We start from the raw sequence: 72,089 nt of genomic DNA on the forward strand, positions 1-72,089 counted from the left end.
AAGCATAATAAGTTATAAAAGAACTGAGAATAAGTTATGATAAGAAATTGGCTCCTGAATAATTTGAATACCATAAAATGATGAAGATTGACTTCTTGAGTTAAAGTGGATAGTTTCTTTTTCTTTTTGTGGCTTTCGGCGACGGGCATTGTGGTCAGAAAGCCTCTGGCGACAGCTCCACTTCTTCCCATCAAATTCTGACAGCCCATGAAATCTTTAACAGTCATTGGAAAGCACAATTGTGTTGTTTTAGAACTGGTTGGAACGGGCCGGGTCAGGTTGACCGACAAAGATTTGTACCCATCGTAACAAATATGAATACATTTATAAGCTACCTTTTACAAATAAACAATGTAGGACTGTAAACACTTTTAAATTATACTTCAGCTAACTTTTAATAACCAATTCTCTTTTATCTTAATTTATTTGATTTGACCCGTTACATATGAATACAAAAACATAGTTGTTAGTGGGGGTTTTCAGTAAAATGTAGCCTCTGTTACCAGCATGAGTCAGCATACGGTTCGACCATAACGCATGGATGCAATATAAAGGTTCTTTGACCATTTTTCATGCAGAATGAACATACAAACAAAATTCTTCATAAAAAAGTAAAAAAAAATCCCAGCAATTACGGGTTTTACTATTACGGTTCTACCTTCACGTGGGTACTCGGGAAGGCGGATGCTCTCAAGGTTTCTTGTGTCTCGTCCATTATTTTACACCTCGGGATACTCAAAATGAACCCTTGCAACTAAAAAAAGAGGTAGATTAAATAGGAAACGGGTCAAAAGTTTCCCAACGTGCACCTTCAATTATTTAATTTAAAAATTAGATGATTATAGAAGTTAAATACTTTTTGTAATTGTATTTTACGCTAATCATCTACATAAAAGATTAAAATGTTGGGATAAGAAAGTGTTTTGGGTCAACCATTCCCGTCTCAATCCACACCATAAATTACCCGTTTGACCCATTACCCAACCTATTTATGTGAAAAGAAATTGATACTGATCATGGTTTGCATATCACTTCCCTGTTTTAATCAGAACAGCAAGAACCAGAACTTAAACATCTATCTTGAACAAACAAAGGTTCAGGTTTCCTCGATTGTGGAGCGGAGCCGACCGGAAGAACGATTTAAGTATTTTTTTTACGATCTAATGAAACAAAACAAACATACAGATGATGATGATGATGATGAAAAGATTCTAAAATAAAATCGAACCTGTATGAAATCACAATAAAAGAACCTAAATTACATCCAAAAATTACAGGGATGAATGGTAGAACAGAGCAACAAATGTGGAACCTGATAGGCTTCAATTGCCCTAGGCTGGGTATAGTTGCTTGAGTGTTATCTTCGTGTATCTCCCGTCACCCCCATTCTCCAACAGCATCTAGTGCACTTGCCATCACAATTTGATATCGATTCCAAGCCCTATCAAAATCTGCATCATGATTGAGGTAGTTGTGTTGAAAAAGTTATTAGTTCGTATCTAAAGAAATCAAAATGAAACGAAGATAATCACTGATCGAAATTTTTATTTGGGTTTACTCACCTTCCGTGAGATGGTCTCAAAATCATATCAACAAAACTGAAATACTGGTTAGTGAATTCAAAACTTTAACTATAGGATAATCGAACAAATGAAGAGTAAAAGTACCTGGCGTCATTGAAGCAGTGGCTAGGGTTCGAAAGCTTGAATTAGAGGAATATGAAGATGGCAATTCATTTACCTGCATCACAGGGACATTGAATCAATTTAGGGCTATTAGAGTAGATGAATCGGATGAAATTAAATCTGTGATACGTTTTGACTTGATTGAAGACGAAGATGAGGGTTTGTCAATTTTACCCTCAAATTCAGTTACTTTAAATGCCTAAATTAATGAATTTCTTTATAAATTTTATTCATTTTAATATTAATGCAGGAATACAATTTTGCCCTTTTTACTACCTACCTAATTAAGTGTTGTACCATAAGCATTATAACTTACTTGAAAGACACAAATGTATTAACTAAATTTTTAAGTATATATAGAATATAGATATAGATAGATATAGATTATTAAGTAAATTAAATGCAATTAATAGGATTTTTCTAGGTTGGTGCATTTAAAACAACCATAAATTTTGGTTTTAAAATTGAACATATAATTAAACTTATATTTTTAAGTATATATAGATATAGATAGATATAGATTATTAAGTAAATTAAATGCAATTAATAGGATTTTTATAGGTTGGTGCATTTAAAACAACCATAAATTTTGGTTTTAAAATAGAACATATAACTAAACTTTAGAATATATATATGCAGGAGGAGGGTTTGTCAATTTTACCCTCAAATTCAGTTACTTTAAATGCCTAAATTAATGAATTTCTTTATAAATTTTATTCATTTTAATATTAATGCAGAAATACAATTTTGCCCTTTTTACTACCTACCTAATTAAGTGTTGTACCATAAGCATTATAACTTACTTGAAAGACACAAATGTATTAACTAAATTTTTAAGTATATATAGAATATAGATATAGATAGATATAGATTATTAAGTAAATTAAATGCAATTAATAGGATTTTTCTAGGTTGGTGCATTTAAAACAACCATAAATTTTGGTTTTAAAATTGAACATATAATTAAACTTATATTTTTAAGTATATATAGATATAGATAGATATAGATTATTAAGTAAATTAAATGCAATTAATAGGATTTTTATAGGTTGGTGCATTTAAAACAACCATAAATTTTGGTTTTAAAATAGAACATATAACTAAACTTTAGAATATATATAGATATTGATTTACACGCTTAGATTTCTAATACTAAATAAACATTTACCATTCTCTAGATTCCGTTAGATTTTTTCATAAACATTGTGATTTATATCTAAGCAGTTATTATTTTTAATTTCAGATAAATCTCACAATGATGGTAAAGAAGATACATGCTGAAGTTAAAGTAGAGCCTGTCTTGATAATTAAGGGTTCGATATATAAAAACACTTTACAGTATTTATTAAAAAATATGTAATTCTCGTGAACAAAAACAGTGCTTCAAATGGTCGGTTGGGTTTGTTTATTCTTGCCTCTCCTTTTTGTTACACAATAAATTATTACTATTTATTTAAAGATTCAAATTGAATTAGTTTCGACAATCACAAGCCAAGCTTCTACCAACGTGTTGTATTTAATTAGTTACCGAACTAATCATCAACTCCAGTTTTTTTTTTTTCATGATCATGATCGGAATTTAGTAAGATGGGAAATATAATATACTATGTTATAAATATAATATTTATACATAATTAGTTAATAAGAAGTATTTTAGGATTATTGGTGTAAAGCAGAATAGAAGTAATAATTCATGTTCAGAACAAAGGAAAAAACTGAATAAGCGATAATATTAATGATGTAAGTTCATCCTAAATCATAATATTTAGTTGTATACATAATGAAACTTTTGTATACAACAATACTATTTTTATTATTTTGTAAGTAATAACCGTTGTTAATTGCATCATATGGTGGCATTTACAACTGAAGACAAGGGGGTACATGCACTAATCGGTCTTTTTCTCAATTGTTGAGTACTATGTGCCTTATGTCTAAGTCTTGATGCAAAACTACTATCGAACCGATGGTTTCACTGGAAGCATCCTCTCTATTCCAACGGGTTAGAAGTAAGGTTGAATCTATGCGAACCTTAATATGTAAATTTCTGCCACTCAAGAATGAGCTGATATAAGTCACTGTTATAAAATCTGTAAATTTAAAATAGATGAAAGATGGAGTTAGCGGAGATGAGGATGTTGAGGTGGATGAGAATGTTGAGGGAATGCATCTCCACTAGGGAAGACATGCCTCTTACCACTAGACCCAATTCTCATGACGTTTAAAAGTAGTATTAAACTGGGTTGGCTAAGGGGTTTCTGGCTATAATGGGTTTGGACCAAAATAAAACGTTTTTTCAAATAAAAATACACATTTATTAAGATAGATTCACCCGATATACCTTTTATAACAGTTAGTAGTGACAAAGAGGTGGGTGGCGATGTCATGGCGTCGATGTAGGTGGCGACAACCATGATGACACTTTCGGTGACGGTGGTTGCGGTTGCAGGACGATGGTGATGGTCGAGAGGAATATGTACTAGAACGGTTGGTGGGAGTTACAAATTTACAAACGCAACTACCGTCATTGAAAGTGTCATCATGGTTGTCGCCACCTACATCGACGCCATGACCACCGTAACCACCACGACTTCCACCGTCGCCACCCACCTCTTCATCACTACTAGCCGTTATAAAAGGTATATCGGGTGAATCTATCTTAGGGGCTGTTTGGCAACATCTGAATCAATAAGTGTTGAATGAATAAGAGGTCTAAATGCTTAAGAGACTTTGAACCAGTAAGTACTAAACCAGTAAAGTGCTGTTTGGTTGCACCTTTGAATGGCTGTGTAAAATGACATTTTTACCCCTCTGAACTACTTTGTGCTGAATGAAATATAACTGCTTGTTTAGTGCTCTATACACAATTCAAAACACACAAAAAATAGCTACTTAATACAAACCATACCATACCTAAACTAAATTTCACCCTTTCATAACTACGTAATCATGTTCATCAAATTAAAGTAAAAACAAGTCACAGCTATGCAAATTATCATTATTCATTAACAAAAGAAAATCAATAACAACTAACAACAAATATTGAACTAAAAATCAAAACAAATTATCCAAAATTATAAACTACTCAACTTAACATCTTTAACTCACCTTCTCTTCCAATTTTTCCGATCCAGAAACCCTAATTCCAACTCGTTTAACAGAATCTAACAACGGAGCGATCATTTTCCAGTGATGAATCGGCAACGGAGGCTGTTCAGGGATGTCAATTTCGACGTGCGAGATACCGATGTCGGAGAGACGAAACCCTAGCTTTTTGTCGTTTGGATCGGTAGTGAGGCATAAATTCCTTCTCAGTGGATGAAGCCATGGCGACGATGGAATCGGTGGATGAGAGGAGATGAGAGGAATGGGGCTGTGGAATTGATGTGGAGGTGAAGGCTGAGGAGTTGTCGACTGAGGAGGTGAGTGGCGGCGCTGTGGAAGAGAGACTGTGGAGGAGGGGCGGCGATGGAGAGGTTGTGGAGGAGTGGCGGTGATCTGTGGATGAGAGAAGAGGAGAGTAGAGGAATGGGGTTGTGGAAGAAGATGCGTTTATGATGATTAGGGCAAAGGGCCGGCTTGTCAAAAATTCCATTCAGATCTCAAAAAGTGCTGAACCATTCAGATTTGAATGGTTTCATTAAGAGGTGATTATTTAGTGAACCAAACACCCTGAGGTCTGACCGATTCAAAGGCTTGCCTTTTAATGGAGCCATTCAGATGTAAACAAATAGCCCCTTAATATATATGTTTTTATTTGAAAAATGTTTTATTTAAATCCAAACCCATTATGGCCAGAAACCCCTTAGCCCAACCCAGTTTAATACTACTTTTAAACGTCATGAGAATTTGGTCCAGTGGAAAGAGGCATGTCTTCCCTAGTGGAGACGCAGGTTCAATTCCCGCCTGAGAAATTTTCGACGGACATCTGGTTGAAGGGACAAATTAGGACTTTAATCCCGGGTTCGAACTTGACGGGGACCGAGGATTTATGAATTCCATCCGGTTTCTACGCATTAGGGAGGTACAGTCTCTTAGCGGTCGAGAAGTCGACCTTAGACATAACTCCAAACAAACTGAGTTTACAACGTAAGATTCTTTTCCATTTAAAAAAATACTACTTTTAAACAGAGTGTTTTGACTTATAACCCAATTTGACTCGAATCCAACCACTTTTGTACCCGACTTTAATATTAGTGAAAGATGTCTAGGATTTAAGTAAATTAGACCAATTTTATGTAGTTGACCGTAAAAAATTTAAAAAATATGGAAAGAGTAACCAAATTTACTACGCGCACAAACTATTCAAAGACTATGTTCATGACATTAAGAAAAAGTCTTCCAAGTGACCCGCATTTTGACTCGGTTTTAGAAACTTCATCAAGTTTATTTTTAGTTATATTTTATGTATTAATGTATGGGTCAAGTTATTCTATAAAGAGCCTTAAAAATAAGAGGTGTACAAAGACACAATTGATCGCAAAACATAACACAGTGTCGAGCAAACTATAACACAATGCCAAAAAATATAACACAACGTCGAAGAAAAAAGACACAATAAGTCACAAAAAGACACAATGACGTAAATATAGAAAATGCACAATGATAAATAAAAAGACAATGATGTAAACAAAAAGTCTAAAATCTACAAGGTAAAGATCTAAAATGTAACACCCAAAAAACTCGAGTTCGTTAGCTATTAGTATGTTATCACGTTTAAAAGAAAGGAATGGAATAACTAGGTTATTAAACCTAGTTAAAAACTTGGTTAAAACAAATAGGTTATGAAATTGAGTTAAATAATGAGCAAGTAACAAACATGAGGGGTGGTTTTTGAATAAAGGGAAAGTCTAAATATAAAACAAAAATAAAAACCCCCAAACACACACACCTGGGCGTGTGTGTGTTCGATCAGAGAAGAGAAAGAAAGGGGGAAACCCCTCATGAACCCTAATCAACGAAATTGGATGCGAATTGGGCTGAATTCGAACTTGCATGAGTCGAAATAGTGATTATCTAAGCAAGTTCTAGCCAAGGTAAGTCTTAATTTTCAGTTTTGATGAACAACCAAGGAGTGGGTTTTGTTAAATTCGTGGGTTTGATCTAAATCAGGATGAAATCTTGCTATGTTATCATGTTTAAGCTGAATCTTGGTTAAATTTTAGTTATCTAGTGATTTAGAATGAAACCCATGTTTATGAGTATGATAATGATTATGATGAGCATGTGTATATGGATTATTTTGATTATGTTGATGCATGTGTTACGTATTAGGTTTTGATAGTAATATGATGAAGTTGAAAATGTGATCTTGTTTGAATAAAAGGATTCATGAGGTGAATGTGGGGAGAATATGCTTAAATTGCTTGTACAATGTGCTTAAATGTTAGTGCGCACGCCAAGTGTTCGATGAAATTGCTAGATGAAGTTAGAAAGTGAAATTGTATGCAAGTTGTAAGTTTATATGTATAAAAAGCGATTGTGATGAAAGTAGTAGTTTACTAACTTGAAAAATGTGCCTTAGATGGAATTCGTACATGAATTCGGGTTGAAGGTATATGTTGGTCAAATTTATGCATTAGGAGCTTGTACATTGTGTTTGAACGGGTGAGGTTGCTATGTGGTCTACTAGTCCCTTAATTACGGTTAAAAGTGAACATGTACTAAATATACATAGCATATAACCTCACCAACCAAGGATGATGCTAGGATTATGCTAATTTGATTTTTATAAGACATGGTTGTCAAATGTAGCGTTATGAAGATATGAGTATGTGGGCATTAATTATGTGTTATGTGTGATAATGAATTTGGATTTCGAAGATATTAAATATCGTGGTTGACAAATTATGTCGTATGCATGTTAGCGAAAATCATTGTTGGTAAGAATAGGTAAATATGTGTTAATTTGGATTACCCGATGAATTATGTGTGTTGGAAAGGATATGGAGTTGATTAGATGTTTTAATGTTTGATAGTAATGACTATGGAAAGTTAAGTATGAATTATGCGAATGATATGATTGTTACATGTACAAATGAGTATGCTAATATGAGCGTGGTTTCGATGAAATGAAAGTATAGGAATCACGTCGTGACGGACTCAAGCATGAAAGGATAACGGGTCAAGAAAAGGCGAGGAATCGGATACGAGCACGGACGTATAAGGTAAGTGATTCTGTAATCACTTCTTATGTTCGGTTAGGTGATATGGCGTTTTGATTAATTAAACATGATGGTTGAGGTCAAATATGTGTCGTAGTCTTATGTCGTAAAGGATGGGATTAAGTTGACCAAAATGCCCTTGATGGGTATTTTGGGTAAACGATTTTAATAAGTGGTTTAGAAACAAGTTATACGATTAGTGTAATGTTTTGGACAAGTATGGAAGTGGAAAGTATGGTTTTGCTAGTCTTAGATCAATTAATGCGCAAATACCCATAACGGGTCAAATAATTAGGAAATGACAATAAGTCAATAGAGCGTAAGATAAGAATTTCCTTAATCCGGATGTGGGATTTTAAGTTCATATGATAGAATATGAATTTACAAGCATGTAGGAAGAAACGGGAGGTTAAACGGGTAAACGGTTCAAAAGTTATGCGCGTTTTAGTGCGTACGGACGACGAAACGGAGCTGCAGAAAAATGCAAAATCTAGAGGGCGTCGCCGACGGGCTCTAGAAAACCAGTTTTTGTGCTGACGGGTTAATTACCTGTCTACGGGTTTTTGGGCTACGGGTAAATGCAAGGCCCGTCGCCGACGGCCCTAGGGGCGTCGGCGACGGCCTTCCCAAGTCCCAAAAGCTGAAATCTTGTTATTTAAGTTAATTTATGTACCGTGGGCTTCGGTTTGATATCCGTGGACTACGGTGGACTTTCCAAACATGATTTTGATGGTTCCTTAGATGTTTATGGGCTATAAAGCTAAGTCTAAGACCCATGTTAGTGATGTATGATTATGTAAGAGGTACGCGTGATCTAGTACGTGTTTGTTAAAGTATGTACGTATGTAGATGTGTATGTATGCATGTATAAAGATATGTACGAGTGTATGCATGTACGTAACGATGTAGGAAGGGTATGTATGTATGTAGAGGTGCATGTACGTATGCATAAAGATAGGCATAAGCATATGCGTGGATGTAAAGATGTAAGAAAGGTATATACGTATGAATGCTTTTTGCGTTTAAACGTATGTATGCAGGTACGTAGGTAGGACAGTTGCTATTTGTGACCGTAAAGGTATGTATCAGTTTGTATGAAAGGTATGTACGCATGCATCTAATGAAATTGAGTACTAACGGTAATAGTTGCGTGCTTGGTGAATGAAGTGTAACGCAGGAATACCAAAGAAGTCTCACTACGGATCATATGATCAGGATGGGAAAGCTGGGATGTAAAGAGTTAACGAAACGAGAAGTAAACGTGAACAAACCTTGTATGTTTATAACGCGTACTAATGATGTGAAATTTTATGTGGTGAGCGCAGGTAGTACCAGTCATGAGGATATCCAAGGATTGGAGATCGAAGATCGAGTCACTAGAGAGATTGTACGGAAACGTTGATGTACATAATGTAGTAAACATAAGCTATGTTTTTAACTAGTAAATAAGAGGATGACGGATTTATGAGAAAGAACTGTGTTAAAGTTAAATCTTAAATAAGTTGAGGTATTTATAGTGAAAGAAATTTTATGGTACGTGTTTCCGCTGCGACTTTTGACAAATACGAATTAGGGCGTAACAAGTTGGTATCAGAGCCCTGGTTTGAGAGAATCAAGTAATAGAAAGTAAATGCTTGAACTCAAACCGGTGTGCTCTCGTAATCAAGAACCCGTACAATCCAAGACTCGATCGAGGCCTAAATGCAAAAGCAAATGTAAGTATGTATTAGATTATGTATTTGAAGGAAACTAATAGTATGTTATGTGCAAGGTAAGCTTAAGAGTTTGAAGAGGATGATCCGTGAATGCAGAATAGGATGAACGCTAAGGCGGGCAAAGGTGCAAATAGGCAAATTAACCCCAGGTACACACTACTAACATGTATGAGTATCGATGTCAAAAGAAAAAGGAAGGGGTCTCCTTGGGAGGGTAATTATTAAACGAAAGACAATGATGTGGTCTTGGGGAAGTTTTAGAAATATGCACGAAACTGAAACCCATTTCTCGGGCATAAGGCGATGATTACACGAAGGCACGAAATTAGTGTGTGAATTGCGCACCTGGCCAGTACGCAAGAAGCATATGACGTTCGTGAGACCGTGGCAATTATTGCAGGTATGTCCGGTAGAACTGGGTAGCAGGTGGGCGCTATGTTGTAGCGAATGCGAAAAAGCAAATCCATTGCGGATTTGGTTATGCTAACGAAGGTTATGAAAAGTTATGCGAGTCGACCGGTTCTAGCGAACAAGTCGAATAAGAATAAGCTACCATCCGTTTTTAAACGGGTGATTTTGAATGCTCTAATGAATGCTAGAAGCTTAATCCGTTATACGGATTGAAAGAAGAAGTTATGATTAAAAGCGAAAGACCCAGTTATTTGGGTAGTGGAATGTGTATGCTTAACTCTCGTTGAGAGTGTTTATGCCAAACCCAGTTATTTGGGTAGTGGAATGTGTATGCTTAACTCTCGTTGAGAGTGTTTATGCCAAACCCAGTTATTTGGGTAGTGGAATGTGTATGCTTAACTCTCGTTGAGAGTGTTTATGCCAAACCCAGTTATTTGGGTAGTGGAATGTGTATGCTTAACTCTCGTTGAGAGTGTTTATGCCAAACCCAGTTATTTGGGTAGTGGAATGTGTATGCTTAACTCTCGTTGAGAGTGCTTATGCCAAACCCAGTTATTTGGGTAGTGGAATATCTATGCTTAACTCTCGTTGAGAGTGTTTATGCCGAAACCCAATTATTTGGGTAGTCGAATGTGTATGCTTAACTCTCATTGAGAGCGTTTATGCCGAACCCCATTTACTTGGGTAGTTGAATGTGTAAGAAAGAAGAAAGCTCCTATATGAATAGAACTAAAATGAAGTAATTATGATTCGACAACTAAGATGACTAACCTTAAAACCTTGTTGCTGAAGGTAGGTAAAACTTTAAGTTTTTGTTAAACACATGTAAGAAAGAAAAGGTAAGAATGACATGTTTGAAACCGCTAGATGGATTCAAACATAGAAGGAATGAAGGGTATGAATGTTACGTTTAAATCCGTGGGACGGATTTAAAACATAAAAGGATGTAATGAATGCCTTTATAAGTAAGCATTAATATAGGTTTGAATATATAGGGACGATGAACTATTACTAGCCGGTCAAGGAAATGAGAAGGTTACGTGGAAGTATGGCATGGGAAGTATAGATTTGTTAAGAAGAAGTCAAACATGATAGGTGTATGTATAAATGGAAGTGAGAAAGGAAGTATCGTTAAGAAATGCTAACCCTGATGCTCGGCTTGTTGGCCATGTTCATTTGAACAAAATGAAAAATGGCACATGATGAATGAGTAGTATAAAGTAAATCGATTTATTTTGATTAGCAAATATATGAATGTGATATGCTTAAATAGGGAGTTAGAAACAAGCCGCGTACTTAGATTTGTACAATTTATAATTATAAACAATTGGAATAAATTCGATGAAAGAAACGTAGTAATGCTATGTGTTAAGGGCTAGTATTATAAAGTAAAAGACACTAATAAGAGCTCTGGAGAAGAGTCGGACATAAGTATAATTATGAAAGTAACTTACTTAATATGAGGGCATATGAACGATGTGTACAATTACGTTCATGCATGAATAAAACCTTTGCCAAGGTCCCGAATGCGCTTAGGTTGTAGTAAGTATAGTGAATGAACAACCTGAAAGGGGTAAGAGTATAATTGGTCTAGTTTGAATGAGAAAGGTTTCGAGGACGAAACCTCATTTAAGGGGGATAGACTTGTAACACCCCAAAAACTCGAGTTCGTTAGCTATTAGTATGTTATCACGTTTAAAAGAAAGGAATGGAATAACTAGGTTATTAAACCTAGTTAAAAACTTGGTTAAAACAAATAGGTTATGAAATTGAGTTAAATAATGAGCAAGTAACAAACATGAGGGGTGGTTTTTGAATAAAGGGAAAGTCTAAATATAAAACAAAAATAAAAACCCCCAAACACACACACCTGGGCGTGTGTGTGTTCGATCAGAGAAGAGAAAGAAAGGGGGAAACCCCTCATGAACCCTAATCAACGAAATTGGATGCGAATTGGGCTGAATTCGAACTTGCATGAGTCGAAATAGTGATTATCTAAGCAAGTTCTAGCCAAGGTAAGTCTTAATTTTCAGTTTTGATGAACAACCAAGGAGTGGGTTTTGTTAAATTCGTGGGTTTGATCTAAATCAGGATGAAATCTTGCTATGTTATCATGTTTAAGCTGAATCTTGGTTAAATTTTAGTTATCTAGTGATTTAGAATGAAACCCATGTTTATGAGTATGATAATGATTATGATGAGCATGTGTATATGGATTATTTTGATTATGTTGATGCATGTGTTACGTATTAGGTTTTGATAGTAATATGATGAAGTTGAAAATGTGATCTTGTTTGAATAAAAGGATTCATGAGGTGAATGTGGGGAGAATATGCTTAAATTGCTTGTACAATGTGCTTAAATGTTAGTGCGCACGCCAAGTGTTCGATGAAATTGCTAGATGAAGTTAGAAAGTGAAATTGTATGCAAGTTGTAAGTTTATATGTATAAAAAGCGATTGTGATGAAAGTAGTAGTTTACTAACTTGAAAAATGTGCCTTAGATGGAATTCGTACATGAATTCGGGTTGAAGGTATATGTTGGTCAAATTTATGCATTAGGAGCTTGTACATTGTGTTTGAACGGGTGAGGTTGCTATGTGGTCTACTAGTCCCTTAATTACGGTTAAAAGTGAACATGTACTAAATATACATAGCATATAACCTCACTAACCAAGGATGATGCTAGGATTATGCTAATTTGATTTTTATAAGACATGGTTGTCAAATGTAGCGTTATGAAGATATGAGTATGTGGGCATTAATTATGTGTTATGTGTGATAATGAATTTGGATTTCGAAGATATTAAATATCGTGGTTGACAAATTATGTCGTATGCATGTTAGCGAAAATCGTTGTTGGTAAGAATAGGTAAATATGTGTTAATTTGGATTACCCGATGAATTATGTGTGTTGGAAAGGATATGGAGTTGATTAGATGTTTTAATGTTTGATAGTAATGACTATGGAAAGTTAAGTATGAATTATGCGAATGATATGATTGTTACATGTACAAATGAGTATGCTAATATGAGCGTGGTTTCGATGAAATGAAAGTATAGGAATCACGTCGTGACGGACTCAAGCATGAAAGGATAACGGGTCAAGAAAAGGCGAGGAATCGGATACGAGCACGGACGTATAAGGTAAGTGATTCTGTAATCACTTCTTATGTTCGGTTAGGTGATATGGCGTTTTGATTAATTAAACATGATGGTTGAGGTCAAATATGTGTCGTAGTCTTATGTCGTAAAGGATGGGATTAAGTTGACCAAAATGCCCTTGATGGGTATTTTGGGTAAACGATTTTAATAAGTGGTTTAGAAACAAGTTATACGATTAGTGTAATGTTTTGGACAAGTATGGAAGTGGAAAGTATGGTTTTGCTAGTCTTAGATCAATTAATGCGCAAATACCCATAACGGGTCAAATAATTAGGAAATGACAATAAGTCAATAGAGCGTAAGATAAGAATTTCCTTAATCCGGATGTGGGATTTTAAGTTCATATGATAGAATATGAATTTACAAGCATGTAGGAAGAAACGGGAGGTTAAACGGGTAAACGGTTCAAAAGTTATGCGCGTTTTAGTGCGTACGGACGACGAAACGGAGCTGCAGAAAGATGCAAAATCTAGAGGGCGTCGCCGACGGGCATGGGGGCGTCGCCGACGGGCTCTAGAAAACCAGTTTTTGTGCTGACGGGTTAATTACCTGTCTACGGGTTTTTGGGCTACGGGTAAATGCAAGGCCCGTCGCCGACGGCCCTAGGGGCGTCGGCGACGGCCTTCCCAAGTCCCAAAAGCTGAAATCTTGTTATTTAAGTTAATTTATGTACCGTGGGCTTCGGTTTGATATCCGTGGACTACGGTGGACTTTCCAAACATGATTTTGATGGTTCCTTAGATGTTTATGGGCTATAAAGCTAAGTCTAAGACCCATGTTAGTGATGTATGATTATGTAAGAGGTACGCGTGATCTAGTACGTGTTTGTTAAAGTATGTACGTATGTAGATGTGTATGTATGCATGTATAAAGATATGTACGAGTGTATGCATGTACGTAACGATGTAGGAAGGGTATGTATGTATGTAGAGGTGCATGTACGTATGCATAAAGATAGGCATAAGCATATGCGTGGATGTAAAGATGTAAGAAAGGTATATACGTATGAATGCTTTTTGCGTTTAAACGTATGTATGCAGGTACGTAGGTAGGACAGTTGCTATTTGTGACCGTAAAGGTATGTATCAGTTTGTATGAAAGGTATGTACGCATGCATCTAATGAAATTGAGTACTAACGGTAATAGTTGCGTGCTTGGTGAATGAAGTGTAACGCAGGAATACCAAAGAAGTCTCACTACGGATCATATGATCAGGATGGGAAAGCTGGGATGTAAAGAGTTAACGAAACGAGAAGTAAACGTGAACAAACCTTGTATGTTTATAACGCGTACTAATGATGTGAAATTTTATGTGGTGAGCGCAGGTAGTACCAGTCATGAGGATATCCAAGGATTGGAGATCGAAGATCGAGTCACTAGAGAGATTGTACGGAAACGTTGATGTACATAATGTAGTAAACATAAGCTATGTTTTTAACTAGTAAATAAGAGGATGACGGATTTATGAGAAAGAACTGTGTTAAAGTTAAATCTTAAATAAGTTGAGGTATTTATAGTGAAAGAAATTTTATGGTACGTGTTTCCGCTGCGACTTTTGACAAATACGAATTAGGGCGTAACATAAAAACAAAAGGCTAAAATTTCCCATCATAGAGTTCGATGAGACAGTTACAATACCGCTTGAATGAGGTCAATCGGGGTCCGTTTCATAACCTTTTTATGAATTCTTATTTTTAGTTTATTAATTTGTATTTGATCATAACCTTCACGTATGTAAAGAAATTTGTTTTATGCAAGTCAGATTTAACGCATCACCTTATCCAAGTCAGATTTAAAGCATCACCTCTCACAAATACCTAACGTTATCATAATAAATTAAAAAAAAAAGTTTGTGTTTAGCAGGGTGGGGTTTGCTATTCAGAAAGAGGTAACGACACAATATGTTGCCCGTCTACATACCATTAGTCTGTAATCATCTTTTTTTTACTGATAAATTATAAACTAACAAAGTGTTTGCAATACGTAACACATCAATTTTTTATACTACAACAACTTTATAAAACACATCACATATTTCGTACAAACTAGCTTACAACATGTTAAAAGTCACACTCACACAACCATTACTTAACGTCTAAAACGTCCATGCACAACTACATAGGAAATCATCGAGCAGTGGCGAACGATTATTTTATTAACACGAGCATGAGCCGCCCATATATAATAGTAAATGAGCTGGTTCATATAGGCCAAGCGCGGACTCAAACCGTGACAGTGAACCCATCCAATGCCCAGAGATCGCTGGGCTCGAACACGAGCCCATCGAACTGGACACTCGACTCATGCTCCAGACCCAAGAAAGTCTCCAAGTTTGAGATCTGCTCCTTTAACTCGAACGGATGGTTCTGGAGACCACCGTTATCCATCAATGCAGGTTGAGTTGACTCAGCGGTTGTCATGATCTGTCCATTGAGCTTGTGTTGATCCATCCATGCCGCAGGTGGATGTGGAGGCTGTTTAACGCACAGCTTCTTGGCAGGTTGTGGCTGCACGGGCGGTGTCCGCGGCTCAGGGAAGTTGAGCTTGGCCTTGTTGCCTCGGATGCGCGTGGCGGCTTCATCGTAAGCTTTGGCAGCTTCTTCAGCTGTGTTGTATGTCCCGAGCCATAAGCGAACGCCCTGTTGTGGGTCTCGGATTTCAGCAGCCCATTTGCCCCATGGTCGCCTGCGGATCCCTCTGTAGAGGTTTTTCCGGGGTTTAGTCGGTTTCTCAATCGGTTTCTGAGTCTGTCTCTTGTTGCCTGAAAAATGATTCGATCAAACGAATCAATCCAACCATGTTAGACTGTTAGGTACTTGTTACTTGAACATAGGTTTTTTAGCCAGTCAAACATATAAAAAATAATGTTAAAAATGTTTTAAAACCCAGACCGCCTTGCCCGGTCCGCTTACGGCCCCGGTTCCTGGTCCAACCAGTGGAGCGTATGAAAAGCGTAAAGATACTTGAAAACCGCGAGAAGAATGCTATCAACTAATATTTTTTTCATTCTTTTTTATATGTTATTGATTTTTGTGAAAAAAAAAATATGTAGCTTGTAAGCTATATTTGTATATCTAATACATATATATGTACCTTTGCAAGCCACACATCTATGCAATGCATTATGCATAATGGTAACTTGTAATTAAAAGAAATAAAAGAAGTGATTGGTTCACTTTGATTTTCTGGGTATTTTTTTTTATTTTTTATTTTTTGGTTTTCTCTTTATCCTCAACCTATTTATAAAACTATTAATATAAAGTTGATTACTATTTAAAAGATACGATTTTATTCTACAAAAAAAAAAAGTTTAAATCAATGCCTGAGAACAATACTTATTCCATATCCTATCTTAACAACTTTTTATTTTATTTCAATAGTATTAAAAGCTAAAACTATTTAATTGTTAAATTAATTATTGAAAGTAATTGATATTTCAACACAAGATTCTTCTAGTCTTGTTATTGAATTGCTTAGAATAATAGTTACATAATTATTTCAATAATAATAATAATAATAATAATAATAATAATAATAATTAATATTAATATTAATATTAATATTAATATTAATATTATTATTATTATTATTATTATTATTATTATTATTATTATTATTATTATTATTATTATTATTATTAAGATTATAGACTTATTAGCCTAACCTACTGAATAATTAAAGTATGAAGAATCGTGTTGAAATCAAACACCAAAAACAGAAACCTGTTGTTGATCTTGTGACCATACCAACCACGAAGTTGATCTAAAATAAAAGTTGCAATGATTTTCAGTAAAGAAAAAACAAATGACTCATGTGCTTCGTTGTAAAAAAGTATATATGCAAGCAGCAGAAATTTCATGCCAAATAAGATTCAGATGGACAAATCTTTTCTTGTTGACAAAAACTTCATGTGAGGTGTTCAAGAGATATCTAAAAAAAACTGTTAGGTGAGAGACGAAAAGACGCCGGAGAGACAATTTCGCCGGAATAGTGTGAAGGATCCTGGTTAATCATCTATCCCAGTTGCATCGTTCCCCCTATCTCGGCCGGAGTTTATCCCTGCGTATCGAGTGACATCTGTTTTCTCATTCTTGATAAATAGCATCTTTCTCCTGGCCTCCTTTCCCGCAGAATCTATCACGGTTCCCGGAGGGCTTAGCGGGTCTGATACCGGTCGCGGCTATCTGAGTATAGTTAAGCTAGACTGGTTCGAATCCCATTAACACCTCTTGGGCTGTTCTAGTTCTGTTCATTTGTTTCTTCGGAGAAGCCATGGAGAGAGAGAATAGAGAGGAAGGCGAGATAGAACCGGAGTACAATGATGAAGCTAGAAAGGAAAAGGCAATCACTTTTTACGTCACAAACATTCACCCACACATCTCTGATGGAGAACTTTGGCTGGAAAGCAAAAACTATGGCCAGGTGGTAGATGCATACATTGCAAGGAAACTCGACAAGAAAGGGAAACGTTTCGGTTTTCTTAGGTTCACGAATGTCAAAGACACAGAGAAGATGATAAAGGCGCTCAATCAGATGAGCTTCTTCGGATGGAAGATCAAGACTAACGTGGCAAGATTTGTGAAAGTAGTAAAAAAGGATGATAGAGCCAAGCAAGCATGGAGAAAGAAACCGGAAAATCACACAGGGCCAGTACTGAATAAACAAACGGAACACAATACGTCATATACAAAACAGGGATTGTCATGGGCGGACGTGGCTAGAGGAAAAAGACCACTGCAAGAAGAGGGGGAGTGGCTAACGTTTGCAAATGAATCAGTCCCATATCTCAACTGGAGAGGAAAAACTATAGTGGGTGAACTAAAAAAGGTGGAATACCTAAAAGCAGTTGGGAACATGAAAAAACAAATGAGTCTAAGGAATGATCAAGTAAGGTACGTAGGGGGACTAAATGTAATGGTTATCTTTGATTCAGAAGAAAGCCTGGAAGAAACGTTAACCACACATGAAGTATTATGGAATCGGTGGTTTAGCAACTTCAGAAAATGGAGTGGGGAACATATTCCATTCCAAAGAATTGCATGGCTCAGGATCAGCGGCGTCCCATTGCAGCTGTGGATAGACGGGGTGTTCAATTGTGTGGGAGAAAGGTTTGGAAAAATCATAAAACCATCAACTGCAGACGAATATGATATAAACTTTAATTATGATGCTGTCGGTGTCCTAGTGAACCATGGTATGACAATAAACGAAAAAGTAACAATAAGATGGAAACAAGAACTATTTGATGTATGGGTAACGGAAGAACATCGTTTCTGGACACCAAATCTATGTATGGAGTCCGATGACGGTCCTGAACCTTCGTCGCCGGATGTATCAAGCGTAAGTAAGCCGGATAGGGATCAGGAACAAGTAAACATGGAAACAGACAAACAGGCGAACGACCGGAACAACTCGGAGGAAGTGAAAGATTCAGAGTCACCGGTAAACACGGTTCCGGTGCCGGAAAAGGAAGGAATTCCAACAGTTGGAGAAGGTACTTTGAATGATGTGCACGAGGTACCGGAACACGTGGGAGTAAATGAGGAGAGAGAAACGAGAGCTGACTTTGGGAACATAGAGGGTAAAAAAGATAATCAAAAGGCTTTGACTTCTGGCAATACTGAAGGTGAAACAACACAACCAAAACCAAATAATAATGAAGCTGTGGATTCTCGTACAACACACCCAGTTGGGCCAACTGGGCTAAATGAGGAAAACTTGGGTGGGCCGGCAAAGAAGACCCAAAATAAACGAAAAAGATCTAGTATTGCAGATAACCGTAATGGGAGCCTAAAGCCCAATCTAACGATTACCAAAAAGAAGATTCCAGATCTAAACTTGGATCTATCGGATGAATCCAGAATACGTACAAAGAAGAGAGCTATAAGTAAGAGGGATAAAACTTACAAAAGAAGGAACAGGGCAAGAATTAGGATACCAGAAGCGGAAATCAACCAAATAGACCAACTTGGCTCAGGGATAGAAGACGAATATGAATCAGATTGGGTGGAAGAACTAGAACAAGAGGAGTATGTGGGCACGTCAGTTCCGGAAACACAGGTGACTGAGAAAAAGCTGAACTCAACTGAGGTACAGAAGGAGGTCAGTGAAACGATAAAACTCGGAATGGAGTTGGGAGTGGATTTACTACAAAAAGCGGCAATGATTGAGAAGGTTGTAACAGAAGATCAGGAGGAAGTCGGTCAGTCATGAATTACGGGTCTTTTAACATCAAAGGAGCTGGGGGAGCTGGGAAGGGAGCAAAAATTAGGGAACTTATAACAAGATACAACCTTTCGTTTTTAGCAATACAAGAAACACAATTTCGGGATATGCCACTAAACATCATAAGGAGATTCTGGAATGGAAACGATTTTGAGTACTCGAAGGTGGATGCAGAAGGAAGGTCTGGCGGCCTACTATCAATATGGAATAGAGGTATGTTCAAAAAGAATTTAGAAATTAAAAATCAAAATTTTTTGTTGACAAAAGGCCAAATAACGGGTTTCGACGAGGAACTAGTAATTGTTAATGTGTACGGATCAACACTCCAAACAAACAGAAGACGTTTATGGGATGAATTATTAGCTGTAAGGAGCAGTATTGATGGCCAGTGGTTATTACTTGGAGATTTCAATGAAGTACGGACCCAGGAGGATAGATATAACTCACACTTTGATGTGAATGGTGCACTTTACTTTAACAACTTTATCAGCAGTGCTGGGCTTCAAGAATACAACATGGGGGGAATGAGATATACCTTTATGTCAGGGGATGGGACAAACCTAAGCAAGATCGATCGGGTATTAGTATGTGAAGAATTTATGTCCAAGTGGCCAAACGCGACTTTGCTGGCTCTAAATAGGGACATCTCGGATCACAGCCCACTCATACTCACAACGACTGATAATAACTTCGGGCCGTCCCCATTCAGATTGTTCAACAGTTGGATGGAGATGCAGGGTTTCGAGGAAGCTATAAAAAAAGGGTTGGCCAAAACATGTGAATCTGCGTTTAAAGATGAGATTCTAGCACATAATCTGAAAGCAATTAAGGACGAATTAAAGTTATGGCGAAAAAACAAAAAGGAAGAAGAGGAAAAAGACATCACGGAGGTACGTAACAATCTTTTAACCCTAGATAACATAGCAGAAAATAGGAGACTCTCGGAAGAGGAAATAAGAACCTGGCAAGAATGTAAGGTGAAATTGAAGGACTGGCACAAGGCACAGTTGATGGATCTCCAACAAAAGGCTAGGATAAAATGGGTTGGTTTGGGTGATGAGAATACCAGTTACTTTCACGCAATCGTCAACAGCCATATAGTAAGAAATAAGGTGAATGGTCTTTGGATCGAAGGACAGTGGATAACGGACCCGATATTGATCAAAAGTCACTTTCTAAATGCCTTCAAGCTGAAGTTTGACGAACCAGAAAAATCAAGACCACGCATAGGGCCGGAGGGGTTCTCGAGGTTAAGCCAGGAACAAGCGGAGAGGCTAGTAATACCATTCTCTTGTGATGAAGTACGTACAGCTATACGGGATTGTGGAAGCTCTAAAGCACCCGGCCCGGATGGTATCACCTTCAAACTAATCAAAACATACTGGGAGGATTTTAAGGAGAAAGTTATGGAAGTTATGAATCAATTCTTCATTCACGGCTCGATCCACCACACTTGCAGCGCATCTTTTATCGCTCTAATACCCAAGGTAAACGATCCCATGACTCCCTCGGAATTTAGACCCATTTCTTTGATTGGTGTGGTAAATAAGATAATATCGAAAGTACTAGCTAATAGGATCAAAGAGGTAATAAAAAGTGTAATTTCGAATGCACAGTCTGCTTTTGTCTCCGATAGAAATATTGTGGATGGGCCATTGGTTATAAATGAAATTGTAGCATGGGCGAAAAGGAGTAAAAAAAGTATCCTTGTGTTTAAAGCGGACATAGAAAAGGCATACGACACACTTAATTGGAAATTTTTAATCTCAATACTAACATACATGGGCTTTCCAGCAAAATGGAGGAATTGGGTCATGGGGATTTTGTTCGCAGGAAGAGGTTCGATACTGGTAAATGGATCCCCAACCGGGGAGTTCCAATATAGAAGAGGATTACGCCAGGGCGATCCTCTATCGCCGTTCCTGTTTATTGTTGCAATGGAAGGCTTACACATTTTGATGGAAAGGGCGAAGAATGCAAGCATGTTCTCGGGTGTAAAACTACCAGGCAACGGTCCGTATGTAACTCACATGTTATTTGCAGACGATTCAATCTTCATCGGAGAGTGGAAGGAGGAAAACATAATGAACTTGAAAAGGATTCTAAGAATTTTCCACCTAGCGTCAGGTTTAAAAGTGAACCCAAGAAAGAGTCAACTATTTGGAGTATGTTGTTCTGAAACGGAAGTGGAGAATATGGCCGGGATCTTCAAATGTAAACCAAGTAAGTTTCCATTTACATATTTGGGGTTAAAAGTAGGAGCAAATATGAACAGAATAGTGAATTGGAAAGATGTGATCGATACCTTTAATAAAAGATTATCTAACTGGAAAGCCAAAAACCTATCTTTCGCGGGCCGGGTAATACTCATTAAGTCAGTGTTGGGTAGCTTGCCAAATTACTATCTGTCTTTGTATAAATGTCCGAAAACAGTATTAAAAACTTTGGAAGGAATTAGAAGGAAGTTTTTATGGGGGGGAAGCAACATGATGAATAAAATCAGATGGGTTAGATGGGAAAGAATTGTAGCCTCAAAAGACTTCGGGGGACTGGGAATCGGTAGCATCAAGGATTTAAATCTGGCTCTACTATTAAAATGGTGGTGGCGTCTAAAAATGGAGCCAAACCAAATCTGGGCTAGTGTTGTAAAAGCAATACACGGGAGTAAAAGGAAGATAATGACAATACCGGTAAAAAAATCACACACGGGGGTTTGGAAAAACATAGGAGAGATAGAAACCGAATTCGCAAAAAACAATATTAACATTTCATCATGTCTAAGAAGTGAAGTGGGAATTGGGGATAGGACTATGTTCTGGGAAGATGCATGGCTGGGAAGTGAGCCGTTGAGACTGCAATACCAAGAGATATATCAACTAGCTAAAGACAAAGGGGTACTCGTAAGTGAATGTTATAAAGCTTTTAATGGAGGACGAATATGGGAATGGGCATGGCAGCGAGCACCAGCAACATCTAGTGAAAAAAAGGAACTGGATGAGTTAAACAACCGGCTCGTACATTATCCGATAAAGGTATCAAGTGACATATGGTATTGGAAGGATGAGCAACAACTGACCTTCACGGTTAAAGCGGTTAGAGAAGCATTAGCACAACAAATGGATTTAAACACACAGGCCAGCGATTTCATGTGGAACAAGTGGGCGTCAAGTAAGAGTAATATGTTCGCCTGGAGAGCTATTGATAATAAAATACCAACAGCTGCAGCGCTTAGCGAAAGGGGAATGATTGTACAGAATAACAGATGCAAGATGTGCGATATAGAGGAAGAGACAGCCGACCATGTGCTGCTGGTATGTACCTTTGCAAAACGGGTGTGGGAAGCAATCTTTGGATGGATGAAGTGTAGCGAAATTCGCTGCAGTGACTCTCTAAGACAGGTATTTCAAAATGTAAGCGAACTACAAAGAGGCCGTAATAAAAGGAAGATAATTCATGCAATCGCTCTTGAAACAATATGGAAGTTATGGAAAGCGAGAAATGACAAAATATTCAAAGACAAACCGGGCGAGATCAGAAACGTGGTTGAAGATATAAAGGAGGAATCATATCAATACGTGAAAGAAAGATCAAGGTTTAAAGCTATTTCAAAACAACAATGGTGGGATTTCAACTTCGATACTGAATGAATTCGATGTAAACTTGTTTTGTTTCTTTCTTTTTTGTATTGAATATTGATGGCTCTCAGCTCCTGGCTGGTAGCTTTCGGTTTTGGTTTGGTTGAATAAAAGTCCCGTTTGCTATTCAAAAAAAAAAATAAGATTCAGATATAATATAATATAATATGGCCTACTATGATTTGTAATTTTGTGCATCACAAAAACACAAAAAATCACACCTCACATCAAAATCAGGCTCAAAATTACTAAAATCTAAGACCAATTCTCACAAAAATATCGTCATAACCACACATCAAACTTGCAAATCGAGTGTTTTAATCAAAGAAATAAATTAACTAGTGGCAGATCCAGATTTTTTAGCGATGAAAGGATTTAACCAAACTTTTAAAGAGGTGATCGGGGTTTTTATCTAAAAACAACACGTACTATTTCTTTTTAGTGGGACGATCATGGGCGAAGCTTTTAAGGGGCAGGAAGGGGGCGGCCGATCCCCTGAATTTTTCGCTCAGTAGTGGAGAATATGTAGTTTTCGTATAGAAATTTTTGGTATATACGTTTCCGAATCCCCGGTTTTATAGAAATTTTTAGGTCCAGTGACTTCTGCCCCGGGTCGAAAATCTCAAGCTTCGCCACTGGGGACGGTCGCCCCCTATCGGATAGTGTAGGTCCGCCAATGGTTATGGCTTTAGGTCTAAATGATTGATAGAACAAATTTAGTGTTCAAATCCTGCAAGATGCATATATATCGGTATTTACAAGTAGGTTATTTTGTCGTTAAAAAAAGCTATTTTCAAGCTAAGCATCACATTAATCTAATATAATTTATACCCAGTAAGTGTATTTAAACTACTTAATACTCACTTTGCTTTGGTTTTGGTGTCGGTTCGTCGTCGTTTCTGTTGATGTGGAGTAGCGACTGTGGCTTGATATCGAAGCTGAAGAGATCGTAGGTGTCGAACTCGTCCAAGAGATCGTTGGAGGTCAGCTTCCTGCTTAGTTTGCCAGTTGGATCAACGCCGGAGAAGACAGCTCCACCACACATTTTTGCTGTTTGCTAAAAGTAAAAACTTAACACAGAGAAGGAAGAAGGAAAAGTACTGAGTTTGTGAACTCGGGGAATGAATTTATAGCGGATGCTACGGGGGTGTTTCCTGTTTTTGGATTATTATTAGTTATTATATTACAGAAACAAATAATATTTGAGTAAAGCTAAAATTTTGATATAAACTAGGTGGGGGTTCCCTGCGTTGCGGCGGTAAATGTTACGCTGAAATAATTGTTTTGATTTGTTACGATACCGACACTCGGTATAGTAATTGAAAAATGATATCAACACGTGTTTTGTATTGATCAAAACCCATAAAAAACGACTAGAAGTACCAATATCGGTATTGATGTCGGTATGAGTTTGATTCGTTATGACACTGGTATGATATCAGCATTCGCTATAGCTTATGATACCAAAAAACGCTTTACTTGAAATAAAACTCGGTTTTCAACATAAATATTAGTGGAATGTAAACAAAACAAAACAAACATAACATCGTATTCAAATTTTTTTAAAGTTAACGAACTCAAGTTATGAAAAATTGAATTACTAACCACAAATTAAATCGGTTAAAGGTGTACATTATTAATAATTGGTGAAAATGAAAACTTGAAAATAGAAAAAAATATTGTACATGCCGACTTTCATTTTTCAAATAAAAATATATTATATAAAACTAATCTATATCTATATTCTACTATAAGTTAAAAGTCGGTGGAAACCCCACCGGCTTTGCCTCCTCCTCTTCCATACTTTTACGATTTTGCAATTTTAGTCATTTAACTTAGAAACCTTCTAATTTTCATAAAACTGCAAAGAGTTAATTACTGTTTTCCTCCCTGTGGTTTTTCAAAAATCACTGTTTCAGTCCATTAGTTTAAAAATTACGATTTCAGTCCCTGTGGTTTCACTTTCGTAACCATTTCAGTCCACCTCCATTAACCCCATCCATTTATTCTGTTAAGTACACGTGAATTGACCAAAATGCCCTTATTAATAAAAAAACAAAAAGATATCTAAATGAGTTAATTACTGTTTTCGTCCATGTGGTTTGTTAAAAATTGCGATTTCAGTCCTTGTGGATTCACTTTCGTAACCATTTCAGTCCAGTCTCATAACACCGTCTATTTTACCGTTAAGTTTTTAATGAAATACCTAAATTACCCTTGTGTTAATTAAATATGGACTTATATGATTTTATTATTGGATTTATATGATTTTATTGTTGTATGACATATGGACTTAGGGCATGTTTGGCTAAGCTTTTTGAAACAACTTACTGACTTATTGGCTTTTTGGAAAAGTCAGTATGAAGTGACATATTGACTTATTAGCTTTTTCCCTCCATTAACCCCATCCATTTATTCTGTTAAGTACACGTGAATTGACCAAAATGCCCTTATTAATAAAAAACAAAAAGATATCTAAATGAGTTAATTACTGTTTTCGTCCATGTGGTTTGTTAAAAATTGCGATTTCAGTCCTTGTGGATTCACTTTCGTAACCATTTCAGTCCAGTCTCATAACACCGTCTATTTTACCGTTAAGTTTTTAATGAAATACCTAAATTACCCTTGTGTTAATTAAATATGGACTTATATGATTTTATTATTGGATTTATATGATTTTATTGTTGTATGACATATGGACTTAGGGCATGTTTGGCTAAGCTTTTTGAAACAACTTACTGACTTATTGGCTTTTTGGAAAAGTCAGTATGAAGTGACGTATTGACTTATTAGCTTTTTCCCTCATATACATCCTAATTGCTAAACATCATTTTGGAGCTTATGTCTTTTCAAAAAGCCAATAAGTCAATAAGTTGTTTCAAAAAGCTTAGCCAAACAATTGTAGGGTTCAACCCACCATGGCTTCAGTAGAAGTAGAAGTTTGGCACTATTATTTACATATATGGTTCCAAAATTTTAATTTTGGATTTTAGAATGAGAAAATGTCCAGGTAAACATTATTTTTCAAAGTTATAATATTAATTGATGTTGCTAGGAAGATATTAATTGGGGTGGGGTAATGGGTCGCCGGACATTAAGAGTGTGGAGTTGTGATGCCGGAGAAGATGACGGAAACTTTTGCTGGAAATGAGAGCAGGGATGGAGTGGGGTGGGGTAGCGTGGGGTTGTGTTTTAACAAGTGGGTCCTAGAATACAATCTTTTAAATTTCCATGGTTTTTTTATTTAATTAACACAAGGGTAATTTAAGTATTTCATTAAAAACTTAACGGTAAAATAGATGGTGTTAGGAGATTGGACTGAAATGGATACGAAAGTGAAACCACAGGGACTGAAATAGTGATTTTTGACAAACCACATGGACGAAAACAGTAATTAACTCATTCAGATATCCTTTTATTTTTTATTAATAAGGGCATTATAGTCAATTCATGTGTACTTAACAGAATAAATGGATGGGGTTAACGGAGGTGGACTGAAATGGTTACGACAGTGAAACCACAGGGACTGAAATCACAATTTTTAAACTAATGGACTGAAATAGTGATTTTTGACAAACCACGGGGACGAAAAAAGTAATTAACTCAATTGCAAATTTAGTCCCTAAACTACTACTCCATTTTACAAATAGTTTGCTTTTGACACCCCAACTTTGTCGTAGTTTACTTTTCAGCCCCAACTTTGTTATAGTTTACTTCTTACCCCAAAACTTTATCAAATTTTATCTTTACCCTTTCTTAGCCCTTAAGTTTAGGAAATGCAATTTTTAACCACTTAACTTTTTATGAACTTTGTAAATGCCACTTTGACCCCCTCGAGAGTTTTTGGCTTGACAATTTAAATTCGAGTTAGTCGGGTCGCGTATAATATGTTATGATTGTACGATATAAATTCGATTTACGTTACGTTTTGATCCAATCGCTGATGTCTGTCATTATGGACATGCAAAAACCAACTAAACTATGTAGATAGGACAAGTCGGATATCGAACCAGAGGAGGATTGTGGAAAGTGTGTAACGTTAAGTATTTATTAACTAATGCAGAAAAGTAAATTCTTGTGATTTGATTTGTGGATTAACTAAATTACGAATTATTAAGAAATTGAGGTTTTAAACAATAGGAAAAAGAAAGGTTCCTTCGAATTTCAGGTTTGCAAACAAGTTCAGTTATGTGTTTAATCAAAACATTCACATAGACATAAATGTTTAACCTAATTAACTAATTGTGATAACCAACGACTAAGTACTCCGGTCAATACATAACGGGAGTGTAACACCCCGTGTTTCCGAAAGTCTAAGTCAAAGTCAAGATCGAAGTCAAAGGAAGAGAAGATCGCTAATTGCAATCTGACACTCCTTACTCAATTATTGTTTTGACTTCTTTGACTGTAATTAGTCTACTTTATGTTTTCACGTATGTTTTCACGTTAGTTGTATTATGTGGAGTAATTAATTACAATCGAAGTAATCGAATGTTTATAGCTACGAACCGCTTTACGACTGTGAATAATAGGAAGTAACAATGCGATAAAGTCAATTAATCAATAATCGAACTAATTTAATCATCATCGAACTCGAAACTCGAATTACGCGAATTTTGGTTGTTATTATACGTGTGTGTGCCTTATGTGTTACTTGTGCATGTTTATTTATGTTATATGTGGTGATCAATCGAAACGCAATCGAACTCAATCGAAATCGAATTATGATAATTGATGGAGAAGAGATAGCGCAAGATATAGGTGCTTGTATGTTAGATATAGTAGTTGGGATTAAAAGTAATTTGAATAGGAAACTCTATCGTACTCGCATCGTCCTCAATCGAAATCGAAGTATCAAAAATCGTCGCATCGAACAATCGAATCGTGCAGCTGATCGATCAGGCTACCAGCCGATCGAACAGCCAACCGATCGGACTGCTGTCCGATCGAGCTGCCTGGCCGATTGGCCAGCACTTTCCTCATTTGGCATATCCTATAAATACTCCTGTCATTGTCATCCTTTCCACTTTTGGAAACCTCTGTCCGACCAGCACGCTTAGCTCATCCTTTTCTCAGATTTCTCTCGATTCCGGTAAGATTTCGTCCTAAATCTTGTACTTTCTTGATCTACACGCACTCCTACACCTTTCTATCTTTCGAATCTTGATTTTTAACCGTGAAATCATCAAGATTCAAGTGTTCTAGGATGATGTCATCATGGTGTTCTTGAAGAACTTCATGTTTTGGCCTCAATCCACCAAGAATAACTTGGATCTAGCCGATTTCCACATAAACAAACAAAGATCTTTCATAGATCTAAACATATACACGGTGAAAAGAATTGAAAGATGGTTCTTCCAACTTTCTTTCAACTCTTTTACACTCATTGCCTTCAAAACGATTTGAAACGGAGCTTGTGCCAACTTGCTAATCATTCCGGTGGATGCATGGCTTAAGATCCGGATGCTACCCACGAGGTCCACCGATTTCGGGTTAAACGTTAAACTCCGTTCCGAACAGTTCACCGGCCGGATTTGGGTGATTCCTGTCCGATCAGGGGAAACAAGTAAGAACTAGGGTTCTATGGTTCGACTCGTTGTCAAAATGCCTCAATAAAATGACAAACGATCAGAACAACCAAGTGTTAGACGAACAGGCCGACCAGGTCAGGGTGCTGACCGATCGGACTGCTGTCCGAACGGACAGCCAGCCGATCGGACAGTCAACCGATCGACTGGCCAGCCGATCGGCTAACACATGGTCCCACACTTAATCAATTTATTTTGAAGACTAGTATTGAACAGACTGATGTTCGATCGGACTACCGTCCGATCGGATTACTCTTCGGATCATGAGATACTATACTTCAACACTTAATCGATTTTTCAACATGTTCGATGCACTAGGAGTGCCACCCGATCGAACAGCCGTCCGATCAGGTGACACCCTGCCGAGAACTTGTCTTGCTAAAAGTACCTAACCGATCGGGTTACCGGCCGATCGAACGACCGTTCGATCGACCGACCTGAAAGGTAAAGATACTTGAATGTTTTCAAATGCTACAACAAAAACTTCAAAAGGTCAAACCATCATACACAAACACATCCTTCTCAAAGGAAGAAACAATCCACTCGAACAGCCACCCGATCGGCCTACCGACCGACCGAACAGCTGTCCGAACGGACTGTTAACCGAACAGTCAGCCGTCCGATCGACCGGCTGTCCGACCCTCCAACACTTATTTTCGTTATACACGTTGCTTATCATTATGCTATCAAACTATTCAGGCTAAGCCTACTCTCAAGCGCTCCCTTCAATCCATCAACAGCTGTGAGTATACTCGATCCCTTTTTGCTTTCAGCACTTTTGGGTGTTATATACGTTACTTATACGAAATCACATCGAACACACTACGCAACATTTTAAACGCTAACCGTTACCGCATGTATTACGTGACTAAATGAATGCTTGTTGTTATGTTTACACGTGGAATGCTGTCTACCTGCCTTAACGACGATAGTACTATAGTTTGGACTCAGCACCCGTTCACACGGGGGTTGTTAAGGATAATTACTTGCATGGATTACGGTGGTAATCATGTATTGCGAACTGCCTCGGGCAGTCAACCCGCAGTCATTGGTATCGATAGATCCATGTCGATAATTAACATGCTTCGTTTTCCTCTGTGTATGTGCTGGTTATGCGTAAACTATTTCGAACCCTATTATGCATTATCAAACTTGTATGCTCACCTTTACATTTTATGTATTGACTTTATTTTAACGTATGTGATAGGCGTTTAAGATGCTTATCTGCTAGGAAAGCGAGGCTAGAATAAAGCTCTAGAGCCCAACAAATAGTTGTCTGTAGTGGTCAAATTAAGGGTCTCTAGAAGCAGATAAACAATTGCTGTTTATTTAAATCTGAGTTGTCGGAACAGAATATTTGCCTGGATTTTTGTCTGTAATAGTTTATTTTACTGTTTGAGATATGGTATGGGACGTATTATTTAAATTGAATAGTAATGATAAATGTTATGGGAACTTCTGGACAATCTGTTTCGCTCAGTGCCATGCCCCGATGATTCCGCCATCGGTTGGGGTGTGACAGGGAGGTTATCGAATGCTTATCAATTACAATTACAAACCCTAACCCCTGTCAAATATATCCCAATTACTAGAACTCTCGGGAACTAAATGCTTAGAAATTAAGGTTTAAATAAATGCAACCAGTTACAATCAGTCAATTAAATCCATGGTGAAAAGCATCGAATGCTTAGATCACCAAGTTATATTGGTTAAAAACATATAAAAGTACCTAATTACACAAACCCTCCATCCGGAAGAAACAATAAAAGACTAGCCGCTCATGTTGGTAGATTGATCTTCGTCTGCTTGAGAAGTGGCTGACTTCCTTTGACTTTTAGCCGTAAGGTTACGTTGGCAACATTCTGTTCCTTTTGTCTTATTCCTGGCCGTAGGTTACGAGGTGAAAGCATAAGCTACATATTAACTTTCATATAATGACACACCAGCCCCTGGACTTCATGGTTTCACGTTTCCTTCACATTCAAGCTATCACTCGACCCGAACAATTCCCGTTTAGCATGGTATCTCTTTAATAATCATCCGTGATTGTCCCGTTGCATCACTAAACTCTCTAACTTCTCTGTATTACGCATTTAACCTGAGAAACAATAAAACCCATAGTTATCATATTCGAAACGCGTAATCGCTTAGAACACAATAAGATACATAATTTAACACACTTAACGCTCTTGTTTTGCACTCTCCATCACATCCCCACACTTGACATTGATTGTCCTCAAGCAACCATCGTACACATTACTCACCTTATTAACAAATCACCATTAAACCCCTTACCGAATTAGCAATTTAAGGTCCCAAGTCATACCCGTCCCATAGACTGACACAATCGAGATTGACAATCTGACAAATAAATGATACGCATTTAAAACAGCTTAAGACTTGCCTAACTAAAAGTAACATGCTTATATTACTACACACATGCCACACGCCCCTCACAATGAGCATCCCTCTCGGTTTACGCAAGACTAGCGTGTAATGTGCTAGTATATATTTCACTCAAAACCAACTACGCTACTTTGCAGTCATAAGCTTGTATAGCAATCAAACCTCCACAGTATCAAATAACGTAACCCATATCAAAAGGACTTTCGGGTTTTGGGTTAAGGGTAAAGGTATGGAAATATTTTTGGATTTTTATGTTTATTGGCGAACACAAATGAATATACCAAACCATGACAACTTATTCACAATAATACTAACACATGGGTTATTTTCGACCCATTTATTTAACGCGAATCTAACAATGATTTTTGCTTTTTCTTTTTCTTTCTTTTCTTTTTTTTCTTTTTTCAATTTTTTTTTCAATTTTTTCAACAAACATCTAATACACAATTGTCATTCATGGTTGGTTATCAAACGAATCAAACGAGGTGTAATAAACGAAAGGTATAAGGCTCAACATGGTTAACAAAGGTAGGATGGATAAACAATCAACATACGAAACAATGAAGTGCTCCTAATGCCTTTATCATCTATGTGCATACGCTAAACCACAGTCTCGGCACGTATCAAACCACACAAGTTCTAACACAAAGCAACACATGGCCTACACTCAACAATTGAACATTTATTGTAATTCAACTATCATTCTAGTAGGCTCAAATATCTCACCGAATAAAGGGAAATTAGGTTGCTGACACGTAGCATGTGTAATTCCTAAAGCATGTTACCCCTAGTTAGGCATCTCTTCTCAATTATTCTCTAAAACTTGTCAGAAATACTCTCATGAAACTTAAAGGGACAACCATGACTAGGGATCTAAGTTAGTTTAATATCAGTAGGAACCCTTTAGCGATTGAAAATGTTGGTTTTCATGTAGTTCAAGCATACTTGAGAAACAAAAATTTTCAAAATTTTTCAATTTTTCACAATTTCAACTCTTCAAGCATTTAAGATTAACAACCTTACCAACCCTTTTCTCGAGTTACCGCATCCCCACACTTGGGATACATTGTCCCCAATGTATGGTGCAATTTATAATCTAAACTCGAGAGATACCACCCAACAAACCATGAACGGCTAATACCTAGACGACTCAACACAAAGAAACCACTCCCGACATTAAAATTTCACACCACCAAGTACACAAAAACAAACAAAATAAAGGATAGAGAGACACATTGACCTGATCAGTAAATCAGCAAGTGTTTGTAGCGGTGCAGCTGCTGTGATCAGGCAGGGACGTAAACATCTCTTGGATTCTCTGATATCTCATCGGGGATGTTGCCAAACATCCCCACACTTGAATCATTGCATCTGCGGGAATTAAACGTAGTAACCTGCCAAAACACAAACACAACACCAAAACAAAACAAAACCAAACAAAGTACACTACTCTACATCCTCGGGCTGCCTCCTGAGAGCGCTAAGTTTAAAGGTCTTCAGCCAGACTGTACCTGATATGCGCCACGGTGGTCTCAATGCACACTTACCCAAAACATTTCCAACGAATGCCCAGAAATTTACATGCCATCTCCATAGGTTTGTAAGTATAATTGGCATGTTTAGACTGCACATGCGGGTTTCATTAATCCACTTCACGAGATATACCTTGATGTCTTGTTGTTTCACCCTTTTCATCTTCTTCCTCGAACCCTCTTCCCCACACTTATTAATTTGAATGATTGATATCGGAAGAGGTTCGGTACACACATTCATCTCATCAGACTGCTCTGCCTCCTCATCCTCACACACCATCTGATCCACCAGTGACTCTTCATCAAATAAAGGATTCCTTGGTGTGGTATTATCCTCCACAACCTCCTCCTCCATGTGAGAATAATTTCTAATATCATCAGGTAATGGTGAGAGACGCTCTTCTGTTTCTACCTTCATTTTTAACTTTTGACACTTGGAAACTAGTCAGTTGATTCGATCTTCATCGGAAAGGTTGGGTGCTGATAAATACTGCTTGAGTTTGGACAAAGTCACTTCCAACATAGCAAGCTTTTTCTCCTCCTCGGTCTGATAAGCATAGACACCCTCGGGCTTAGAATATTCCTCGGGATGATACTGCCGGTATCCCTGATACGGTCTTGAGATGTACGCATGCATCATTTTTTTATTCCAATACTCTGGATTTTCCAAATACACCGCGCACACACCATCATAAACAGAAGTATGATTACGACCGCAACAGAAACATTGTCCATCCGTCCTTGGTTCATAATAAGCATCCTCGTCCCAATCCCATCCGTCAGAGTAATAACCATCCTCCACCGTTGTATCAGAATCATAGAAATATGGTGGAGGGGAAGGATTATCATAGCAAGGCATCGGTGGTTCTTCCCATTTCGCTTTTTCCCGTCTAAATCGGGCCTCGTGGCAACCGATACACGGGTGAAGTGGTTCCCTGCACAAAATGCATGTAAGAGAGCTGCAGAATATTGTAAGATCTGTCATCCAACACAAACACAAACACAAAAACAAAAGCACCACGCGTAAATCTGAACAAAACAAAACAAAACAAAACAAAACAAAACTGACACTATTTTTGGATTTTTTAACTAAAACTTAACACTAAACACTTTGCGCACGCCTCCCCGACAACGGCGCCATTTTGATGTCTGTCGTTATGGACATGCAAAAACCAACTAAACTATGTAGATAGGATAAGTCGGATATCGAACCAGAGGAGGATTGTGGAAAGTGTGTAACGTTAAGTACTTATTAACTAATGCAGAAAAGTAAATTCTTGTGATTTGATTTGTGGATTAACTAAATTACTAATTAAGAAATTGAGGTTTTAAACAATAGGAAAAAAGAAAGGTTCCTCCGAATTTCAGGTTTGCAAACAAGTTCAGTTATGTGTTTAATCAAAACATTCACATAGACATAAATGTTTAACCTAATTAACTAATTGTGATAACCAACGACTAAGTACTCCGGTCAATACATAACGGGAGGTTATCGAATGATTATCAATTACAATTACAAATCCTAACCCCATGTCAAATATATCACAATTACTAGAACTCTCGGGAACTGAATGCTTAGAAATTAAGGTTTAAATAAATGCAACCAGTTACAATCAGTCAATTAAATCCATGGTGAAAAGCATCGAATGCTTAGATCACCAAGTTATAATGGTTAAAAACACATAAAAGTACCTAATTACACAAACCCTCCATCCGGAAGAGACCATAAAAGACTAGCCGCTCATGTTGGAAGATTGATCTTCGTCTGCTTGAGACGTGGCTGACTTCCTTTGACTTTTAGCCGTAGCCAAAGGTTTAATACCGTAGGTTACGTTGGCAACATTCTGTTCCTTTTGTCTTATTCCTGGCCGTAGGTTACGAGGTGAAACCATAAGCTACATATTAACTTTCACATAATGACACACCAGCCCCTGGACTTCATGGTTTCACGTTTCTTTCACATTCAAGCTATCACTCGACCCGAACAATTCCCGTTTAGCATGGTATCTCTTTAATAATCATCCGTGATTGTCCCGTTGCATCACTAAACTCTCTAACTTCTCCGTATTACGCATTTAACCTGAGAAACAATAAAACCCATAGTTATCATATTCGAAACGCGTAATCGCTTAGAACACAATAAGATACATAATTTAACACACTTAACGCTCTTGTTTTGCACTCTCCATCAATCGCAATGCAACTATAGGATACATTGAGTTCAATCGGATACGTCAAAATGTGTATTTTCATATGGTTACCACATCACATAACGCTTGGACTAATCCGTTCTATATTTGCGAAGTACCCGCGCGGCAAAGCGCTGATCTTATTACTAGTTATATAATAAAAAATCAATGTGTGAGACGTTTCATCAATTGGAGACATCTACTTTTTTAATTGTTCATCTCTTTTTCCTATTTATCTTATATTAATTATATAAATAATAAATTAATATTAAATTTTATCATACTTGGAATGTAGAATGGAACACTTCTATTTTCTAATAAAATTTTATCCTCAAATTTAAATTATAAATTTAAGATATTTTTAAATAAAACAAATTATTTATCATGAAAATCAAATTTTGTATTAATACATTATTTATTTTTATTTTCATTATTAAAAAAATATTATATCGATTTTATTACATAATTTATAAATCAAATTGTCGGAATTGGTACCAACATTTTATTACTCAAATGACTGCACATTATTCAACCCGTGTATTTATGCGGGGGTTTTTAAATATATAACTTTTTTATTATTCACTATAGGTTTTTTCACGAGTCGAACTGAAACGATCAGACCTTTGCTCGTATTCGGTCCGTTTACAAACCGAATTGAACTTAACCGAGCATCTTTTCAACGATCCAATTCTAACGAGCATCTTTCGATCCGAGCATATTTTGAGCGAACGTCAAGTGAGTATCAAGCGACGCAGAACTAAAAGGGAAAGTGACGATGGGGGTGTTGTTTTTTTAGAGTAAAGTGTTTCGTCCAGTTAGACACATGTATAAATTTAACACATAACAAGTATAAATGTAACAAATAACAAGGAATAAAAGAAACACTCAACTGGTTCTATCAAGATCAATTTAGCGGGAAGATGATTCATCGACCGACTGAAGCATACCCTTGTTCTATCGGAAGTTCGAAATCAAATGAACCGATTGAAGGAAAAACCCGGTGAGTGGCGATGGAGAAGTCGAATAATGATGGCCGACAGGGGGTTTTGATTATGATTTTGTATTTCTAAATCGAATGGTAGGTTGATAATTGAGTATCGATCGACACTTCACATTTCAGTATATGACATTTTGACTCAATTACTCAAATGGACATTGGAGTATTGCATAATGGACTATCGTTATTGGATTTCAGCTCTAATTACTTAAATGAGTTACATTTGGATCTTGGACCAAACATTATTAATATGGGTCTCTAATCATTATCATTATATATAATAAAAAAATAAATCGAACCGAGTCGAACCATGTCACACCCCAACCGATGGCGGAATCATCGGGGCGCGGCACTGAGCGAAACAGATTGTTCAGAAGTTTCCACAACAACTATCATACAATTCAGTTATATAACACGTCCCATACCGTGTCCCAAATAATAACAAGTTATCATAGAAATCAACTAAACAATATGGGAACTGTTCCGACAACTCAGATTCTTAATTATTACAGACCGAATTTAAATATTGTTTTAAGACTTCTAGACGGCTAACGGTAAATCTTACTGACTACAGGTGCCAGTACAAGATCTACAGAGAACTATGGCCCTGGAGCAGGTATGTGGACACTGTCCTAAGGTCACAGGCTCCTAGAAGCTTATTATTTCCTCGCTTCCCTAGCACGCTAGTAGCTTAAACACCTGTCACATACGTTAAAATAAAAGTCAATACATATAATGTAAAGGTGAGTACACAAGTTTGATATAGCATATAAAGTTTGAAAAGTTTACGCATAACCAAGCACGTACACAAGGGCAAACGATGCATGTAAATTATCAACATGGGACCATCGATACCAACGACTTCGAGTTGACTGTCCGAGACAGTTCGCAATACATGATTACCACTGTAATCCATGCAAGTAATTGTCCTTAGCAACCCCCGTGTGAACGGGTGCTGAGTCCAAACTATAGTACTACGTTGCTAAAGCAGGCAGATAGCACTCCACGTGTAAACATAATAAACAGCAATCTTTTAGTCAAGTAATACATGCAAGTAGGTTAGCGTTCAAATAGTTTGTGTTGTTTGTGAATTTGATAGATTACGTATGTAACACCCAAAAGTGCTGAAAGCAAAAAGGGATCGAGTATACTCACAGTGGTTGGTTGTGGATTGAAAGGAGCACTGAGAATAGGTTAGCCTGAATAGTTCGATAACAATACAATGAGTAATGCGGAAAAAGTAAACAGTGAAAACTGGATCGGATAGACCATTCGATCGGACGGCTGTTCGATCGAGTGGGCTGTTCGATTGGGTTAAAGTCCGTTCGAACGTCCCGTTCGATCGACCGGCTGGCTCGATCGGCTGGTTCCTTCAAGTGGATTGTTTCTTCCTTTGATGTGAAGGATGTGTTTGTGTATGATGGTTTGTACTTTTGAAGTTTTTGCAGCATTACCTTTCAAGTTGGCCGATCGAACAGTCCGTTCGATCGGTTGGTCCAACCGATCGGTTAGCATTGCACACTTGGTAAGTTGTCACTCGATCGGGTGGCATGCTCGATCGGATGACATTCCAATGTTTCGAAAAGGTTCAGCGTTGAAGTGTAGTATCTCATGATTCGATGAGTAATGTTTACAATCGAGTGGCTCGATCGATCGAACAGAACTCATTCAATACTACACCTTGTGAGTTTGTGGGCACAGATGCTAGTCGATCGATTAGCCTAGTCGATCGGCTGGCTTAGTCGTTTGGTTGGGCTGTTCGTTCGAATAGCCTAACCGTTCGGCCAGCTTCTGACCTGGTTAGTCCGTCACCTAGCACTTGGTTATTTCCCGTCATTCTATTAACGTTTTAGAGATAGTTGGACCACAAGTTGAAACATAAAAACCTCAGCCTTTACTCTACTCACTGACTCGGCTGGAATCACCCAAGCTCGGTCAGTGAGCGTTCAAGGACCTAAGTTTAACGTTTAACTTGAAATCGGTAAATCTCTTGATAGGACCCGAAATGTTAAGATCTTTGGTAGATTTTAGGTTGTTTATGTGGAAATCGGTTAGATCTAAGTTATTCATGGTGGAATGATGCCAAACTTAGTGTTCTTGAAGAACACCATGATGACATCACCCAAGAATACCTAGATCTTGGTGATTTCACGGTTGGAATTCAGATTTTGAAAGATAGAAAGATGGAGAATCGATTAATGAACAAGATTGTACAAAGATTGGAGTGAAATACTTACAGGTTTGAGAGAAATCTGAGAAATGGCGAGAATAGAAGGCTGGTCGGTCAGAGCTTTTCCAAAAGTGGAAAGCTTGACAAGGACAGCCCTATTTATAGGCTTCCAAAAGTGGAAAGGGTTGGCTGATCGAACAGCATCCCTGATCGAGCGGCTGCCCGATCGAACAGCCTGTTCGATCGGCTAGCCTGTTCGATCAGGTTGCCCTGTTCGATCGGCTTGCCTGGTTTTGAGTGTTTCGCGACGATTTTTGATATTTCGAGTTCGATAGTTGAGGAGTAGAGTAGGATAGAGTTTCTATTCAAATTACTTTCAGTCCCAACTACTATATCTAACATACAAGCATCCTTACAACCTATTTTCAAAGTCGGTTTCGATTGTGTTTGATTATCCTTCGAGTCTCGATTGATTTAATTGATTCACCACACCTTTCAACATAAAAGTAACATGCACAAGTAACACGTAAGGCACACACACACGTATAAAAGCATTAAAATTATCCACACTTGAGTTCGATGATTGATTTGATTAGCTTGATTATTGATTGACTAGCTTTATTGCATTGTTACTTCCTATCATTCACAGTCGGTCGTTGATTCACAGTTCGATTATCGACCGATTAGTTTGATTATACAACACTTACTCCAAATAATATGAAAATCAAAATGAAACTAAAATGAAATTAATCTTTATTGATCTTTAATTCCAATAACAGTCAACCCTTGACTTTGACTTTGACTTTTGGGAAAACACGGGGTGTTACAGTCTCCCCTCCTTTAGGGAATTTCGTCCCGAAATTAGGCCGAGAACCGTACATCGCCGTGTGATTTTACCAATTTGATGCTTCAGATCTATCTGAACAACTGCGGGTACTTGGCCTTCATGTCACTTTCGAGTTCCCAAGTGAACTCCGCGCCTCGTTTGCCTTCCCATCGTACTTTTACAATAGGAATGCGAGAGCGTCTGAGTTGCTTGGTCTGTCGGTCCATGATTTCGACAGGCTTTTCCACGAAGTGTAGCGTCTCATTGACCTGAAGATCGTCGAGTGGTATTATTGCGTCGTGGTCGGCTACGCATTTTCGAAGGTTTGAAATATGGAAAGTCGGGTGGACATTGCTGAGTTCCTCCGGTAATTCGAGTTTGTAGGCAACTTTACCGATCCTTTCCAGAATCTTAAAAGGTCCAACAAATCGAGGCGCAAGTTTCCCTCTTTTGCCGAATCGGACTACTCCCTTCCAAGGTGATACCTTTAGGAGTACGTAGTCGCCAACTGCAAATTCGCGGGGCTTGCGTCGTTTATCGGCGTACATCTTTTGTCTGTCCCGGGCCTTCACCAAGTTTTCCCTTATCTGGTGGATCTTGTCAGTCGTTTCTTGCAGAATCTCGGGCCCAGTCAATTGTGAATGACCGACCTCGTGCCATACAATAGGCGAGCGACATCTCCTACCATACAAGGCTTCGAAAGGTGCCATTTCGATGCTGGAGTGATAGCTATTATTGTACGAAAATTCGACCAACGGTAGGTGTTTGCTCCAACTACCACCAAAATCGATAACACACGCACGGAGCATGTCTTCAATAGTACGAATCGTTCTTTCAGTCTGCCCGTCGGTTTGCGGGTGGAATGCGGTACTCAAATTCAGCGTCGTACCAAGAGCTGCTTGAAAAGTTTCCCACAATCTCGATGTAAACCGAGCATCGCGATCAGAAATGATGTCTCGAGGCGTACCATGATTCTTAATGATCTCGTCGGTGTAGATTTGGGCTAACTTGGCCACCTTATAGTCTTCTCGTATTGGCAGAAAGTGGGCTGATTTGGTTAGACGGTCGACTATAACCCAAATACTGTCGTGACCTGATGGCGTGGTCGGAAGCTTGGTTATGAAATCCATAGCTATGCTTTCCCACTTCCATACGGGTATCGGCGGTTGTTCGAGTAAGCCCGAAGGTCTTTGGTGTTCAGCCTTGACTCTTGCACAAGTTAAACAACTACCAACATATAGAGCAATATCCCTTTTCATCCCAGGCCACCAGTACTTGTAGCGAAGGTCCTGGTACGTTTTGTCCGCACCGGGATGAATGGAATATCGGGATTTGTGGGCTTCGTTCATGATGATCTTTCGCAAATCTGTCCTCCTCGGAACCCAGATTCGGTCCAGATAATAGAATATCCTGTTGGCTTTGCTCACGAGCTGAGTTCCATCGTGATAGATTCGTTCTTTCTTCAATGTACGCTCGTTGAAGCAAGCGTGTTGTGCTTCGCGGATGAGAGCTTCGAGGTTATACTGAGCCTGGATGTTTCGAACACCTATCACGTAATTCTTTCTGCTGAGGGCGTCTGCAACTACATTCGCCTTGCCTGGGTGATAACGGATCTCACATTCGTAATCGTTGAGAAGTTCTACCCATCGGCGTTGACGCATATTGAGTTCTCTCTGGTTAAAGATATGTTGTAGGCTCTTGTGATCGGTGAAGATCGTACACCTTGTACCATACAGGTAGTGTCACCAAATCTTTAAGGCAAAGACAACTGCGCCTAGCTCAAGGTCATGGGTTGTATAGTTCTTCTCGTGGATTTTGAGCTGTCGAGATGCGTAAGCTATAACCATGTCTCGTTGCATGAGAACACAGCCAAGTCCAAGGTTTGAAGCATCACAATAGACAACGAAGTCATCGCTTCCGTCCGGCAGTGTAAGAACTGGTGCATGGCACAGCATGTGCTTGAGGGTTTGGAAAGCAGTCTCCTGTGCGGTTCCCCACACAAAAGGCTTGTCTTTATGAGTAAGGGAGGTAAGTGGTACAGCAATCTTTGAGAACCCTTCGATGAACCGCCGGTAGTAACCGGCTAATCCGAGAAAAGAGCGAACTTCTGACGGATTCTTTGGCGTAACCCATCCCTTGACTGCCTCAATCTTTGCAGGATCAACGTGTATACCCCGACTATTCACAATATGACCCAGAAATTGAACTTCCTCCAACCAGAACTCACACTTGGAGAATTTGGCGTAGAGTTGGTTTCCCTGAAGCAACTCGAGAACCAATCGCAAATGCTGCGCATGTTCGGCCCTCGATCTGGAATAGATCAGGACATCGTCGATAAATACAATGACGAAACGGTCTAAGAACGGTTTACACACGCGATTCATCAGATCCATAAAGACCGCGGGTGCGTTGGTCAAACCAAAAGGCATGACAACAAATTCGTAGTGGCCGTATCGGGTTCGAAAAGCGGTTTTGGGTATGTCTTCCTCTTGAATCCGCAACTGATGGTAGCCTGAACGTAGATCAATCTTGGAGAAACACTGAGCACCTTGTAGTTGGTCAAACAGATCATCGATTCTTGGTAAGGGGTATCGGTTCTTGATGGTCAGCTTGTTCAATTCCCGGTAATCGATGCACATTCGGAACGACCCGTCCTTCTTTTTGACGAAAAGGACTGGTGCGCCCCATGGAGAAGTGCTCGGGCGAATGAAGCCTTTTTCAAGTAACTCTTGGAGTTGGTTTGAGAGTTCTCGCATCTCAGATGGAGCGAGTCGATACGGAGCTTTGGCCACTGGGTTGGCTCCTGGAATAAGGTCGATTCGAAAGTCGATATCACGACTTGGAGGTAATCCAGGAAGATCATCAGGGAACACCTGAGGAAATTCTCGGACAACAGGAACATCCTTGACTTCAACTTTCCTTTTCTTGTCCGTCTCTGCTACAACAATGTTGGCCAAGAAGGCTCGATATTCCTTGCGGAGATATTTGCGAGCTTGAAGACATGACATGAGCTTGAGGTCTTTTGCAGTAGTTTCACCATAAACACATAGAATATCACCACTAGCTAGCACAAAACGAATCATCTTATCGGAACACACAACTTCAGCATGGTTTTCACGAAGAAAGTCCATGCCTACTATGACATCGAAACTTCCGAGCTGCATTGGAATGAGATTAATCGGGAATATATGATTGTTGAGCTCGAGAGTACAATCACGGAGCACAGAATTGACAGCAATGGTTCTTCCGGTAGCGACTTCTACTTCGAAGGGTGACGAAAGATAAGAGCGCTTACGTCTAAGAAGCTTCTCAAATTCAAATGACACAAAGCAGTTATCGGCTCCAGTATCAAACAAACATGATGCATATATACCATTCACAAGGAACGTACCATTGACCACGTTGTTATCAGCTTGAGCCTGGCGTGCGTTGATGTTGAAAGTTCTGGCGTGAGCGGCTTGTTGTTGAGGCTGCTGTTGTTGTTGCTGGGGTTGTTGAGCTTCTTGTTTCACCACTCTGTTCGGGCACCGGTTTGCGAAGTGGTTAGGGTCACCACATGCAAAGCAGGTCCGAACATTGTTTGCCGGGGCCTGTGCAGCTTGAGGAGCTTGAGGAGCAGGTAGCAGGGCTTGGTTAACAGCGGCTTGAGCTTGCGTTCGACGAGGACCATAGCGGCAATTCGCAGTGAAATGCCCGTAAACGTTGCAGTGGGCACAGTAACGGCAGGCCACACCCACCGGGTGATGATAAGAACATGTAGCACAGAGTGGGTGGGGGCCGGTGTACGCACGCTTAGCCGGCGGCGCATTGATCACTGGCGCAGTGCGCTGTGGTTGTTGCTGTTGTGGCGGTACTGACTGAAGAGGAGCAGCATTGGTTGCGGCGGCGCAACTCTTGTTCTTCTTTCTTCTTCTCGAGGACTTGGAGGCTTGAGCAGTAGGGTTGTCGGTTGATGCGGTAGTAACTTGATGCAACGACTTGGATGGCTTATCCCAGACACCAGCCTTAACTCGCTTGTCATTAATCTCGGCAGCGAGTAGGTAGGTTTCCTCGATTGATGCGGGTTTGGCGGCGAACACAAAATCTGCAACACAATCCGGAAGAGCACGGATGTATTTCTTGATGGTCATCTCGGGAGTCTTGACCTGGTCTGGACAGATAATGCTCAGTTGTTTGAAACGGGCGGTGAGACCAGCGTTGTCGCCCTCCTTCTGCTTGATGGTCCAGAACTCATCCTCCAACTTTTGGCGTTCGTGGGGAGGACAGAACTCGTCCAGCATGATAGCCTTCAGTTCCTCCCACGTCAGCTCGTAGGCAGCGTCGTTCCCGCGCTTATTCCTTTCGGCTGTCCACCAGTCCAATGCCCGCGACTGGAAGACACCGGTAGCATTGAGAGTTCGAAGATGATCCGGGAATCCGCTTTGACGAAGGGTAACTTCCACTGAGTCAAACCAGTGAAATAAGCCTGTAGGGCCCTCTTCACCGGTGAACTCCTTCGGTCCACACGCCTTAAATTGCTTGAAACTGAACGGAGCTTTGCTGGATTCAGTGAGGGTTCGGGATTCTTCCGACGACTTGCTTGTGTTTTCGTACACCTCGCTGACAGCTTTCGCTACAGACCTTGAGATGAGCTTGGCGAGACGTCGGTCTCTCTTTTCCTGACGGGAAAGGTTTTGGCGAGTTCTTGATGATGACGACATGGTCTGCAATAGACATCGCCATAGGGCTCAACACAACGAATTCGAATCTCGCACGTCTTAGTTTACTAAAGCTTAGAATCACGTCGCATCTCACGTCACGTAACACATATAAACACATAAGCACATAATCGTAGAGACACATAAGCACAGAAGCAATTAGAGCACATAAGCAATTAAGCAAATAGAGCACTTAATTCCCTAAACACGTACGAAATTTTATCACAGAGGCTGTCAGAAAACAGAAACCTATAACCACAAGTCGAGTGTCGTTCGTTTTGCATATCGGATAGCATCACATGGTATCGTCTAACTTAGTCGTATAGCGTAGCATAGCACACTGGTTTCATTTAGATCACATCAACAGGGATTTGAATCGGGATAGGATAGCAACAAAAGTCATGCAGTTTGATAACAAATGGAGCAATCAACGAATCTTAAAACACGTAAACAGGTAAATCATATAAAATCAACAAAACAACACTCAAAATCGGAAAATGGATTGTCTGCGGCTACTAGACTTTGACTAACCATGGCAATTTAACTATTCACAGTTGACTTGTCGTCACTTTCGACTCTAGGGGACATGTTTCTGCCTCGATTCTTGGGCATTATGCATGCGCATTCTAGGCCATACTCGTGAGTTCAGGTCGTTGGAGTCCGTCAATTGCCTTGGCGAGATAAAATAAAGTCGGAATAACTGCCAAGGTTAGGGTTTCACCCCTAGCTCAGCAATTTCTTCCTTGTTTTAAGAAAATTTTAGAGGAAAATTTTCATCAAATTACGGGTTTCAGCCCTGATTTGGTATAATTCTCCCCCGTTTGTTGATAGAAATTTGCACAAAGTAATTGGCAAAATTTGTAATTTAGGCAGGAATTCGCGGGTTTCACTCCTAATCCCGTCCAAACTACAAAATTTGGCTCGGAATTCGGATGTAATGATAGAATAGAAGGAAACAACATAAAATAAGCACATAAACTTGGTCTCTTGGTTCCTAACTATAGTCTAGGTCTCTAAGACAGCGATCCGGACTAGATCGTGTCTAACCTAATTCCCTATAGTTATGGCTCTGATACCAACCTGTCACACCCCAACCGATGGCGGAATCATCGGGGCGCGGCACTGAGCGAAACAGATTGTTCAGAAGTTTCCACAACAACTATCATACAATTCAGTTATATAACACGTCCCATACCGTGTCCCAAATAATAACAAGTTATCATAGAAATCAACTAAACAATATGGGAACTGTTCCGACAACTCAGATTCTTAATTATTACAGACCGAATTTAAATATTGTTTTAAGACTTCTAGACGGCTAACGGTAAATCTTACTGACTACAGGTGCCAGTACAAGATCTACAGAGAACTATGGCCCTGGAGCAGGTATGTGGACACTGTCCTAAGGTCACAGGCTCCTAGAAGCTTATTATTTCCTCGCTTCCCTAGCACGCTAGTAGCTTAAACACCTGTCACATACGTTAAAATAAAAGTCAATACATATAATGTAAAGGTGAGTACACAAGTTTGATATAGCATATAAAGTTTGAAAAGTTTACGCATAACCAAGCACGTACACAAGGGCAAACGATGCATGTAAATTATCAACATGGGACCATCGATACCAACGACTTCGAGTTGACTGTCCGAGACAGTTCGCAATACATGATTACCACTGTAATCCATGCAAGTAATTGTCCTTAGCAACCCCCGTGTGAACGGGTGCTGAGTCCAAACTATAGTACTACGTTGCTAAAGCAGGCAGATAGCACTCCACGTGTAAACATAATAAACAGCAATCTTTTAGTCAAGTAATACATGCAAGTAGGTTAGCGTTCAAATAGTTTGTGTTGTTTGTGAATTTGATAGATTACGTATGTAACACCCAAAAGTGCTGAAAGCAAAAAGGGATCGAGTATACTCACAGTGGTTGGTTGTGGATTGAAAGGAGCACTGAGAATAGGTTAGCCTGAATAGTTCGATAACAATACAATGAGTAATGCGGAAAAAGTAAACAGTGAAAACTGGATCGGATAGACCATTCGATCGGACGGCTGTTCGATCGAGTGGGCTGTTCGATTGGGTTAAAGTCCGTTCGAACGTCCCGTTCGATCGACCGGCTGGCTCGATCGGCTGGTTCCTTCAAGTGGATTGTTTCTTCCTTTGATGTGAAGGATGTGTTTGTGTATGATGGTTTGTACTTTTGAAGTTTTTGCAGCATTACCTTTCAAGTTGGCCGATCGAACAGTCCGTTCGATCGGTTGGTCCAACCGATCGGTTAGCATTGCACACTTGGTAAGTTGTCACTCGATCGGGTGGCATGCTCGATCGGATGACATTCCAATGTTTCGAAAAGGTTCAGCGTTGAAGTGTAGTATCTCATGATTCGATGAGTAATGTTTACAATCGAGTGGCTCGATCGATCGAACAGAACTCACTCAATACTACACCTTGTGAGTTTGTGGGCACAGATGCTAGTCGATCGATTAGCCTAGTCGATCGGCTGGCTTAGTCGTTTGGTTGGGCTGTTCGTTCGAATAGCCTAACCGTTCGGCCAGCTTCTGACCTGGTTAGTCCGTCACCTAGCACTTGGTTATTTCCCGTCATTCTATTAACGTTTTAGAGATAGTTGGACCACAAGTTGAAACATAAAAACCTCAGCCTTTACTCTACTCACTGACTCGGCTGGAATCACCCAAGCTCGGTCAGTGAGCGTTCAAGGACCTAAGTTTAACGTTTAACTTGAAATCGGTAAATCTCTTGATAGGACCCGAAATGTTAAGATCTTTGGTAGATTTTAGGTTGTTTATGTGGAAATCGGTTAGATCTAAGTTATTCATGGTGGAATGATGCCAAACTTAGTGTTCTTGAAGAACACCATGATGACATCACCCAAGAATACCTAGATCTTGGTGATTTCACGGTTGGAATTCAGATTTTGAAAGATAGAAAGATGGAGAATCGATTAATGAACAAGATTGTACAAAGATTGGAGTGAAATACTTACAGGTTTGAGAGAAATCTGAGAAATGGCGAGAATAGAAGGCTGGTCGGTCAGAGCTTTTCCAAAAGTGGAAAGCTTGACAAGGACAGCCCTATTTATAGGCTTCCAAAAGTGGAAAGGGTTGGCTGATCGAACAGCATCCCTGATCGAGCGGCTGCCCGATCGAACAGCCTGTTCGATCGGCTAGCCTGTTCGATCAGGTTGCCCTGTTCGATCGGCTTGCCTGGTTTTGAGTGTTTCGCGACGATTTTTGATATTTCGAGTTCGATAGTTGAGGAGTAGAGTAGGATAGAGTTTCTATTCAAATTACTTTCAGTCCCAACTACTATATCTAACATACAAGCATCCTTACAACCTATTTTCAAAGTCGGTTTCGATTGTGTTTGATTATCCTTCGAGTCTCGATTGATTTAATTGATTCACCACACCTTTCAACATAAAAGTAACATGCACAAGTAACACGTAAGGCACACACACACGTATAAAAGCATTAAAATTATCCACACTTGAGTTCGATGATTGATTTGATTAGCTTGATTATTGATTGACTAGCTTTATTGCATTGTTACTTCCTATCATTCACAGTCGGTCGTTGATTCACAGTTCGATTATCGACCGATTAGTTTGATTATACAACACTTACTCCAAATAATATGAAAATCAAAATGAAACTAAAATGAAATTAATCTTTATTGATCTTTAATTCCAATAACAGTCAACCCTTGACTTTGACTTTGACTTTTGGGAAAACACGGGGTGTTACAAACCAACAAAGCGGACCTTTGCTCGAGCTCATTTACAAACAGACCTGATCGCCTTTTTCAATTAAGCTAAATCGAACGAGCAAATTTTGAGCATTTTTCGAGCAAGCATCGAACGAGTGTCGAGCAATTTGAACATCCCTAATTTACTATACAAAGTTATATTTATTCAATCCGTGTAATATTTTTTATTATTTGGTATATAACATTAGATTTATAATTTATCCAACCTGTACAATACACGAGGTTTTTCAAATATATAACTTTTTTCATTATTAAGTATAGAAAATTATATTTATTCAACCCGTGTAATACATATGGTTTTTAGATATATATTTTTTATTATTTGGTATATAAAATTATATTTATTCAATCCGTAGAATAAATGAGGTTCTTAAAGATATAATTTTTAATATTATTTAATATATAAAAATAAAATTATTCAACCCGTGCAATACACAGAGTTCTACCTAGTGATAGATACGAGAAAACAACAATACTTGGAGTGAAATTAGTAATAAGTTAGAAATATATATATATATATATATATATATATATATTATAAGATAAAATAAATATATTTTAAAAACATTTATTTTAAATACAACTAGTAATAACACCCGCGCGCGTTGCGGCGCGAGAACATCGCAAACATCGAATGTATTAATCCAAACGCCGTGTGATGCGTTAACCGTATGGAAACGCGCATTTTGACATATCGAATTGAACCCAAGGTAACCTATATAAGCATTGCGACTGAACCAAAACGTATAGTAAATCAAATTTATTTGTGACCGACTTATACATAGAAAAGAAACTACAATTTGACCCCACACGTTCAAACAAAATTTACGAAACATACATAAAATACGCACGAATACATATTATATTTGTCCTGACTCATCTCCCAAATCGAAACGTAAACCAACTCAAATTTATAGTACATAACACGTAAATTTTTTTAATGAAAAAGTATTATATTTGACCTAAATCGTTTTCTAGAAAAAGTTTACGTCGAAACATAGAGCAAATCATATTTATACCGACACGTAAATAAAAATATGCACGTAAAAATAGTTTTTTTAAGTAAAGGAAGTATAGGGGTGAACTCGAAACAAATTATAGATAAAAAACTTAATAGGTTAAAAAGGTTTGTAAAATCGTACCAAGTGGCACCAATGTAACACAATTGCCGGCGACCCCAACATTGGAAAATTTCATAAAATAAATAAATAAAAAGGAAAAAATAACAGCGAACGAAAAACAGACGTAAAATCATTGAACCACACACGCCCGTTGTTGTGTATTAATGCGAAGAAATTAGACCGAAACGTAAAACGTAGAAAAGAATAACTAAGTCAAATGGAGAAAATAAACGTGTTGCGACGAACCTGTCAAATGGAAAAAATATACCAAAAAACAGTGAACCCCACACACATGTTGCGGCGTGTTAACTTGCAAAATTTAGAACGAAACATAAAACGAATAATTTGTGAAAGATGAAATTTATAAGGGGCCAAAGATGAAAATAAAAAGTATTAGGATTAAATTGCAAAAGAAGAAAAACATTGGGTTCTAAATGAAAAATCAACTTTTTTTTTTGAAAATCTCCCATGCATGGGGTACAACTCTATAGAGCAACATTTTGTTGCTAATTTATAGTTTATAATATCATGTATTTCTCGAAAACGTTTTATAGCAAATTGAAGAATATGATTTATATTTATAGTGTAATCATAATTTATATTTATATTTATATTTATACATATAATTTTATATATATAATTATAATCGAAAGGTATGAATAGTAATTTGATATATATATATATATATATATATATATTTAATATTACTAGTACTGTCTGAACAATATTAGTACCGGTACCGTATAATATAGATATAGTTTATTATTTTTAACGTCATTATGGGCCTGTTATTATGTACGAGTCGATAAAAGTTTTACACGAACGGGTCATATATAATTATATAGTTGATTTTTTATCATCACAAACCGAACATATACCGATCAAACAACATCGGTAATGGTATCGTATTCGTTTTTATAGAATTCTCGATGTGGCGGTATAAAATTCACTGAATACAAAGTAACATTCGCAATAATGTATTTTTTGGTATCATAAGCTATATCGAGTGTCTGTACGATACCGGTATCATAACGGATCGATAACAACCAAACAACACCGGTACCAGTACGGACATTCGTTTTTATGAGTTTTCAATCGATTTAAAAAACGTGTCGATTGCCAATTATTGCTGTGCCGAGTGCCGGTATCATACTGGTACTGTAATGAAACAGACCGATAATGACCAAAGGCCCGCAACGAAGCGTGTCTGAATCCCACTAGTTATTTATAAAATAAATTATTATTATTATTATTATTATTATTATTATTTAATATGAGAGAAAGGAAATGAAAATCTTGTTTTTACCAAAAGAGTATTACCAAAAAAATGAGTACACATGACATCCATATAAGAGAGAAAGACGAAAAACCAACTTTTTTTAACGACAAAGCTGACACATGTCCTCAATTTTTTTTTTTATATTTATTAGATATAAAAAATTAATGAATTAGGTTTTTCAATTACCCTTGAAGAATAATTAAGCGTATATCTATACTATATTATAATACATACATATAATAAGCATAGGAATGTCTTTTATGAGGAATATATTAGCCGTGGGTGGATGATAAAGAGATATATTGGGGAAGATGAATTCTATGACGTTAGGAATAATGATTCGAATTATTTGTGAGACATTTAAACCTAAACTTCACCCGTAAAAGTTTGATACGAGTTCAACTAAACAATTTAAGTGTAACTTAGAGATCTTTTAATCAAAGGAGCTCAAATATGAGTTTCATTTAGTGAACTTGATTAGGCATACGAGTCTAAACGACGTATTATCTATACAAATATAATATATGTATATTATATATGTGGATCGCTAAAATGAAAACCACCTCTAGTTGTAAAAACCATGGGAACCACTTTCTAGCCTTTAGATCAACTTGATGGATGAATGAGATTAAAAGTAACAAAAATTAATATTAAATGGTTTTTGTCTTATTATGTCTTTAATATTATAATCCAAAAGGGTATTAAGTAATTTTGTTTTTTTGTCTTATTAAGTTTATTGTTTTTTATTACAATTTTGTCCTATTACAATAAATGTTTTTATTTTCTTAAATCAGTTTTTTTTATATTAAACAAACATCAGTTTTTTTTTTTCTAAAATCTTTTTTTTTTTTCTAAAATCAGTTTTTTTTACGCTCTGTTTTTTCACGCCGTTTTACGACCCGTTTTTACGACCCGTCTTACGCCCGAGTTTTTCAAGCGACGTTTTTTTAACACGCCGATTTTTTAACGCGCCGTTTTTTACGCGCCGTTTTTTACGCGCCGTTTTTTACGCGCCTATTTTTTAACGCCGCTTTTTACGCGTCGTTTTTTAACGCCATTTTTTTACGTTTTACGCGCCGGTTTTTTACGTTAACGTTTTTTTACGTTTTACGCGCCGGGTTTTTACGTTAATGTTTTTTTTTACGTTTTACGCGCCGGTTTTTTACGTTAACATTTTTACGTTTACGTTTTACCTAAAACTTTTTACGTTTTTACGGAAAACCTTTTACGTTAATGTTTTTTACATTTTACGCACCGGGTTTTTACGTTAACGTTTTTTACGTTAACATTTTTAAATTCAGTTTTTTTACGTTAACGGTTTTTTTTACGTTAACGGTTATTTTACGTTAACGGTTTTTACGTTAACGGTTTTTTACGTTAACGTTTTATGTTAACGTTTTACGTTAACGTTTTTTTCGTTCTAGTAAAAAAAAATTTACGTTTTACGTAGAACTTTTTACTTTTTATGTAAAACGTAAAACGTTTTACGTTTTACGTAAAACGTAAAACGTTTTACGTAAGACTTTTAACGATTTACGTAAAACGTTTTACGTAAAACTTTTTACGCTTCACGTTTTTACGTTTTACGTTAAAAAAGTTTACGGGTTATTTTACGTTAACGGTTTTTTTACGTTAACGGTTTTTACGTTAACGGTTTTTTACGTTAACGTTTTTACGTTAACGTTTTTTTCGTTTTAGTAAAAAAAAATTTACGTTTTACGTTTTACGTAGAACTTTTTACTTTTTACGTTTTACGTAAAACGTAAAACGTTTTACGTTTTACGTAAAACGTAAGACTTTTTACGATTTACGTAAAACGTTTTACGTAAAACTTTTTACGCTTCACGTTTTTACGTTAAAAAAGTTTATGGGTTATTTTTTTTTACAAAATTTTTTTACGCAAAAACGAACGCACCCAGAAACCGTAAACTCGGGAGGTGTCTCAGATATATTGTTATCATCATCGACGCCTCAAAAAAAAATATAAAAACCCAACAAACATAAAAAACAAAGGGTATCTCGAAAAAAAAAAACGGGGTTTGGCTCAGATTATCCGATAATCAAGAGGCTGCAAAAGTAGGGTTGCAGGATCAAAAACCCTACCCTCCGCCGTCCTTGCCGCGCCATCGTCATCAAAATCTACGGGTTTTTTTTTTTTTGCATCATCGCCACCCCGTCGATCGTATCAAAACCCACAGATTTAAATATCACAAATCAAAACCCACAGATCAACATGAACAACATTCAAACCCAGATTCAACCCAGATTCAACATGAACAACATTCAAACCCAGATTCAGCATGAACATCATTCAAAAAACAGAATATCATTCAAACGCAGATTCAATAGGATCAAAAAAGGTCACAATAACATCATTCAAACCCAGATTCAACATGAACAACATTCAAGCCCAGATTCAACATAATCAAACCCAGAAAGTCAAACCCCCAAGAACACCCATCAGATTCAAGAACACCCATCAGATTCAAAAAAACCCAGAAAAATCAAACCCAGAAAAATCAAGAACACCCATCAGATTCAAGAACACCCAAAAATCAAACCCAGATTCAAGAACACCCAAAAATCAACCCTAGAAAAATCAAGAACACATACCAAAAAAACCATTGGCATCACCGGCTCAGCCAAAAGATACCCCCGTCGCCGGACCTTTGTCGGTCGGACAGGAGATCGAGAGGAGCCGGACCTGGGTCGCCGGTCTTCATTCATCCACCGCCACTGCCTTCATCCACAACCAATAATTTCCGATTTCAAACTAAAGAATAAGGCTCATGTGTGGGTTTCCACATCATCATCGCCATTAATCTCTCAGATGAAGAACAACCAGAAGAACTGGACATTGAAATCAAGGAAAAAACACACAGAAACTACCTGTGCGGCGGCGGCGTCCAGGGGTCTTGGGGTTTGTCCCCGTTGAATGGTGGTGAACGGCGGCGGAGGACACGGTGACTGTGGCAGAGGAGACGGTGGTCCGGAGAGTGATATCCGTTGACGGTGGCGGAGGAGACCAGAGGGTATCTCCGGTGATGGAGATGAAAATTTCTAGAGAAAAAAGAAAGATCAGATATGCATTTCAAGTTTGAGAGAGAGAGAAATGAATGATTTAAACTAGAGAGAGAGAAGACAGATATAATATGAGAGAGGAAGGAAAGATCTAAAATAGAGAGAGGAGAGATAATCTGATCACATTAAATGAAGAGAGAGATGGTAGGATTTGACATTTAGAGTAAATGACCAATATACCCCTTTTGTTGGCTGAATATGATTGGTGGAGAGTGGTTCTCGCGGTTCTTACAACTGGGGATGGTTTTCATTTTAGCGGCTCCCTATTATATATTATATATTATATAATTATATATTATATAATTATATATGAAATACAAAAATGAATAGTAAATATTATTTAATTAATAATTGAAAAAAAAAAAACTAAATCAAGAACGAGGCACCGGTTAATTTTTTTACAGACCCGTCGGAGGGGAGATCCACCCTACGCCCAGCTGACGTGCTAGTTTTTGGTTGGGAGGACGGGAAACATGCTTGTGTCGATCTCACAGGTGTATCCCCACTAGCCGGGTTCCGGGAAAATGGATTTGTGGCGGGGCAAGCGGTACTGAAAGTAGAGTCAAAGAAGGTGGAAAAGCACGCGAAAGCTTGTGAGGATAATCAACATGCCTTTGTCCCCCTGGCGTTTGACACGTTCGGCTCCTTGGCGCCGGAGGCAGTTCGGTTCTTTTCTAGAGTTCAGCGTGTGGTCCATAGCAACTTTTCGACCCCTCAGGGGCGAGGCTTTGTTTTTAGTAGATTGAGGTTTTCTATTCAAAAAGGGATGGCGGCGCAGTTTGTTGCTCGTCTACCTGCTATCCTTATGTAATTTGCCCTGAAGATTGGAATGAAATTGCTTTTTTATAAAAAAAAAATCAAGAACTGAAATACGAGTGTCATTTAGTGAACTTGATCAACTCTGAGACATAACACACATTTAATAACGAGAGCGTAAGGCTTAAGTTCATGGATTTTAAACACTCCATTAAACTATGATTTTGGTACCAATTTTTGACAACCGTATTTAAAAAAATATCCATCATCTTAATATAATACAGAAATATAAGTTCCAGTTTTTTTTTTTTTTTTTCACTTATGGCAAACGCCAAAATTTCTTTTATAATTATGTGTCAATAATTCCAACATTTATGAGTAAAAAAAGCCTGAGTTAAAGTGACATAATTGATCTAAAGTTCAAAAAGTTGTGTTCTTGTGTGGTCCAAGGTTAGTATTTATCCCCCCAAACCCCCCCCCCCCCCACCCCCCCAAAAAAAAAAAAATAAAATAAAAAAAAAATAAATCTTGTGTATGGTATACGTACACTAGAAGCATACCATACGTCATCTTGGCTTCATTGTAGGTGTATTTGGAAACGTAGACTAGAGGAAAAGGGGCTTAGACTATGAGGTGCGGAGGGTCTTAGGCAATGTTTCAGAAATCGGCCTAGGCGCTAGGCGGTGAGTTACTGACTAATTTTTAGCTAGTCGGTCCAATTAGGCGGATATGGTCAAAATCGGTCTTAGGCGATCAAAATCGGTCAAAATCGGTCTCAGGCGGTCAAAATCGGACTAATCGGTCCATGTTTTACAGCCCATTAAATACAAAATTTGACCCATTTTTGAATCTGGCCCATTGTTTTACAGCCCAAATATTACTTATAAACCTATTTTAACATTTAATTTTAGGTATTTTAACATTTAACCCCCTCTATCTTTCAATAGTTTACATATGGTTCCTAAACTTTTAAATTTGTTAATAAAAAGTATAAAGTTATCTCCTAAACTTGTAAATTTATTAATAAAAAGTATAAAGTTATCTATATATATAAAAAAAATTTGTAAAATTATACTTAAAAAGTCCAATCTGATTAATCCCGATTAATCCCTATTAATCCTGATTAATCCCTATTAATCCCGATTAATCCCTAGGCGGTACCTCACCGCTCGACTAGCGCCTAGCGCCTTCTACAACATTGGTCTTAGGTTGGGGGCATTGCTCAACACGTGGCGAGGGTGTGATCCACAAGGTAATACTCAAAAACTAGGGGTGTGGTGTGGCGTGGCCAGCCATGTGGATTTTTTTTTGGTTTGGCAACGGCTACCTCCAACGGCTAGATCGAACCAACCAACCAAAACCAGTCATGTCATCCAGCCCCCCCGCCCCACGGCAGGCTCAATCCCCACACCAAAGGGGCAACGCCATGCCCAACGCTTGCCCAAGGTGAAGGAGCCGACGTTGAACCCAACCCACCCCCCACACCCAACAGTCTTATGCATAAGCATCGCGACATACCATAAGCTAGGGGGTACACCTACAAGGCTACAGGGACGATTTTGGCAAGTGAGTTTGTACAAAAATTAACTCTTTTAATTTTATCCTCCCATGTTTGATTCCACAATTTTTGTACATACCTCCATTCATCATATTTGCAAGTGAGTTTGTAACGAGTTTTATCTACATTATTAACATAACTTTCCAATTCCTTAACCATATCTGACACGATAATACTCTAGTGGTCCGCCAATTATCTAAATTTGCCGTTCAAATAAAAAATACGATCTATATTCTACGTCAATATTATATAAATGTGTCATAGTAACAATTAGATATATCATAATATCATATGTCAGGAATTTCATTGGTAATTTATGGGTCACATTTCAACATACTTTACATCATTTGCAATATAATGGGTCAGTGGCAACTTGTGATTCCATTATGCACATTATAAATTATTACGCAATCATATAAAAAATAATCAAGCACAAATATTACACAACATAATCAAATCAAAGAGAATGATTTTCAGAGACGGTGATGAGGGTGTGTGGGGAGGACCACCGCACAGGGTCAATGATTTCGAGGGACACGTGTTTTTATTTTAAAAAATCCGATATCTATATATGTGTTACTTTTTTTAAATAGTATACGATATCAATTCCAAGATAAACCCATTTACAAAACAATTTTTTATGGTTTAGAAGTTAGCTCATTGACATTAGATTTAGTGAGTTCAATACCCATTTGGTTTTAAAAATATATTAATAATATAACATTACGAAGGGTACATTTTTTTCGAGCTCAAACATGGAACATGAATTCTTAGAGACGTTACTGGTAATTTAATGGTGTAATAATTTAGAAAGAAAAAAAATGATCTCATGTGAAAAAATCATTTTCATTTAATCGAGCCCTTTTTATATATATGTGTGTTTTAAGGATGATCACACAAAATGAATTCTTCGCTTTCGATTGTTTCATGTCTAGGAGCATCGTACTTGATGCATTCAATAACTATAAGAAATAAGGCTAACCGAAGTTTCAAACTTCATTCAACACCAACCACATGCACCAAACTATTGTCGGAGATGTGTACTACTAATACTTAGACCATCTAAACCTTCTAGATTCACCTAAAGGTGTATAAATTCATTTGACGAGATATTGTAGCCTAACTTTGAATTTTTAACGCATCCTCAGTTAAATTTAACACACATTGATATAATATTTTGATCCGCTACAAAAAATTACACATTGTGTAATCATATATTTGTTACATAAAATTAAAGTTAATTATATTTATATAAATTAGGCTTGCGAGCTTAGTCAAGCTGGGCTCAAAGCCTCAAAATAATTAAAGTTACGCTTTGTTCAAGCTATTGACGCCTAGCTTGATCCTTACTATTTTGATACACCTTATTTGATTTTAATTATTTAATAAAGTGCATTGATATTGTAAAAATATATATTGTTTCGACTTGTTTTAGCATGATGTATACTTAAAATGAAAATGAGCTAAACGTTCTAATTAAGTAATAAAAAAGAGAGATCAAGAGTTTTTAATGAGTAATGGTAGAAACTCATGTCATGTATTATCCCTATTATGGCACTCAAAGCGGCCCTGCGGATGGCTGGGATGAACTCCGGCCATGGCACATTTTATCCGGGGGCATATTTAAAAAAAATCCTATATATGTGTGTATATATATATGTTATATAATTGTTTTTAAATAGAAAACCCATATAATATATAAATTTACATCTCAGGCCCATTATAAACTATCAATCTCAAAATTTATAACTTAAACCCATTAGGTATTAGCTTAATATCCATTTTAGTTGAAAGAATAATAATAATAATAACAATGAACGACACAAAAATAGTTTATATTATCTATTTTGTTAAGGCATAAAGGGCACGTTTTTCGGGTTCGGATAGGACACCTGAATTTCGAGAACCGGCTCTGATGACACTAAATTAATTAAACTCAATTTTTGAAAAGAATGTAATGCATTATCGTAGTTTTGCAATTAATTAAAATATCATTTAAATACTTAGGCTTACAAATTATGAGTTAACTAGCAATTGACCCGCGCGCGTTGCGGCGCGATACATCGTAAACATCGAATAGATTAGTCTAAACGTTATGTAATGCGTTAACCATATGCAAACACGTGTTTCGACATATCTGATTGAACTCAATGTTACCTATACAAGCATTGCAATTGGATCAAACACAAAATAAATCAAATTTATACCCAACAATCATAACGTATTATATGTGACCCGAGTCATAGATAGAAAATATGTCGGGTATAACGGAAAAGCTGACACGTATAATCAAAAGAGATGAATTAGAGCTTCTGAAAAAATGGAAAAAAGAAAACCATAATTTGACTCCACTCGGTTCGAAATAAAATTTACAAAACATCACCTGACTCGGTTCCCAAAAAAGTTTACGTCGAAACATCCACCAACTCAAGTTTATACTGAAACATACATAAAATATGCACGTAAAAATGATTTTTGTAAACGAAAACATATTATATTTGACCTAACTCGTTTCCAGAAAAAGTTTACGTCAACATGTAGAGAAAATCAAATTTATACAGGCACGTACATCAAACTACACACGTGAAAAAATAGTTTTTCTTAACTAAAGGAGGTATAACGGTAAACTCGAAACAAATTATTAGTAAAAAACCTTAATAAGTTAAATATGTTATTAAAATTGTGCCAAGTAGCACTAATGCCAAACCACTGCCAACGAACACCAACATACGTAAAAACGTTGAAACACGTACGCTAGTCGCGGCGTGTTAATGCGAAGAAATTATATAGAAACGTAAAACGTAAAAAAGAATAACTAAGTCGATCTAGGATTTGCGCGTTGCGACGAACTTTTCAAACTGCGAAAAATAGACGCGCTGCGACTGGACTGTCAAACGGGGAAAACAGACGAAAAAACGTTGCACCCTACACGCACGTTGTTGCGTGTTGGCTCGCAAAATTTAGAACGAAACGTAAAACGAAAAACTTGCGAAAGATAAAAAGTATAAGGGACCAACGTTGAAAATAAGAAAGTGTTGGGGTTAAATTGAAAAGTTGAAAAGCTTTGGGTTAAAACTAAAAAAGTCAAAGGGTTTATAATGAGAAACATAAAAACCTTTGGGTTAAAAGTTAAAAATGCAAATTTCTTTTGAAAAACACCCAATACATATGTTACAAGTATTAAAGCAACAAAGATTTGCTAATTTATAGTTTGGAAATTTGTTCTTTTGATCCGTTATTCCTTGCAACCCACGAACAAAAGGAAGTTGAATAAACTAACGAAAAGGCCCATAACAATTTAACATGGAGGAATTAAGTAGGTTACGTGCAGAACTATAGAAGAAAGTGGGCTTTAATAAAACATGAACTATTAGTGATTGGGCTAGAGTTGGTCTAAGAATGAAAATAAAATTGGAGCGCAAGAAAGGGAGGACATGTTTGGATGAGTTTTTTCATTTTTTATTGACTTTTTAAATTTTTATCTTTTTTTTTTTTAGAAAAGTCACAACCAAGTGACCTTTTTTTATTTTTTCGTTTCTCCTTTTCAATGCCTAAAAAGCTCATTTTTACTTTATTACCTAAACACCATTTCAGGAAAACTCCTTTTTAGTTTGGAATTGAATAAAAAATGTAAAGTTGCGGACATGATCAAAGGTCAAGGTGTCAATCAGGTTGTTGAATGGAGCTAGAGAATGCCGATCATCTCTCCGGAGCTGCTGGATAGTCTCGGTCAGTCAACTTCGCTGCTCAACGATTTCCAGATCACATCGGCTAGAGATCAGTGGAAGTGGTCCGCTGATTTGGGAGGCTGCTTCTCGGTCAAGTGTGTCAAACAGTTACTCAGATCAGAAGGTAATAACGATCTTGGTTTCATCTTGGACTGGTGTAAATGGGTGCTTGCGAAGTGTAACATTCATGTTTGGAGGTCCGGATTGAATAGTATACCGACGGCGGAAGCTCTAAAAAGAAGGAACGTTCACGTCGAAGATTCCATGTGTTCGTTTTGTAGTTCGAGTGAAGAATCGGCTGAACATATTTTTGTTTCTTGTCACACGGCTGCGATTGTCTGGAACTGCATTAGTTCTTGGTGCAAGATACCCAGTATTTATGCTTTTTCGCTTAAGGATTTGTTCGTCGTTTTTAAAAATCTCAGTGCTTTGGAAAGGAAGAAAGACGCGGTTCAAGGTATTATCATGACTGCGTGCTGGAGTCTATGGCGTGCTAGGAACAATACTAAATTCTCGAATACCCCGATTCGAATTGAGAATATCATTAGTGAAGTTAAGGCTTTAAGTTTTCTTTGGTTTTCGAATAGATCTAAGCACAAAGGGATAGGATGGGAGGAATGGTGCTCTTTTGTAAATATGTAATCTAGTCTTGTTGTGTTGTGTTTCGTCGGCCCGGCTTGGGTCGGCAGTTTCGTTATTGAAATTTATCTTTAAAAAAAAGGAAAACTCCTTTTTCAAAAAGTCAATAAATCATAAGTAGATAAAATAAGTTCATCCAAACATGGTTTGAATATAAAATATTGGTGACGGCAATTGAGGAAAATAAGAAAGGTTTTTTTTTTGGCCGCGTGGGATTCGCAAAAAGAGACCGTGCAGTTGTGGGGGTTGAAAGAATTGGAGGGCACATAAACCAAGGCAGAAAGGAGACAAGTAAAATAAACGATGAACAACTAATCCTTTTATAATTTTCTTTGGATGAATGGTTCGTATAGGATTAACATTAAAACTTTGTTTGGTTATGTTTTTGGGTTTGTTCTTCATTAAATTCCGTGGAACAACTTAATGTTTGGTTGATTTAAACAAATTGTTTATGTTTCAATTATCTGTCTTTTATCATTTACATCCAGTTTTCTTGCATCGTGAGCGGTTTGAGAACTAAGGGGATACGGAGTGGGGGGGAGTGGGGGTTGGCAAACCCACTTCCCCGATTTTGTTTGATGTGGCAAACCAATGCCAATAAACATTGGCAATCAAAGTTTCACCATTTCGGTGATGCTTCACCGCTGCGGCAAAGGAGAAAGGAAAGAGAGAGGGGGGGTGTGGGGTGGGGTCCATTCCAATCTCAACCAATCACATCTTTTTTCCTTTTTTTTATTTAAAAAGTTTACCACTCCACCAAATGTTTAAACCATTGCCAACATTTTTCACCAAAGTTTAAACACTTTTGCCTAATTGACATGGCGCGCTCTCATTGGTCGGTTTTTTGGTTTGCCACTTTAAAGTGTTTAACCACTCCTTATACCCTAAGAGGAGTATTAGACATCTATAATTAGGTAATTGGATTGTAGGATTAAAAATATGTCTTCAATTATCACTTAAACTATTTAATCCCAAGACTATGTCTATGTGGTGCAATTTAATCCCAAGATTATGTCTATGTGCTGTCTAATTAACCAAACAAATTTTGTGAAAAACCTAGAACCTGAATCCCGACGGGTGTTAATTTTCTTAAAACTGATAAACTTCTCAACAAAAAATCTTTGCCTTAAGTTCAAAATTCTCAAAAGCAATTAAAAACTCAAATTTGTATCCGTATTTGAATAAATAATTAAACAATTAAAAATTCTCAAAAGCAATTAAAAATACTTTCTATGAATTCCCTACAAAGACGACCTTACTTCCTTATACTAGTATAATTGTACAAGTAGTTAAGTGAACAAAATTAACTTGTTTTTTTATTAGACCACGACATCTACATCATAGCTCGGCAAATTTACACTTTACTTTTTCACACAACATACACCCCAAATTGCACCAATTTAATCCATAATTGATTAGTCGACCAGGCTACACTAGCTGGCTTATTACTGCTGCTAGTGGCGGATCCAGGAATTTTTTTCACTGGGTTCACTTTTATAGATGCTTCAATCATATGACTGACATAAAAAATTCGGGTCGGTTCGACGGCTCGGATCGGGTAAGGTTCATCACATAATAAAAATACGATACAAGGAACTCATACACATAAGCAAGTCAGTGGTTAATGGTGCCTTAGTTTGCATTCTTATTCACACTAGTGTCACAAAATGTCGGCGGTTCAGGAAGTAATGTGTTCAACAAACCATGTTCAACTCTTCTAGCTTCATTGATAATATTTTCAGATGTTTGACTTGTTTTATGCAGGCAAATAAATATATATGGACTGGAGGATAATAGAATTGAATTCACTAGGCATGCATTGGCACTCTACATGAATGACACACTTATTTGGACTAGCCAGCCATAGGTCTTCTCAAGAGAGTTAAAGATCAGAAAAGCCATATTAAATGCATGAAAAAAAGAAAAAAGAATTCTCAGTTTGATACCTGCAACTTATGTCATAATTTTCTAACTCTTGACTTAAGTGTGGATTTAAGTGTTGCTATGTTTGATCTTACATCCTTATGTCACAACATACTGAATAATCAACAACTCTAACCGGAACTAATTAATCTCTCTATTATCAATATCTTGGTTAAATAATAATTTCCTTAAAATGGTATACTTCAATCAACAAATATAAACAATTCCTTTAACTCAACTGTCCAATTTCAATAACATTTCGTCGAACACCTTCCCTTCATCAACAACATCCCTAAATAGGAAAAAACGGCTATTCGCTGGAGGTTGAGGGGGGCAGGCGTGTTGTTTTTTAGTTTAACCCTAACATGGGTTTTAACAATTGAAAAAGGAAAAAAACGGAACAAAAAGGCGCAAATGCATACTCAAACTCAGTTTCCATCGATTGAAAAGAGGGAGTTATAGTGTTATACCACTACAACACTAAATACTTTTGTTATGAGTTCACCCATAATTTATTCATGGGTTCCTTCTCTATTTTCTATACAGGTTTGCGCTAAATATTACAAACCGAAAGGGTTCCTGAAAACCTGGTATTTTAACTTGAATCCGGCCCTGACAGCTGCTTCATACATTTTTTTAATTTTGATCCAGCAAACAACCCATCTGTTTAGATGATACTATCACCATGAGTATGGTGGGGTGACGCGTGATAGCAGTTTAATGTGATGGTTGTTTATTCCTCTATTTCATTTAACGAAAATTAGTCTTACCATCGATGCACGAAGTACAAGAATAAAAAAAATATATGTAACATAAAGCACAAGGTACAGCTTTATAAAGCTTTATCAATCACACGAGTCATGACATATATATCCATGCACAAAAAAACACGTAATTTATGTGTCACAAACATAATACCTAGTGGTGAAACTTCTGTATTACAACAAAGACAAGTAAGTTCACGACCGATTTAAACCTCAAAATGTAGCCCAAAGATCGTCCGACTCACACCCGAGCCCAGTCGGCTCATGCTCGAGACCTAAGAAAGTCTCCCAGTTGGAGATTTGCTCCAATAACTTCAACTGATCTGATGACAAATGGTTGTGGAGATTACCACAATCCATCAATGCAGGTGGCGAAGGTGGCAACTGTTCATGAACCCGTGGCTGAGTTGACTGAGTCGCTGTCGCGATCTGTCCATGCTCGTCTTGATCCATCAATGCAGGCGGAGGTTGCGGCTGTTCAACACACAACTTTTTGGCAGGAGGTGATGAATTAGGGAAGTTGAGCCTGGCCTTATTGCCTCGGATACGTATGGCGGCTGCATCGTAAGCTCTAGCGGCTTCTTCGGCCGTGTTGTATGTCCCGAGCCATAAACGAGCGCCCTGTTGTGGGTCGCGGATTTCAGCAGCCCATCTGCCCCATAATCGCTTGCGGATCCCTCTGTAGAGATTCTTCCGGGGTTTGGTTGTTTTGTCTATTGGCTTTTGAGTCTGATTCATGCATACTGAAAAAATAAACACAACTCATAAGTTTTGGTTCATTCACGAAACAAATAACATTTATTGCAACCATCCAACTCAATATGATTTTGTATAGACCACAAGGAATCACTTGTTCACATTCTTTAGGTTTTTAACACATTCTTTAGATTTTTAACTCAAATAAGAATTATTCATACAAACCAAATTAGAATTCAATAACTATAAATTTTCAATAATAAACTATTCGTTTTTAGTACTTTTAACAAGGCTCAAACTATCCACACACCCTATCAGCCTATTTGCACACCCCTGCCTTGTATATTCATATATGGGGCGTATAGGGTTACATCAAATTCAGTGCCTAACTCATGTCAATTCTGGTTTGGCTGCTCCTATTATCCTATACGTCGCGTACAGGCCTATACATGGTGTATAGGACCCCTCGTATAGGTCTCATATATGACTCATGCCCCATATATGCCACGTATAGGCCAATATGGGGCGTCTATAAGGTTTTTTTTACAAACATTTTATACAATATTAGTTCTTTTTACAAACATTTTATACAATATGAGTTTTTTATAATTAATATTAGTGTTATTGATATTAATATGAGTTTTTTTATAATTAATATTAGTGTTATTGATATTAATATGAGTTTTCTATAATTAATATTAGTGTTATTGATATTAATATGAGTTTTTTTATAATTAATATTAGTGTTATTGATATTAATATGAGTTTTTTATAATTAATATTAGTGTTATTGATATTAATATGAGTTTTTTTATAATTAAATTAGTGTTATCAATATTAAAAAGAGAAAAAACATATACGCCGCATACAGGGCTAGACTATGCGTCTAGTGTGGTCCAAAAGACCATTATAGCCCTGTTTTGCCCCCCCAGTCTAGCACGAACTCAAAGGTAAAATGGTCTTTTTTTGTCTATACGCCCCGTATAGGCCTAGACTAGTGTGGTCCAAAAGGCCATTATAGCCTTGTTTTGCCCCCAGTCTAGCCCTAACTCAGGGGTAAAATGGTCTTTTTTGTCTATACGCCTCGTACAGGCCTATACGGGTCATATAAGACAAAATATGACATAATCAGAGATTCTCTTGGAAATTGAAAAATGTTATACGCAACGTATAGACCTGTACGAGGCGTATATGAGGGTGTGTGAATAGACACTTGGGTTATTATTAAAGAAGTATCAAATTAATCGACTAATTACACTAGTACAGAAATGATCAAATGATGCGGTTAAATTGGCTATGAGATGCGGTTCTAGACCCGCATCTTATGGCAAAGCATCTTATGGCTATAAGCCAAAAGATGCGGGTCCAAGAGATGCGGTTATAGACCCGCATCTTTTGACAAATTAAGCAAAAACTACTTTTTCTCAATATATTCAAGAGATGCGGTTATAGAACCGCATCTCTTGATGTTTAAGCTAAAAAATATATTTTTCTTTTTTGGTTTAGTTTCTAGGAAATTTTATTAAATTTACCAATAAATTTCCATTAAAAACAAATTATCTAAAAATGAAAATAAAATTTACAAAAACAAAATTAAACTAAAACCAATATAAAATAACCCAAGAATGTAAATTACAAAGGATTTAAAGTAAAACAAAATTACAAAAGTTTCAATAACACAAATACATATATCTCTACATATGAAAGTGATATACAATAACTTCATGAACCAATGTCTTGACGTCTTCAATTCATACTTGCAATCGGAACCGTAGAAATTGCCTAACAAAACAAAACAAAACGTTAAATTAATAAAATGAAAGTTAAAATGCAATCTTTAAATTCAAATGTTAAAAAATTATCATACATGCATACACATAAGACATGTAGTTCCAAATCTACCCTACGTATGCACATAAGACATGAAGATTCAAATCCATGACCTACAAGTCCAACAATACTACAATCGACCAATATATCTATCAAATCACAAATCATAAATATGGGGATTGTAGGCTATGGCCTCAATTATGTTATTATGTTGCAATTCCTAATTAAAAAAAAACACCATTTTACTCTTTCCACTGTCACATTCTTAGCAAAGCACCATACAGAATGATCACAATATGATAAAATAATTGCACCTAAAGTTATGTGCAAGAACGACTACAATATGATAAAATGGTTAATAATTTAAATGTATGATTATGTTGGAACAAACCTAAGTTATTTTAGGCTTCTGCATAAGTAGGATTCACCACAATCTCTATCTTTATCATGCTAGCAGCAACATCCATTTTGCCCTATATATTAATCTACAATTCTAAAAGCGATAGTTGAACGATATTGTTCTATTAGATGTTGATTGATTAAATTATACTTGCACTGTGTAGAGGACTCCAACGTTGTTCAACAATTGTGAGACACTTGGATTATTTGACGAAGCCAACACCAAAAGAACAAAAATCTATCAGAAAAAAAAAACTCATAAATATTAATCATTAAACACCAATACCTGTAATGCTGAGATGAAATACCTGATGAGACTCTACATCTTTATCAAGGTTGTTCGGTCTTTATAAATAACTCCAAGATTGTTACACACAAATGCACAATGGAAATTAATGTGAAAAGCAAGTTCATACATCAGAATTACCTACAAACAGAAGGGAGAGCTTATTTACTACAAAATATGGAAAGTAACACAAAGGCCCTACAATGACTGAAGGTCTTTCTTTGTACAAATCAAAAGAAAATAAAATGGATGACGAATTTAATGAGGGAGAAAGACAGAAAAATTCCATCAACTTTACCATTTCAAACTTGAGCATATTGTACATAGCATCTGCAAAATGACAGTAATAATACAAAGTTTTTCACAACCAAACAACCAAAAAGTAACAATTAACAACAACTACCTCCCTCTGATGCCAATTTTGATGATCACAACCTTCTTCTCAATAGCAGTTTCAGTGGAGACGAAATTAGGGTGTGATTTGAAGTTTCCTGCAAGAGAGGTGTTCGTTACAAGGCAAAAAGCGAACGGATCTGAATTTCTATTGAACATACAAATCCCCAATTCAATCATCGCTAATACTGGCACATAAGCTCCATAGGCTCAAATACGTACCATGTATCACAAACTAAACCCTAGATGCTGAAATAAAACAAACTAATGAGAAACATTGGTTAGAAATCGAACCAGTTCTTTGGCACTTTGCTCGGCGATGGGAGAAGCGGAAGAGGAAGGTGGATATGGCGCGGGTGAGGAGAACGTTAGCGGCGACTTGGAGAGTGGATCGGTCATCATCGATGGAGATGAAAGAGACCGGAGAGAAGGGTAGCTCGACTCCACGTCTTCAGGGAATGGATGGAGAGGGCGGGATTTCTGAGAAGATGGAGATTGGGGAAAGTGAATGGCACTTGGAGGGAACATATGAATATTGGGGGAATTGGGCGGGATCATCTAAAATTTTCAAGTAAAAGAGAAAGTTATCATATATATATGACTTTTATATTAACTGTTAATATTAATTATTATTTTTTATTTTTTTTCTATCAAAATTTTCTATATTCTATTAATATGGATTAGGATCAAATACAAAGGATCCTAATTGTAAGAAGTGTAAGAAGGATTTATAGAGTGACAAGTGTCCAATAACCTAAAACTAAACCCACTACACAAAAAAACCCCACTAAAAAAAAAACCTTAAACATCCACCACCACCAAAAACCTAAACCCCCACCCCCCCCCACATCACCCACCCTAAAAAAAAAAAAATTCTTTTTTTTTTTCTGCCGAGGGGGTGGGGGTTTAGGTTTTTGGGTGGGTGTTTAGTTTTTTTAAGATTTTTTTAGGTTTTTGGGGGGTGGGGGTTAGGTTTTTTTAGGTTTTTTTTTTTGGGGGGGGGGGGGTGGGGTGGGGTGGGGGGGTTAGGTTTTTTTTAGGTTTTTGGGGGGTGGGGGGTTTAGGTTTTTTGGGGGTTTTTTGGTGAGGTATAGATTTTTTTTTGTTTTTTTTTTTTTTTTTTTGACGGGGGGTGGGTGGGGGGGTTTAGGTTTTTTGTGGGGGGGGGGGTTAGGTTTTTGGGTGGTGGTGGGTGGGGTGGGGTGGGGTGGGTGTTTAGGTTTTTGGTGGTGATGTAGTGGGTTTAGTTTTAGGTTATTGGACACTTGTCACTCTATAAATCCTTCTTACACTTCTTACAATTAGAAGCCTTTGTAGAATAACTTGACCCAACTAATTATATATACACACATTTACTTTGAATTAGGAAAAAAAATATTAACAAAAATGATAACAAATAAAAATTAAATTATTCTCATTCTCATGAATCGGTAAAAAATCCTCGTCCATATGCAGCATCACATATCATAAACTAAACCCTAGATATTGAAATAAAACAAACTAACGAGAAGCATTGGTGAAAATCGAGTTAACTCTTTGGCTCGTTTTGCTCAGGGATGGGAGTAGCGGAAGAAGAAGAAGATGAAAATGGTTGTCGTGTTAAACGGTGCGTGACGATGACGATACTTGCTGCGTCTAGTTGTCTGGTGACTGATTTACATTGCCATAGGAATTTGATGGGCAGTACGTTGCCACAGGCATTGCGTTGCGGCCATACGTTGCCACAAGCATTCGTTGGGTATCGATTCAGTTTGGAATGGTATTGATCAGTTCAGATCGTCACGAGTCTATGATGTAAAAACTCCATGGATAGAAAATCCATGGAGGTTTCTTTTCATTCATATCTTCTTGTTTATCTTCTTTAGTTGGCCATCACTAACCCTAATTGGCCCATCACCCATCCTAATGGACCATTGATCATTTTAAACGCCTTTCGTTGACAATAATGGAACATGAACAACCCTAGTTGACCACCAGTGGCCCTAATTGACCTATCAATCAGCCTAATATTGGACCATTAATCATCCTAAACTTCCTTCATTGACCAAAATGTATCATGAACAACCCTAGTTGACCAGCATTGTCCCTAATTGATCTACCAATCATCCTAATGGACCATTAATCATCATAAACAACCTTCCTTGACACTAATGCAACATGAATAACCCTAGTTGACCACTACTTGCCCTAATGGTCTATCAATCTTCCTAATAGGCCATTGATCATCTTAAACGCCCCTCGTTGACATTAATGGAACATGAACAACCCTAGTTGACCACTTTTTGCCCTAGTTAACCAATCAATCATCCTAATGGACTACTAATCATCCTAAACGTCCTTCATTAACAAAATGGTAGCATGAACAACCCTAGTTGACCAGCACTCTTCTAATTGATCCACCAGTCATCCTAATGTACTATTAATTATCCTAAACAAGCTTCATTGACACTACTCTAGCATGAACAAATTTAGGCAGTGTTTGGTATGCAGGAATGGGAGGTGGAATGGAATGAACTATTGCGAGAGAAAGAATAAAAGTGTGTTTGGTTGGTCAACGTAATGGAATCACTTATTCCATAAGTCATTCCATCCCCTCAAATTCATTTCATCCACTCCCCTTGTTTTTTTTCCATTTCATTCCCTCTCTCACCCTACGTCACAAACACCGCTCATAACCACCACCATCTGCCACCACCACCACTTGCTATCGTCACCACCCGCCACCAACCTCCGTCGACCAGCACCACCATCCTCCACCGCCCGTCGCCACCGCCATTGACTACCATCCCTGCCACCCGCCATCGCATACCTCGACCACTACCGCCACCCCCCGTCGACCACCACCACCATCTTCCGATGCCACCACCCGCTACCGTCGAACACCACCACCCGCCGTCGTCGCCTCCATCCGTCGCCACCACCATCGCCGCCACCCGCCACCGCCGACCACCGCCACCTCGACCACTATCGCCACCCTCCGCCGACCACCACCACCATCTTCTGCGGCTACCGTCGACCACCACCACCCACAATCGTCGACCACCACCACCCACCGTCGTCGCCACGACCACCGGCCACCGTCGTCGCCATGACCATCGCCGCCACCCGCCACCGCCAACCCCGACCATCGCCGCCGCCACCGCTAACAACCGTCACCCACTGACCACCGCCACCCCCCGTCGCTACCACCGACCACCGCCACCCATCGCTGCCACCACCACCGATCACCGCCACCACCCATCGCCGATTTAATTCATTCCTCTTTTCTTACCTACTAAACAACACAAGGTAACGATTTATTCCTTTTCTGCATGGTAACCAAACAAGACTATGGAATGTAATGATCCATTTCATTCCTTTGTTCATTCCATTACCTCGTCCATTCCATTCCCTCATCTATTCCATTACGCCATACCAAACAGACCCTTAGTTTGCCATTATTGGCCTAATTGGTCCATCAATCATCCTAGTAGACCACTGATGATCCTTAAAGCCCTTCAGTGACAAAACTGGAGCGTGAACAACCCTAGTTGATGACCACTATCCCTAATTGACATATCAGTCTTCCTAGTGGAGCATTAATCATCCTAAACAACCTTCATTGACAAAAAATGTAGCATGAACAACCTTAATTGACCATCGTCACTATATGTTTAAGCAACATGCACGTGATCATCATCGTAATATATTTAACAATAAAACCTTATTTTAGTAGTATTTAACGATACATCGATAAGTACACATATACATACACTAACACATACATATATACATATATAATACATATAAAAATATATAGGTACGTACATCAGTACATGTATACACAGTAAATCAATAAAAAAATAAATATTTGTAATCATGAGAAAAGTAATTTTTTAATCCTAAGAAAATTATTTGTTTATTATTATTATTATGAATACTATATATGAAAACCTTTTTTAATATTTTGTTGTTTAGTATTATTAAAAAAACAATCATACATATAAAATTAGTATATACTTATTTTTTATTATTAGTTTTTATTTATTAATCAATTTTATTATTTGCTTAATACTTATTTTTTATTATTAGTTTTTATATATCAAGAGATGCGGTTTTAGAACCGCATCATTTGGCTCTTGATATTTTTTAAAACATCTATAAGATGTGGTTACACAAGAACCGCATCTTTTGGCCCATGCTTTTTTTCAAACAAACATAAATCTTTTTCAAAACACCCATAAGATGCGGTTAGAAAGAAGGACCGCATCTTTTGAGAGCACCCATAGCATCTTTTGATCAATTATGTACTAGTGTTAATATATGTTCTAAAAATGAATTATTAAAAAATGGTATAGGAAATATATGGTTTAAAAAAGGGAAAAAATTAAAAATATGTTGTTAAAAGTAAATATAATAATAAACTATTATAATATATTAAATAAAAGAAAAACTAAAAACCATATATTGTTATAAAAATAAAGTTAGTATTCATCGTCCCTCGTCAACAGATACCAAATAAATACTTTATTTAGAGTACAACTTCGTTTTTAATAAAACTTATAATAGAATGTCAGGGAAAAAATCAAGCATAAGTATGTACTTAAGTTTTTAGAATAAAGTTATAAATGCAAATTATTAAATAAGTATCAAATTAATCGATAAGTTAATATATGTTCTAAAAAGAAAAAAATTATTAAAAAATGGTATAGGAAATATATGGTTTTAAAAAAGAAAAAAAATTAAAAATATGTTATTAAAAGTAAATATAATAATAAACTATTATAATATATTAAATAAAAAAAACAAAAAATAATATATTATTATAAAAATAAAGTTACTATTTATCGTTCTTCCTCAACAATATTTATATAATTATATAATTATATAACAATTGTTTAAGAATAATTAATAAAATGCACTAGAATTTATAAAAAAACACTTATCGCTCACCCCTTAAACATATCATATGTTCAGTGAGTGTGAAAGAAAACCCCTTATGCCTGTGTGACCAGTGGCGAAGGTTTGAAAATTTTTATTGGGGGGTCGGAAGTCACCTTAACTAAAAATTCTACATAAGTAAAAAAACTTATAAAACCGGGGGTCGAAAACGTATATACCTAAAAAATTCTATACGAATGTACATACGTAACACTACTAAGTGAAAAATTCGCCCCCCCGGCCCTTGAAAGCTGCGCCGCTGTGTGTGACGTCTACGCGATGGAGTTTATCATCCCCTCTTACTTGAGTATTACATATGGTTATAAACGACAGATATTACTAAATATAAATTAACAACCAATAAATAGGACAATATATATTCGAAACGTCATGTGAACCATATACCAAAAGTAGAAATGAAAAACAAAGAGTAAACTGCCATTTTGGTCCCTGAGGTTTGGGCAATTTTGCCACTTTAGTCCAAATTTCAAACTTTTTGCATCTGGGTCCCTGTGGTTTAAGTTTTGTTGCCATTTTGGTCAAAAAATAAAATCAGCTCATATTCCTCAAATTTAATCCTGATGTTTTGTCAATTTCCTCAGGAGTAAATTAGTCATTATAATTTTATTATAACTCGTTATTAATTAAATAAATAAAAGCTTTGACCTTCATTTTCATCTTCCCCAGGAGCATCACCACCATCTTCCATCAACTCAAACCCAATGAATCCTTCAAAAACCCCATCGAAAACCATCGCAACCAGAGGTCTCTAATATCTCTCCTGATTCGATTTTGATACAATGCAATCACTAATTTCACCAACTGATCATCCAAATCTCCACAACCCATCATTAATAATTCGATCAAAGCTTCAATTTCATATATTGATTTGTGTGTACGCTGATTTTGCAGGTCATAGTGTTCACATCTCACCCGATTCATTCTTTAAAAATCGATTTGTTCATATGAAGATCTGGGTTTGTGATCTTTAGCTGCAAAGTTTCAGATCAATAAGCTATTTTATCTTTCAACTTATTGCACTCATGGGGTCAGTCTTTTTTCCGATTTTATTACAAAAGTATCGATCTTGAAGTTAGTTTTATGATTTAATTGACATGGGGACAAGATGCAAATGTGTATGTATTTTTGTGAAATCAATATCAATTAGGGTTTTTATGTTATATAGACTGTAGAATTTGAGCCTGTTTAATTTAATGTTTGGTTAAGTTGTTGGTCCCATATATGATATATTCTTTACCTTGTTGGTGCACTTGTCTACCAAACAGTTTTAATTATGTAGGTGTGGGGTAGATAAGGATTCATTGGGTTTGAGTTGATGGAAGATGGTGGTGATGTTCGTGGGGAAGATGAAGATGAAGGTCAAAGCTTTTATTTATTTAATTATTTTAATTAATAATGAGTTATAATAAAATCATAATGATCAATTTACCCCTGAGGAAAATGACAAAACATCATGATTAAATTTGAGGAATATAAGCTGATTTCATTTTTGGACCAAAATG

General features: G+C 37.3%; 3 protein-coding genes and 3 long non-coding RNA genes across 7 annotated transcripts in view; 2 read left to right on the forward strand and 4 right to left on the reverse strand.

Moving 5' to 3' along the window:
• Nucleotides 1-4,776: 4,776 nt before the first annotated feature.
• Nucleotides 4,777-5,234, reverse strand: LOC118490539 (pollen-specific leucine-rich repeat extensin-like protein 1; the record flags this gene model as incomplete). Its single annotated transcript, XM_035988234.1, has 1 exon — nt 4,777-5,234. A coding segment is annotated over one exon (450 nt), but the record flags the coding sequence as incomplete, so codon positions are not given.
• A 2,407-nt stretch (nt 5,235-7,641) lies between these two features.
• On the forward strand, nt 7,642-9,385 carry LOC118490217. Its single transcript, XR_004888697.1, has 2 exons — nt 7,642-7,852; nt 9,175-9,385. It is a non-coding gene; the product is annotated as an uncharacterized LOC118490217 (long non-coding RNA).
• A 3,525-nt stretch (nt 9,386-12,910) lies between these two features.
• LOC118490218 lies at nt 12,911-14,675 on the forward strand. Its single transcript, XR_004888698.1, has 2 exons — nt 12,911-13,121; nt 14,465-14,675. It is a non-coding gene; the product is annotated as an uncharacterized LOC118490218 (long non-coding RNA).
• A 444-nt stretch (nt 14,676-15,119) lies between these two features.
• LOC110930297 (ethylene-responsive transcription factor RAP2-3) lies at nt 15,120-24,120 on the reverse strand. The gene is made up of 2 exons (XM_022173585.2): nt 23,864-24,120; nt 15,120-15,900 (listed from the first exon to the last, which is right to left on the reverse strand). Exons 1-2 carry the CDS (start codon nt 24,042-24,044, stop codon nt 15,362-15,364), a joined length of 720 nt encoding a protein of 239 aa, XP_022029277.1. The 5' UTR covers nt 24,045-24,120; the 3' UTR covers nt 15,120-15,361.
• A 37,967-nt stretch (nt 24,121-62,087) lies between these two features.
• LOC110930298 (ethylene-responsive transcription factor RAP2-3) overlaps nt 62,088-72,089 on the reverse strand; it is a 10,528-nt gene continuing 526 nt past the window's right edge. The window contains exon 2 of the mRNA XM_022173586.2: nt 62,088-62,785. Within this exon, the coding sequence (XP_022029278.1) occupies nt 62,256-62,785 (530 nt within the window). The 3' untranslated portion in view covers nt 62,088-62,255. The remainder of the gene's footprint in view (nt 62,786-72,089) is intronic.
• On the reverse strand, nt 64,332-66,197 carry LOC110930299. Of its 2 annotated transcripts, XR_002587740.2 has the most exons (6): nt 65,941-66,197; nt 65,552-65,744; nt 65,276-65,394; nt 65,119-65,205; nt 64,960-65,041; nt 64,332-64,520 (listed from the first exon to the last, which is right to left on the reverse strand). It is a non-coding gene; the product is annotated as an uncharacterized LOC110930299 (long non-coding RNA). The 2 variants fall into 2 exon arrangements; XR_002587738.2 differs by having other exon boundaries at nt 64,960-65,205.

Source organism: Helianthus annuus, chromosome 3 (assembly GCF_002127325.2).
Source record: "Helianthus annuus cultivar XRQ/B chromosome 3, HanXRQr2.0-SUNRISE, whole genome shotgun sequence".
Lineage (NCBI taxonomy): Eukaryota > Viridiplantae > Streptophyta > Magnoliopsida > Asterales > Asteraceae > Helianthus > Helianthus annuus.

Excerpts from the sequence above, each read along its gene's own strand:
- LOC110930297 (XM_022173585.2), bottom strand. The coding sequence starts at position 24,044 with ATGTGTGGTGGAGCTGTCTTCTCCGGCGTTGATCCAACTGGCAAACTA. Across the intron at positions 15,901-23,863 it reads GACACCAAAACCAAAGCAAA|GCAACAAGAGACAGACTCAG; the intron begins GTGAGTATTAAG and ends ATCATTTTTCAG.